The sequence below is a fragment of the Giraffa tippelskirchi genome, chromosome 4 (assembly GCF_054371585.1).
Source record: "Giraffa tippelskirchi isolate mGirTip1 chromosome 4, T2T-mGirTip1v1.2.pri, whole genome shotgun sequence".
Taxonomy (NCBI): domain Eukaryota; kingdom Metazoa; phylum Chordata; class Mammalia; order Artiodactyla; family Giraffidae; genus Giraffa; species Giraffa tippelskirchi.
In genome coordinates, this window is record NC_137278.1 from 203502770 (window position 1) to 203566551 (window position 63782).

The following is a 63782-nucleotide window of genomic DNA, read 5'->3' on the forward strand; positions in this document are numbered from 1 at the left end:
ACAAGTGCTGGAACACCCTCAGGCAGGGCCGCAAGAAAAGAACGAGGAAGCTCCGCAAGGGGCCGATGGGGCCACTCTCCAAGGTGCAGGAGAGGAAGAGCCCTGCCGCTGATGGGTGTATGTTTAAGGCGGAGGAAAGCATGTGAACATTTCTTGACATGTGTCTGCCTAGGTCATCCCTGGAAGACTCCAGAAATTGGCCTGGGGAATGGAGTGGGAGCTGTTCGCTCCACTCCTGTGATGTATTTTAATTGTTGGACTCATGAGCAGCAATCTTCAGCAAGTGAATCATTTTTTATTTGTTTCCATTGTCCCCTCTTCGTCCTCTCCTGTCACTCTCTGAACCTGGAACGTGGAGGGGGATTTTCAGGTGTCCTGGAGTCGGGGGCAAGCTCCCTGGGAGCTAGAGAGGATGGAGAAGGAGAGCTACCCGCCCCCCCCCCCCCCCCGAGGCTTGCTATACGTGTCCAGGCCCTGAGCATGTGAGCTGTTCAGTCCTCACAACTCTGGGAGGTGAGGCTGATATGACCCCATTTTACAGATAAGGAAGCTGAGCTGCAGGACCAGAAGTTATGGAAGGTGGCTCAGAGCTCAGGGTCCAGATTCCCATGGTGTCCCTGCTCCTCCCTTTCCCTTTGTCCACTGAAGATCCACCGTCTGAGGTCTGTCTTGACCCAACCCAGGCCGCAGACCCCTGGCGCCTTCTTCAGACTCCTTCCTGAAAGTTACGAGGGCAGTTCCGGGCCCCCAGCCACACCCTCATGCTCCTGCCCATCAAGCTGGGCTCAGAGCGGCTGGTTTCCTTCCGGGAATGGCTCAACCCCAGGTCTGGAAACCATCTGGATTCCAAAGAGACCCCTGAACCTCCAGTCTAGCTGGGGGCTACACAGATCCCAGTGGAGCCTGTGTCTGGGATCCTCCAGTGCAGCCTGTCCAGGGTGGGATTTGAAGGCAGGATACCTCAAGAGTTCATAGTGTACCCTTAGACAACACAGCATCATCAAGAGGCTAGAGTCCCATTGATTCCTCGGATAAGGAGACCAGAAAGGTTGTGCCATCAGCCTAAAATCACACAGCAAATGGGGACTTTGGGCCAGTCACATCCTAGCCAGGTCTCAGCTTCCTCCCCTGTGGAGGAGGATAAAATGACACATCCTAGGCTATGAAGAGAAGAAGTGGGGGTCCACGTATGAACACAGTTGGAAAAGAGGCTTCCCGGGCCTTAGAAGCTCAGGCTCCAGAGACGAATAAACAGGCTTGACTCTGAGAGTGAGGAACTCAGAAGGAGCTGGGAGCCCAGAGGACGCCCGAGGCTGGCTTGGGGGTCAGCGAGGACTTCCAGAGAAAGGGGTGTATGGAAGGCCCTGGGGCAGAGCAGTTAAACTGGGAAGCGTCCTTCTGCAGAGTGAGGGTAAGCCCTCAGGAGACCCACGGTATGACCAGACAGGAGCAGGAAGCGCCTGAGTGGGGCTTTCTGGGCGGAAGTGGAGGTGGAGTTCCTCAAGGTGGAGAATGAGGTCAGGGCTTGGCCCCCACCAGCAGGTGATTCCTTCTAGCCAGTTCCTGCCCTGTCCAGGGAGGCGAGCCCACCCCAGGGGGCATTCCCCGTCGCCAGCCAGTGGTCAGGCCTGGGCTGCCCAGTGCCCCCTGTGCTGACTCATATCCGCCCGGCTGGCTTTGGCTGAGGGAGGGGCGGACCCCACGCCACGCTTGACCTTATCAGGCCTTGCTTGTGTCCAGCGCCTGGACGTGGGCAGGGCCTCAGCACCTCCCCACCCCTTCACTGGCCTGGCCGCACAGGGCATGCCTGAGCTCATGGGAGCCCGAGGCGGGGACCAGCAGGCGGGGCAGTGGCCCAAGAAGGGGGGAGGGCAGTAGCCTGGCTAGGGTGCCCGTTGGGGCTGCCCGTCGGCCCCCGGCCCACGGGAACAGGGCTGGGTCTGGGCTATTTTTAGTTCCCGAATGAGGAATGGTGAGACCCGGATGTAGCAGCTGCTACAGGGAGGGTTTTCACTGCCGCAGCTTGCCCCCAGGAGCACGCGCCCGCACACACACGGACACACCCGTGTACTTGGCACTCATGCCCCTCCATGGGCATAGGTACACAAACATGCTTGTGCACAGAGGTGTGCACACAGGACACAAGCACTGAGACACACCCATGCCCCGTATACCTATAGACACGTGTACACAGATCCTCGTGAGCACAGCCCAGCCAAAACACTCAGAGGCCTTGCATGCAAGACTCACCCAAGGGCACACTCAGGGTGCTCAGGCTGGCTGAGGGTCACACAGCCACAGCAAGCAGCCCCAGGGCCCCCACTTGTGTGCAATCATACCTTGTCCCCCCATGGGACTCTTCAACCCCTTGCCAGCCCTTCTGTTGATGCCCTTGAGGAGCTCCCAGCCTGGCAGCTGTAAACAGGCCATGACCACACAGTTGGACCCTTGTCATAGTGGCGAGAAAACAGGGGGCTGTAGGTGCACAAAGGTGATAGCAGCTCAGCCTAGGGTGGTCAGGGAAGGCTTCCTGGAGGAGGAGGCCCCTGAAGGAATGATCAGTGAAGGACCTGACTATTTTAATGAAGCCTAGAGTGAGTCATTTTCTAGTGCCTACGCAAATAACAGTAATGGGCAACAACCATAGAAGCTGCCACGCACAGTGGCTCACAGCCTGCCAGCCCCTCCACCCCTCATCTCATTCCACCCTCTCAGCACCTCTCAAGGCAAGTGCTATTACAACCACTATTTGCAGAGGCAGAAACAGAGGCCAAGAAAGATCTTGGGGTAAGACCGGTGGGACTGACCCCAAAGCCTGTGTTCAGGCACTGGTGGTGATTTTTTTGGCTGCGGGGGTGTCTCAGTCACTGTGTAACAAACGACCCCCAAATTTGATGGCTTGAAACAAGAGCAAGCAGGTCTGCAAGTTCAGCAGGTCTCATCGGGGAGGCACAGCTTTGCTCTGGAAGGTGTCAGCTGGGGCAACTCGATGGGGGACTGGAGGATCCATTAGTTCTGTGGGGGTGGGGGCCTCTGTTCCCCTCCACGTGGCCCTTCCATGGAGCTGGTGGGCTTCATCACAATGTGGTGGTTGAGTTCCAAGTGTGAGCAACCCAGGTTATGGGTGGTGGAAGCTGCCATTTCTTACAGCCTGGGTCTGACACAGCATCACTTCCACCATTTTGCCCAAGCATCCCCAGAACCCAGATTTAAGGGAAAGGAACACAGACACCTCCCCCCGCCTCTCTGTAAGAAGACTGTCAGAGAGCAAGGGGCGGGGCATCTTCTAAAACCACCAAATTGAAGACAGAGGTGGCCCCAAGGCTGGCAACTACTGTCTAGCCCAGACCCCCTGAGCCCTGCCCCAGAGCCGGGCCCTCCAGCCACAGCTAGCAGATCAGTCCTAGGGTTGGGGAGGTGCCTCGCTCCTGCCAGGGCTCTCCCAGGGCCCACACCACCCCTGGTCCTATCTCGTCTGCTTTCTCCTTGCTCACCCCAGGACAGCTCAGAGTGGTCACTCCTGAGTCACCCCAAGTGAGACTCCAGCATAGAAGTCCTTTCCAAGGACCCTTCTCCCTCTCTCCCTCATGATTCTGCGGTTGGAAGTAGCCAACACGATAAACCCCAAAAGTCTATCTATCTCCATTGCTTCTCACATTCTCAAGTATCTAAGGTTCTAACACATTTTAACTCAGTTTGACAAAACCAATCGAATTGTACACAAGCTTACCCTTTGACCCGGGAATTTTCCTTCTGAGGGATCTTCTGTGCCCTGGAATTCATCAGGCATATGCAAAAGAGACCGTGCAAAGATGCTCCTGGTGGCACTGTACACACTGAGGAAAGATGGAAGCTGCCTGCACATCCATCCACCAGGGCTCGTTAAATGAGGGGTGTAGAATCACAGGGCGGACTATGTGCAGATACTAAAAAGGATGAAGTCAGCTGTAGGAGTAAGAACCCGGAGCCCTCCCCAGACACAGTGGGCTGGGATGACAGCCATTTACAGGACATGATGTGGGGGGTGTGTCTATTTGAAAAGCATGGTCTATTGTGTACAAGTTAGTTTAGCATGGGGAGCAGAGAGAAGCCGTGGAGGGACAGACAGGGGACTGGAAAGGGCTCTGGGATGAGTCTGTATTGGTTTCCTGGGACTGCTGTAACAAACAACCATAAACTGAGTGGCTAAAAGCAAGAGACATTTATTCTCGTAGTTCCAGAGGCCGGAAATCCGAAAGCAAGGTGTCATGAGAGCCGGGCTCCCTCGGAATCCTTCTTGGCCTCCTGCAGCTGCTGGTGGCTCCTGCCACCCTGGACTTGTGGCCACGTCCCTCCCGTCTCTGCTCCGTCTCCCTCTGTCCCCGTTTCCTCTCTCCATGTTTCCCTTTTCAAATCCCTCTCCTCTCTCTTATAAGGACATTGTCCTTGGATTTAGGACCTGCCCAATTCCAGGATGATCTTATTTTGAGATCCTTATTCTAATTGCATCTGAAAAAAAAAACAACAACACCTTATTCCAAATAAGGTCACAGTTTGAGGTTCTGGGTAGACATGAATCTGGGGGACACTATTCAACACCTTCAGGGGGGCAGGTGAATGCACCTTCCTACACACAGAACTAACTTTGATTTTACTTGCATTATTGCATTTTAATTTTTTTTCTTTTTTTGGCCCCTCTATGCAGCTTGTGGGGTCTTAGTTTCCTGATTAATGATCGAACCCTTGACACCTGCAGTGGAAGCGTGGAGTTGTAACCACTGGACTGCCAGGAAGTCCCATATTTCATTTTAATTTTAAAAATTTCTAAAATCCCAGAAGACCAGATGACTTCCAAGATCCCTTGCCTCCCAGGGTCAGCGTCTCAGGTTTCCTGGGAGGCCCAGTCTCCCCAGCGATGAGGTAAAAATTGTCACCGTGGGCAGGACTGAACTCTCCCACATGGGCCCTGGCTGACCAAGCTGACAGTCGCCAGGGGTCCTCAGATGACCAGATCAGGAGTCTCCCGTGTTACTGGAGAGATGGCTGCTGGTGTTCACAGCCCAGCACCTCCCCAGGAGAATGGTGGGGGCAGGGAGGGGACTGGTGGGCTTGGAGCTCCTCTTGGCACAACTGACCCATTCATTCACCCATTAAAAGTCCCCCCCAGGGGAGAAGGAAATGGCAGCCCACTCCAGTATTCTTACCTGGCAAATCCCATGGACAGAGGAGCCTGGCAGGCTGCAGTCCAAGGGGTCACAAAAGGGTCAGACACGATTTAGTGACTAAACAACAACCTCAATACAAAATAAAAAGTTTTAAAAAATCAAAAAAAAAAAAAAAGTCCCCCCCAGGGTTCTGGGCATTCACTGATGCAACCCCTCATTTTATACATGGGAAACCGAGGCTGGAAAAGGAGAAAGGATTAGGCCAAGGTCAGCCCTTGAATTAGGAGTCATGTGTCCCATCCCACTGCTTCTCGGCAAGGACCTGCCCCCCACTCTACACACCCACCAACTGCGGCCCCCAGCATTCCCACTGGAGAGTCATTCTTCCCAGGTGACCCTGTGAGGCAAGCTGGGCAGTGAGGTAGGTGAGGGAAACCGAGGCTCAGCCCAGCGAAGGGCCAGAGGGGGTCAGAACCCAGCTGGGCCTGTCCCGTCCAGTCTGCAGACCCTGACTGGCTCAGAGGGCCCTCAGAGCCGGCGCGGAGGTGGGCACCTATGACACCCAGCTCCCAGGGCATGCCGGGGGTCAAACAGACCCATGAACAGAAGCCAGGACAGGGCGCAGCAGCCCTCCTCACCCTGCCTGGCCTCTCGGTTCTGTCCTCCCTCCCACAGCCCCTGCCCTGCTCCCCTGCCGACCGCTGGCTGTGCGGTATCCATGGCCTGGGACGGAGCAGGGTTCCCGACAGCAGTGAGAGTGACACCCCTAACTGTCCCTGGGACTCGGGCGGGCCCTACCCGTGTGTCCCCCTGCTCACTCTGGGGGCTGGGGGTACGGGGGCCGAGAGAGGGCTCCTGGGTCACAGGCACCCAATGCACTAGACCCAGCCCCTCTGAGTCTCGGTAATTAATTAACCATCAGGCTGTTTAAAGGTTAACGACCGCAGAACAGAGGAGGAGGAGGAGCTCAGCCCTCCCCAGGCGACCCCTGGACCTGGTGACACAGGTGGGTGTGCGAAAAGGAGGCTGGCTCTGAACCCCCCTCCCCTCCCTGCCTCTGCCCCTCCCGGCCTTACCTGGGGCAAGAGGGTTCCTCCAAGGACAAGACCCCTGGGTTTAGGGACTTCTTGGTTGGAGAACTAAGAGCCCACCCACACCCCCTGCATGCCCTGCAGTACAGCCCTCCCCCCCAAAAAAAAACCCTGGAATCTTGGACTTAGGTCAGACCTCCTCCACTCACAGGCACTTACCTGGGCAATGTGACCTTAGGTGGGTCACTCCCCCCAACCCCAGAGCCTCACTTTCTTCACCTGCCAAAATGAGGACATGGCAGCAGGCCGGTTTGAGGATTCTCTGAAATAATGCCTGCCAAATGGATGTCACAAGCCAGGCGCTTAGTAGGTGCCTGTGACGTTCTCCTAGCAGTCTGACACCCTAAGTTCTGGCCCTGAGTCTTCCCCCCATCCCCCATGGCAGAGTCACTGTATTTATAAAACAGTCAAGTTCAAGTACAATTCCAACCCCCAGGGAAGAGAAAGTGGCCCTTTCTGCAGGGCCAGATGGGGAAGGTGAATCAGCTTCCTCACCTGGGCTGATTCACACCTGTGCAGAGTACAGGACAGGAGGCAGGCAGGAAGACAGACAAACAGAGACATATTCCTTCCTTTCACTGGGGCAACAGCATCCACAGTACTTAAGTGGCCGGTTCCGGCCAGCCTGCGTTGGAAGGTGGGATTCTAGATGAACCTCCTGAGGGGATGGTGTGATGCACCAGAGGCAACACCCTGGGTCCAGGAGCGGGTCCCCACCTCCTTTCCCCAATCTTGTCCTGCACCGTTAGGTAATAGAGCCCCACCCTGTTCGCCAGCCCAGCCAGCCGCCTCCTTTCCTCCAAAGGTGCCCAGGGGCCAGTGAGTTAGGTGTGGGTGACTCAGGGGTGGGAAAGGCCCATGAAGTCATCCAACAGCCTCAGCCACCTCCGGAGTGCAGGAGCCTGTCTGGTCCTTGGACTCACCGGCCGGGGAGTTCCTCTGGGAGGGGGCTGTCTGCACCCCTTGCCCGTCCCACCCTGGCTACAGGTTGGAGATGGCATGAGAAATGCTGGGCTGGAGGAAGCACAAGCTGGAATCAAGATTGCCAGGAGAAATACCTCAAATATGCAGATGACACCACCCTTACGGCAGAAAGTGAAGAAGAACTAAAGAGCCTCTTGATGAAAGTGAAAGAGGACAGTGAAAAAGTTGGCTTAAAGCTCAACATTCAGAAAACGAAGATCATGGCATCTGGTCCCATCACTTCATGGCAGATAGATGGGGAAACAGTGGAAACAGTGGCTGACTTTATTTTTCTGGGCTCCAAAATCACTGCAGATGGTGACTGCAGCCATGAAGTTAAAAGACATTTACTCCTTGGAAGGAAAGTTATAACCAACCTAGATAGCATATTAAAAAGCAGAGACATTACTTTGCCAACAAAGGTCCATCTAGTCAAGGCTATGGTTTTTCCAGTGGTCATGTATGGATGTGAGAGTTGAACTATAAAGAAAGCTGAGTGCAGAAGAATTGATGCTTTTGAACTGTGGTGTTGGAGAAGACTCTTGAGAGTCCCTTGGACTGCAAGGAGATCCAACCAGTCCATCCTAAAGGAGATCAGTCCTGGGTGTTCATTGGAAGGACTGATGCTGAAGCTGAAACTCCAATACTTTGGCCACCTGATGCAAAGAGCTGACTCATTGGAAAAGACCCTGATGCTGGAAAAGATTAAGGGCAGGAGAAGAAGGGGACGACAGAGGATGAGATGGTTGGATGGCATCACCGACTCGATGGACATGGGTTTGGGTGGACTCAGGGAGTTGGTGATGGACAGGGAGGCCTGGCGTGCTGCGGTTCATGGGGTCTCAGAGTCGGACACAACTGAGCAACTGAACTGAACTGAACTGAACAGAACTGCTGGAGGAAGCACCCAGCCCTGGACTCCGCTGGCCCTGACTGCAAGCCTCCTCAACCACCCAGCTCCTTTCCTCACCCCTGCCAGGGAGAAGAGAAAAGTGGATGCCCTGAGTGGGCAGTGGGCCAGGGACTCCAGGCTGTGCCGGGGTAAGAGTCAGGGAACCTGACTGTTTCTTTTATTACTTGCTGGCCAGTCCAGCTGATCATTCTGAGCTTTTACTACCATGATCATCTAAAAAGCTGACAATAACGTGTTGCCTAGGACCAAAGTCCTCAGATGCTGGAGTAACAGAGACCGGGGTTCAAATCCTGGCATTCTCTAGCCACAAGACTCAGAGTCATTCATAAACCCTCTCTGGGCCTCAGTTTTCTTGTCTTAAAATGGAGATCATGAAGCTACCTGGCCTGGGGGCTGAGAGGATAAAGCAAGTGAACGTGTCAAGATCCTGGCAGGAAACAGAGACAGGGGATTTAGGAGAGGAAATCTTGGGGAAGGGACCCCTCTGAGCTTTGGGCAGATGAGATGTGAAGTCCTTGGAAAAGCGTCCGAGGAGCTTTGAGCTTCCCCAGAGCCGAAGAGAGACAAGGAGACCTGAGGGTCTGCAAGCCGGTGAGAGGGGAGGCAGGGCGCAGGCCACACACAGAGGGGCTACAGCTGTGGCGGGCCCAGCTGCGACCAAGGAGGGGAGCAGGGGACAAATACCCCTCCTCCATCCTCCCACCCTCCCATCCACCAGCGCCTCCCACTGGCTGAAACCCACTGGAATCTGTTGAGCCAGAAACCCACTGCCCCAAGAACCCACAGGATGGGGCAGCCGAAAGGCAGGGCGAGATGAGCAGAGAGAGGGCCTGGGGGCAACAAGCAGAGAGTAATCCAAATAACATGAACTCGGCTTCATTCAGCAAACGTTTCCTGAGCACAGCCACAGCCAGGCTTTGTTCTGGGCCTGGGGACAGTGTGGTGACACAGACAAACCAAGTCCCCATTCCACCGAGGGGAGTGAGGCAGAGTGATTCTCGTGATTAGGCCACGAGAAATGTTCTAACCCAAGGAAATCCCTACAGGGCCATCAGAGACCATCTGCACAAACAGAGAAACAAGGCTGGAGGGAGGCAAGGGCTTGTCCAAAGTCACCCAGCAAGTCAGTGGCACGAGGAATCTCCCCCTCGACCTTCGCCATCACTCTTCCAATGCCCAGGAGGTGGCCTTGCAGGAGATGCAGACCCAGGAATTCCTAGTCCGCTTCCCTTGGCCTTCTGCTTTCTTGGCCATTCTGGGCTACACACTGAGTGTCGCAGGGTGGGAGCCCCCATTGGGGAGCAGGCCATGCAGGGAGCAACATGCTTGCATTCCCAGACAGGCTGGCACGTTCCTGCTGGGGAGCCACTGTGCCACCCGCCCGGCTCCGCCCGCTCCCCTGCACACAGAGCCATTGTCTGTCCCAGACACTTTGAGCAGCCGCTGCGCCCGGCCTCCAACACCGCCCCACGTCCGCCCATTGCCAGGTGGAGCTCCACGAGCGGAACACCCCTGTCCCAGTCCCCAGCCCCAGAGGGCAGCCACGCCACCTATCTTGGAGCCAAGCAGGGATCAGAGAGGGGAGATGACTTGCCCCAAGTCGCACAGGCCAAAATCCAAATTGCTGGACTCGCTAGTTCATTACTGTTTCTTAAGAATGCCTCCTCTCCTTTACACCTGCACTCCTGGGCTGCTGGACACCCGTCCAGGGGGCAGCCCTGGGCTGGCCCTAGATGACCCCTGCCCGGGTGTGAATATCCCCATTTTACAGGCCGGGAAGCCGACTGGGGAGGAAGGAGCTTGCCAAGGCCACCCAGTGAGGAGCAACGGTGATGAGATCTAGCCCGGGTTGTGAGTCCCAGCCCACACCCTCCTCTTCCTTCGAAAACAGCTCTGAGCTGCACCCAGGGTGGGAAATGTCCAAACAAATCCTCACGGCGAGGATGTGTGCCTGATACACAAAGGCTGGGCAGCGTGTCAGAGACTGTTCACTCACCTGGCACACGCGTCCCCAGCCCATGCCCGGGGGAGGCACAGCTGGGAGCTTGATGCAGGGTGAGGACTCAGGGCAACCCTGGCCCAGGGGAGATGGGAACCCCTTCGAGAGAAAACAACAGGTGCAGATGGGGTCAGATAAGAGGTGCTCTTCAGGACTTTCTTGGTGGCCTGGTGGCTAAGACTCCGCACTCCCAATGCAGGGGGCCAGGATTCTATCCCGGGAGGAACCAGATCCCACATACCACAACTAAGAGTTCACGTGCGCCGTCTAAAGATGCTGCGTGCGAAAGAAAGATCGAAGATCCTAAGTGCTGGAACTAAGACACAGCATAGCCAAATAAATTAAAATAAAAAAAAAAGAAATCAAGTAGGGACTTACCTGGGGGTCCACTGGTTAAGATTCCATGCTTCCATTGCAGGGAGCTTGGGTTCCATCCCTGATCAGGGCACTAAGATCCCATATGCTGGGTGGCATGATCAAAATACAAAGAGAGAAATCTCCCTGGTGGTCCAGGGCTTACAAGTCCACCTTGCAATGCAGGGGACGTGGGTTCAACTGGAACTAAGATCCCAGTGGAGCAACCAAGCCCACGCGCTGCAACTAGAGAGCTCGTGCCCCACAAAGAAAGATCCCATATGATGCAACTGTGACCTGAGACAGACAAATAAATAATATTCAATTTAAATATATATATATGTTGTTGTGTGTGCCTGCTCAGTCATGTCCAGCTCTTTGCAACCCCATGGACTGTAGCCTGCCAGGCTCCTGTCCACAAAATTTTTCAGGCAAGAATACTAGGGTGGGTTGTCGTTTCCTACTGCAGGGGATCTTCCTGGCCCAGGGATCAAACCCACGTCTCTTGCATCTCTTCCACTGGGAGCAGATCCTTTACCACTGTGCCACCTGGGAAGATATATATATATATATACATATCAGTCCCTAAAGCGACAACCTCCAATGCCCTTCCCCTCACAGTGACCTCTTCTAACCCCTGCAGTGTGGATCAGGACCCTGTCCTTATCTCTCTCCTGAGCGCCTTTGCTCGCACTGTCCTTCCTCACTTCCTTCCTGTCTCATCTCCCTGACCCTTCTTCCGCGCCGTCCTAGCTCTTCCCGCTCTGATTTATCATACGTTTCTTGTTTTTCTGGGTTAATGTCTGCCTGCCCCTGCCCCTGCTAGACTGGAAGGTATATGAGAGGTGGGATTTTACCTCCTGCTGCACAAAGTAGGTGGCACTAGTGGTAAAGAACTTAGCTGCCAATTCAGGAGACATAAGAGATGCAGGTTCAATCCCTGGGTCGGGAAGATCCCCTGGAAATGGGAATGGCAACCCACTCCAGTGTTCTTGCCTGGAGAATCCCATGGACAGAGGGGCCTGGAGGGCTACAGTCCATGGGGTCGCAAAGAGTCAGACATGACTGAAGCAACTTAGCATGCATGCATGCATGCATGAAGTAAAATCAAAACTGATAGTTTTTTTTTAACTCAACCTACCCACAAAACTGGCTCCAAGATCAAGACAAGATCTCTTTCGGCCTCCAGAAGCATTCTCGTTCTCCCTCTGGTCGGTACCCCATCCCTGCCCGAGGGGAAACATCTGCCTGTTCTTGACTTTCACACATGTGCAGCCACAGCCCATGCTCTTTCCACGCCCTGGCTTCTTGCCCGCCAAGTGAGATTTGCCTGTGTAACCGTCTGTGGGCAGTAAGGGGGACTGGTGGGTTTTAGCTTAAGCAACTGGGTGGGCATGATGCCTTTACTGAGCTGAAGACTGCCGGGGAGGAGCAGGTTTGGGGGTCTTGGGCTCTGTTTTGGGCCTTGGGAGGGGAGAAGGCAGTCCGGCATGGTACTGGGTTAGACATTGCCTCAGCCCGGAGATGCCGTTAAAGCCTGAGAGTAGGGAGTGTTTGAGATGCCCCTGCTACCAAGGGAACCATCCCTTTCTGCCACCCATTCAGGGCCACCAGCTCCAGGTCAGGCTTCCCACCGGCTCCTCACTGGGAGGGCCCTGAAGGATCCAGCTTGGAAACTGACTCCTGTTTCAGGAGAGGAGTTGAGGCCCAGCAAGGGAGAGTGACTGGCCCAAGAGCACACAGCAGCTTAGGGTTTCACAGAAACTTCTCGCTCTGCTCCCTTTAAGCATGCCAGAAGGACTCGGAGTGGCTCGACTGGCAGCCAGATGAGGGTCTAGCCCACAGTGAGGGTCTGGATTAGCTGAGAGGTGTTCAGAGTAGCAGAGTAACCCACGAAGGCTCCCTGTAGGAAGCAGGCCAGAGGAGCCTGAGGCAGGGTAACCCCCACCTGAGGTCACCATCTCCCCAGCAGTGACCTCACTGCTCTGGGCCACACAGCTGGAGGACCAGACAAGCTGAAGCAGGGCCAGGCAGGTAGCTGGAAATACGTCACCAGCCCCAAGGCCAACCTCCCCAGCAGCCGAAGGTCCCTGGAAGATGACTGGCTCCCATGTGCCCTGGACACCTGAGTGAGGAGCCATCGGGGTGGAGGAGGTAGGCCCACCACGGATGGTCTCAGTGCCTCATTTTACAGATAGGTAAACTGAGGCCTGGAGAGGACCACACCTCTCCCAAGGTTACGTAGGAGTGAGGGTCAGATGTTCTCTGGGCCAGCATGCTCAGCCAAGGACCACAGTCCCCAGCACCCTGTTGGGTTAGGGTGGTAGGGGAGGCATGAGTGCTGGAAGAGGGCTGAGTTCAGAATGATCCAGAGGCTTCAAGGTGGAGTGGTCCTGACCCCCAGGAACTCACAGCCTGGGGAGCGGATGTTGAGGGAGTACAATTCAGATGTGTCTGCCTTCATCATCTGTTGGCACCCAGAATATAAGTCCCCTGTGGGCAGGTTTCTACTCACAGGTGTAGCCCAGCACCTAGTGCAATGCCTGGCACATAGTAGGTGCTCAGTAAATACTTGAATCAGTGAACACTCAGTTGTATCCAACTCTTTGTGACCCCATGGACTGCAGCACGCCAGGCCTCCCTATCCTTCACTATCTCCTGGAGTCTGCTCAAACTCACGTCCATCGAGTCGGTGATGCCATCCAACTATCTCATCCTCTGTTGCCCCCTTCTGCTCCTGCCCTCAATCTTTCCCCATCAGAGAAAGGCATAGCAGGACTCTAAAGCCGTCCCCATCTGTACACGATGGCACTGGAGACAAGGGCTGTGGGACGTGGTCAGAACCCACTTCCCCTTCTTCTTCTTCCTCTCGTAGGTCTGTCCCGCCTTGGGTGTCTCCAGACCATGGCTCCCTCCCAACCAACCCCCACTCAGTCCTGACTTCCAGCCTGTTCCCTGCCCCTTCCCACCACTCCTCCTTCCCCAGGGGCTTGTTGGGAGCAAGCTGGAGGAATTCCTGGCCTGAGTCAGGGGAGGTGCCCCGGCAGGCGGGAGGCAGCGCGCACACGCCAGGGACCGCTCCAAATTCCAGCTCCCACGAGCCTGCTGGGAGGGAGCCAAGTGGGGCCGTGGGGCAGGGTGGGAAGGCCCTCCCCACAAAAGCCAGGAGGGCACAGGGGAGTCTGGGGAAGGGCCAGGGGCCGAGAAGCAGACAATCAGAGCAGATGTGGTCAGGGCCCCATGGGCACACAGCGCACCTCCTCCAGTACCCAGGTGGGAAGATTGAGGCCCCCTGGGTATCAGACTCTAAGCTCCTGACCCGGGATGTTGTGGGGGTGAGAGTCTATGACCAGACATCAAACGTCTCGGGAAGAAGAGGGGTGTTTGAGGGGATGAATAACCTGAGACCACATGGAAAGAGCCCTGGACTGGCAGTGGGAAGCTGGGGACAGGTCTTGGACTGCCCCTTCCTCAGTGGGACCAGGCTGCACCCAGAGGCCCCCACTTGTTCATGGGGGTCAGGGGGGTTTCCCTCAATGGGCCAGCACTCTCGGCCACTGTGAGTTCAGCGGGCAACGCTAGGAGGGTCCCAGGGAAGGAAGGAGGTGGAGGAGTGTTTGCAAATCTCTCAGCCTGGCTTCTTCTGGGTCCCCTCCCAGTCCTGGGTCAGGGCCAGGTGCCATGAGCTCAGACAGTGGCCCCTGCCCAGCTGTCGGCAAGAGCTGCCGCCAACACCCACACCAGCGCACCTGGCCTGCCACCGCGCCACCCTGCCACCGCCCCCTCCCCAGTGGCTCCTCCTGCCCCACTGCCAGCTCCTGGGGCATCCTCGACACAAGGTGTGGCAAAGGAACTGCAGGCAACTGGATCCAGACGTCCAGGACCACAGCATCTTGGAGTTAGAACATTCTAGAACCGTGGGTTCTCACAACCAGAAAATTCCAGGACCATCAGATATTGGAATATTTTTATTCCAGGCCCCCAAGACTCTTCGAACAAAATAATTTCAGAAATGCAGACTCTTGCAACCAAAGAGCAGGACCACAGAAACTTGTATTTCCATGGTTTGGAGTTCTGCGATCAAGAGCTCTTTGCTGTCGTTGTTGTTGTTTAGTCGTGTCCATCTCTTTTGTGACCCCAAGGACTGTTGCTCGCCAGGCTCCTCTGTCCGTGGGATTTTCCAGGCAAGAATATTGGAGTGGGTTGCCACTCTCTTCTCCAGGAGATCTTCCTAACCCAGGGATCAAGCTGGAGTCTCCTGCATTGGCAGGCAGATTAAGCAGAAAATTCCCGGAACAACAAGTGTATTATCCCAGAGGACATGAGCCCGGGGAATCTTCCCACCACCTAGACTAACAGACATCCAGGAGGAGACTGAGCCGGACCTTGGTGGGGTCATTCCACTGGCCCCTGCTTTGGGCAAGTTTCTCTGCTCCTGGAACGGCAAAGGCAGGAAGGGAGAGGGGATGCTTCTGAGCAAATTGAAGGAGCTGAGGGCCTCTCCTCCACGCCCTGGGCGGCTTCCTTTTGCCAACAGAGAGAAGAGAAAGAAGGCCCTTGATGCCGCAGGTTCAGGCATTGGGTGTGTGGTCACAGGGGTGGCAGGTCTACCCCCTCCCTGGCTGGAGAAGCTTGGAATTTTCTCCTGGCAGGAAGGGCCCACCCTCTTAGGAATGGAAAACAATCCCTGGCATCTGGCCCCCGAGGCGTACAAGGTTTTGACAATCAAGCATTATTATTCTCCCTGCCTCGCCCCAGCCCAATGTAGAGGGGAAACTGAGGCAGGCGGGCTCTCTGTCTAAACCAAGAATCTGCCCCTGGCAGATTCCAGTCGTCCCCTTCCCTGACCGCGGAATGTCAGAGCTAAGACAGCCACAGAGGAGGGGCCTCGGTGCAGCCTGGCAGGGCACCTGGAATCTGAGACCAGAGAGGGCAGCTGTTCACCCAAAGTCACCCAGCTCGCTGCAGCAGTCTCTTATGGCTTCCACTAAGGCTCACTTCAAGGGCATCTTCCTCCAGGAAGCCTTCCCAGATCATGTTCCCCTGGGCTTCTCTGCTCGCTTAAGACTTCACTGCTCCACTAAGCCGCATGCTGTAATTACTCAGGCCTTGCTGTCTCAGTATTGTGTACAAAAATGTCTCATCTTTTCAGCCTATGCTGGGATGTTGCCTCCTCATTAGCCTGGAAGAAAGAAGTCTTGGGCTTCCCTGATGGCTCAGATGGTAAAGAATCTGCCTGCAATGCAGGAGACCCAGAGTTTGATCCCTGGGTCAGGAAGATCCCCTGGAGGAGGGCATGGCAACCCACTGCAGTATTCTTGTCTGGGAAATCTCATGGACAGAGGAGCCTGGTGGGCTACAGTTTATGGAGTCACAAACTAACACTTGCACTTTCTTCAGAAGCCTTGGGCAGAGGCCTCCACGCCCCTGTTCAAACACCTCCATGGCTCCCCACTGCCCAGGGCCAAAGTCTAAGGCGGCCCGGCTCTCGTGAGGGCTTTGTGGCTACACTCCAGCTTCATCCCTTCATCCCACAGGCATGGGTCTCACGGAGTTCCTGGTGGCCTCTGCCAGGCCGTTTCTTCCCCTGCAGCCTCCTTGACTCCCCCATCCTTCCCCGGCCAGAGCATCCTTATCTCTGAGGCCTCAGTGAGACCACCTGCCTGGGGCCAGTACCTTGGGCTTCCCCTCTTCAGCCCCACTGCATTGCCAGTGGCAGCCTCTGCCTGGACACCCACTCCCCGAGGCTGGGCTGGGTCTCACCCTTCCTGGGTCTTAGACTAATACGGACTGTGGGTCTTTACTGAGACCCCACAGCTGGTCCCAGCCTCTTACACACCTTCACTCATCAGATCCCAGCAACAAAACTAGGAATGGATTCTGGGCTGATCACGCCCATTTTACAGATGATGAGACCAAGCCCAGTGTGGCTGAATGGCTTCCTCAAAGTCACACAGTCAGCAGCAGAGCTAAGATGGGGGCCCTGAGAATCCGGCTCCAGAGCCCACGTGCTGTCCTGTTAGGTCACATCGCCCTGGGCAGGCGAGGGACAGAAGCGCTGAGCCCGCAGCACTGGGGAGTCTCGAGACCACTTAGCTCGACCCCTACAGCCTACAGAGGGCACAGCGCTTGTTTCAGGATCCCCTCCGCCCACCACCCACGTACCTGTGTGCAGAGAAACACACACACAGAGAAACAGTCACACACATGCACGCTTGGACTTGGACACAAGCCCCCAGCCCCTGGGACCGCCTGCAGGAAACCCTCAGCTGCCCAAGCCTTTTTCACTTCAGCTTTTCCTAAATTTGCTTTGAGGAAGTTGCTGGCCTCTTGGAGTTCTCCTCTCTCTCACGCGCTCCAGACCACATCCCTTTCCACGCACTCCCAACTTCTCTGGAAACCTGGAGAACAGGAAAGGGGACGACAAACAGTAAACATGATGAATAAGTCCATTCTACAGATGGTAGTGGAACCGCGGAACTTAGTTTGGGACCTGAACCCGCAATCTTTTCACCAAAACCACACTCTTGGAGTCAGGACTTCATGAAGCTCAGGTTCTTGATGTCTCACCACAGAAAGAATTCAATAAGAGACAAAGTGATTGGTAAGGAGTGGATTTATTTGAGCACCACCAGGGCATGGGGGTTGTCAGTTTTTATAGGGGAGGGTAATTTCATGGGCTAATGAGTGGGAGGAGTATTCCAGTTATTTGGGGAAAGGGGTGGGGAATTTCCAGGAATTGGGTCGCACTCACTTTTTGACCTTTATGGTCGGCCTTGGGACTGTCATGGTGCCTGTGGGTGTGTATTTAGCTTGCTGATGTGTTACAATGAGCGTGTTCTGAGGCTCAAGGTCTAGCAGAAGTCGGCTCATCTGCCGTCTCAAACATATTTGATCCTAATCCGTTTATGTTGTATCCTCGGGCTATGTCATTCTTTTAAAGGTTGTGCCCTGCCCCTTTCCCTCTGGTTTCAGTATCAGGGGACAGGCTGCAGAAGAGAGAAAGGTGTGGAGGGGGGCCAGGTCAAGAGTGCTGGGGAAGCAGATTCCAGTAGCAGTAAATAGGGTGATGTCTGTGGTGAGAAAGCAGCATCTCTCCCTGGGTCAGGAAGATTCCCCAGAGAAGGGAATGGCAACCCACTCCAATATTCTTACCTGGAGAATTCCAAGGACAGACCATGGGGTCGCAAAGAGTCGCACACAACTGAGCAACTAACACACTGCAGACTTCTAGGGAGAAGTGTTCTAGGAAGAGGAAAGAGCCAGTGCAAAAGTCCTGAGGCAGGAGTGAGCCTGCCATGTTAGAGGAACAGAGAGGTCAGTGTGGCCGTGGATGAGCATGTGTTCAGGGAGAGTGAGAGAGGTGAGGTCAGAGTGGTAGGGTGTCTAGGGTGACCTAGGCTTTTCCTCTAGTGACTGGGCATTGATGGGAACTATGCAGGGTTCTGAGCAGAGAAAGGATGCCATGTGCATGCACGCATGCGTGTGTGTGTGTTTTAAAATACAAGTAAGATGAAATATGCCACCTTAACCATTTTTAAGTGCACAGTTCAGTGGTATGAAAAATATTCATGGGACTTCCCTGGTGGTCCAGCAGCTAAGACTCCATGCTTCCAATGCAGGGGGCCAAGGGTTCGATCCCTGGTCAGGGAACTAGATCCCACGTGCTGCAACTAAAAGCCAGTGAGGCTGAAGACATAAATAAATAAATACTGATATACATTCACCTGGTTGGCAACCACCACCCATCCCTGTCACTCTTTTCATCTTGTAAAGTTGAAACTCTGTATGGAGGGAGGCAACCTGACTTGAGTTCTAACAGGGTCACTCTGGCTGCTGGGTGGACCCTCCACAAGGACATCCAGACAGAAGCAGGAAAACCAGACAGAAGGCAAGAGGCAGGAGCCTGGGCTCCCCTGGGGCCCCACTTCCTTGACTACCTGGATGACCTTGGACAAACCATTTCATTCATTCTTAAGTTTGTTTATTCATGCCTTCGATCAGTTGGTCTTTCAAGAAATATCTGTTGAACACCTGCTATGTGCTCGGCACGGCACTGTGCACAGAGGGCACAAAATGAGCAGAACAAACCTGGCCTCTGACTCGGGGAGGTGCCGTGTGGCCGGGAAGATAGACACCGAGCGAAAAAGCAGCAAAAATAATGGAGTGATAATGCTGGTGCGGATGGTGCAGGAGAGGCAGAGAGAGCATCAGAGGGAAAATATTCTGGCAGGGGGAAGAGCCTAGCAGAAGCTCTGAGGTGTGGGCCTCCTGCTTCTATGAAAAACTTCCACTCCCTTCCCTCCTCTAGATAAAAGGGACCAGAGGAACCCCAGGGGTCAAGCCTAGAGTCCTCCTCTGTGAACTGGGTGTCCTCTCTGTGCTGGCTGCCCCTCTAGATGTGGCGAGTAACTGAGCCAACACAGGGAATTCCCTGGGAGTCCAGTGGTTAAGAATCCACCTTCCAAGGCAGGGAACGCGGGTTCAATCCTGGTGGTGGAGCTAAAAATCCCACATGCCACAGGGCAACTAAGCCTGTACCCTGCAATTACTGAGCCCACATGCCACAACTAGAGAGAAGCCTGCACACCACAGTGCAGATCCCGTACTACAACTAAAACCCGATGCGGCCAAAAAATAAATAAATAGATATCTTTTTAAAAAGAGAGAAAGGGGACTTCCCTGGTGGCCCCATTAGGAATCTGCCTTCCAATGCAGGGGACAGAGGTTTGATCCCTGGTTGGGGAACTAAGATCCCACATGCTGCAGGGCAACTAAATTCTTAGAGAAGCCTGTGCACCACCAAAAATAAAAAATAAAATATAAGAGAGAGAGCCAATGTGCGGCAAGCTCCAGATACACAAGGCCACGAGGCCCCACCCCCACCCACCCCAACCTGGTCTGCAGAAGCGGGCTCCCTGAGATGAGGTTCAATGACAGTCTCAAGGGAGACCTCCCACCAGCCACCTCCAAATTTCGCTCGACTTGCTTCCTGCTGTGCCTAAAATCCCTGTTACAAACTCCTTCCTTTGCACTGTGCTTTCCTGCCCTTCCAGAACCATCCATTCCTATTCAGGTTAGCCTTGGGCTGGGTGTTGCTCAGCTTTCAGAGTTCAACTCAAGCCTCTCTCTTTCAGGAAGACTTCCGTGACTGTTGCTGCCTGTGGAATCTCTCTTGCCCTTCCTTTTTCTCTCTCTCTCTTTCCTTGCTCTGTGCTGGCCTTTGGCTTTCGCTGTCTCAGCCTTGGAGCTGAAAGGTCCCTGAGAAATCCAACCCAGGCTTCCCTGAGCCCCTGTTCTTTCAGATGAGGAAACTGAGGCTCAGATACTGAGTCCTCGTGGCAAATGGTTTGGTCATCTGTGGAACAGAAGTAAAATACTGTCTCCTTGGGGCACTGTCCACACATTCAGTATTTACTGATAGGGAGTGTGGACTGGACATTGAGTGAAGACTCTGGTCAGTGGCGTGTCCCACACAGGACACGCTGAATCCTCACTGCGGTCTTGGGGGGCTGTCACAGTGCTGGGAGGGGCTGAGCTGGCATTCAGCTTGACTCACCTCATGGGGTCATCGAAGCACAGCCAGGAGGCCTAGGCAGGATGATTCTGGTGGTCCCACATGACCAGGGCACACCAGCCTGTGATGAGCTTGTAGGTTGACTGGGGCTAAATGGTGATGCATTTTGAATGCCACATCAAGGTGCCTGATGCATTGCTATTGTCGCTGTCATGTCCAACTATTTGCGACTCCATGGACTGCAAAATGCCAGGCTTCCCTGTCCCTCACCATCTCCCGGAGTTTGCTCAAACTCATGTCTATTGAGCCAGTGATGCCATCCAACCATCTCATCCTCTGTCATCCCCGTCTCCTCCTGCCCTCAATCAGCATCAGGGTCTCTTCTAGTGAGTCGGCTCTTCGCCTCAGGTGGCCAAAGTATTGGAGCTTCAGCTTCAGCATCTGTCCTTCCAATGAATATTCAGGGTCAATTTCCTTTAGGATTGATGGGTTTGATCTCCTTGCAGTCCAAGAGGCTCCAAGAGTCTTCTCCAGCACCACAGTTCAAAAGCATCAATTCTTCGGCGCTCAGGCAGATGCACAGGATGTGCTTAATCCACATTTTTGCTGTATGCACAGAGAAATGTGTCGCGGAGAGTCATGGAAAGCTCTTGAGCGGGGGAGGGCCCTGCCTTTGATGGAACGCGTCTTGGGGTGCTCAGGTGAGCGACTGGCCTTGAGGAAGCAAGAGAGCATGCTGTCTCCACGGGCCTTCGTGTCACCGTGCTGGTGTGTTCAGTCGGCTGGAACCAGGGGACTGTGTCAGGGTGGAGGTGTGCTCGTGAGCACTGGGGTGTGAATGGCTGCTGTGTTCCAGGGAGCTGCTGCCCCCTTCTGCTCAGGCGCCCCACATAGAAAATGGGGGTAAAAAAAATGCTCCCTTCCTGTCAGGTGGAGGGAGGCGGGGACTTTGAGAATGGACAAGTCACATCCCCGCCTGGCCTAGTGCCTGGAAGGTGGGGAGGCTTCACATCGGGACCACGGCCTGGGTCCCTGTGTGGTGCCCCAGGCTGGGTGACCAGGCCCTGGGGAGTGGTTGCTGTGGGACGGGGGCCTGCTTGGAGGAGCCCGTGGCGGGGGACGAGGTGGTGGCCAGGGAGATGGGGAAGTTGGCCAGTCAGCTATCTTTAGCGCCTTCTCTCACAGCCCTTTTCCTCTGCCTGGCTGCGAGGGGCTAGGGCGGGGAGCGGCGGGAAGAGGTCACTTCTCCATAGTCACATGAAGCCCGGTGACCCAGAGGCCAGCTGTGGAGCTCAGGCAGGAGGAGGGGGCCGACTGTGGTACCTGGCACCCCCACCAGTGTGCTGGCCCCCTCCACCTCTCAAGCAAGTAGAGGCCAGAGTCGTGCATCTACGAGGGGTGGTTGGTGCCACGGGGGCTGCTGGGATGTGGCATCCTCTCTCGCTCCTCGCTGGGAGCTTCTAGGCCCCACTCGATGAGGGCAGTGCAGGGCAGTGGTTAGCGCCAAGCTCCTGGCGCCCGGACTTGGGTCTCTGTGTCGGCACTGCTGAGAGTCTGGTCTGAGTGAGGGGCTCTGAATGTTTCCCAGGTCTCAACATCCTCACTGTGAAAACAGGAGTGACACCAGGAACCTCAACACATTGCTCAGAGGGCTGTCATGATCACCCAAGGAGACAGTGTAAGATGCCTGGCAGAGAACATTCTAACTCTCTGACCTGGGAAGAGTCTCTGAATCTCTCTGGGCCTCCTTTCCCCATCTGTGAACTGGGAATAGTGGTTGCAAGGATTAAATAAAGTAGCTTTGAAAGGGTCTAACATAAGGTTTGTCACACAGTAGGTACTCAACAAATAAGCCTCCTTGGGCACTTTCCTGGCAATCCAGTGGTTAGGACTGCATGCCCGCACTGCAGGAGGGCAGGGGTTCTACCCCTGGTCGGGGAACTGAGATCTTTCATGCTGCATTGCAATGCCCAAACAAACAAACAAAAACCAAATAAGCACAAACTCCTTCTCCTTTGAGTCAAAATATGCTTTGCAGGTCCTAATACCATAGGATCAGGGTGAAGAGATGCTCAGGTTCAAATCCCACCCCACCAGTTATACACTGTGTGCCCTTGGGCAAGTTGCACGTTCTCTCTGAGCTTCACTTTCTTATTTATAAAATGGGGTAATAATAGGAGCTTCCTCAAGGGGTGATCCTAAGTATTGTTCTATTCAGTTCAGTCGTTCAGTCACGTCCGACTTTTTGTGACCCCATGGACTGCAGCACACCAGGCTTCCCTGTCCCCCACCAATTCCCAGAACCTGCTCAAACTCATGTCCACCAAGTCGGTGATGCCATCCAATCATCTCATCCTCTGTCATCCCTTTCTCCCACCTTGAATCTTTCCCAGCATCAGGGTCTTTTCCAAGGAGTCAGTTCTTTGAACCAGGTGGCCAAAGTATTGGAGCTTCACCTTCAGCATCAGTCCTTCCAATGAATATTCAGGACTGATTTTCTTTAGGATTGACTGGTGTGACATCCTTGCTGTCCAAGGGACTCTCAAAAATCTTCTCCAACCTCACACTTCATAAGCATTAATTCTTTGGCACTCAGCTTTCTTTATAGTCCAACTCTCACATCCGTACATGACTACTGGAAAAACCATAGCTTTGACTAGACGGACCTTTGTCCATGAAGTAATGTCTCTGCTTTTTAATATGCTGTCTAGGTTGGTCATAGCTTTTCTTCCAAGGAGCAAGCATTTTTTAATTTCATGGCTGCAGTCACCATCTGCAGTGATTTTGGAGCCCCCAAAGATAAAATCTGTCACCGTTTCCATTGTTTCCCCTTCTATTTGCCATGAAGTGATGGGACCAGATGCCATGATCTTCATTTTTTGAATGTTGAGTTTTAAGCCAGCTTTTTCACTCTTCTCTTTCACTTTCATCAAGAGGCTCTTTAGTTCCTCTTCACTTTCTGCCTTAAGAGTGGTGTCATCTGCATATTGGAGAAGGCAATGGCAACCCACTCCAGTACTCTTGCCTGGAAAATCCCACGGACAGAGGAGCCTGGCGGGCTGCAGTCCATGGGGTCGCTAAGAGTCGGACACGACTGAGCGACTTTACTTTCGCTTTTCACTTTCATGCATTGGAGAAGGCAATGGCAACCCACTCCAGTGTTCTTGCCTGGAGAATCCCAGGGACGGAGGAGCCTGGTGGGCTGCCGTCTATGGGGTCGCACAGAGTCGGACACGACTGAAGCGACTTAGCAGCAGCAGCAGCAGCAGCATCTGCATATCTGAGGTTATTGATAGGGCCGGCAATCTTGATTCCAGCTTGTGCTTCATCCAGCCCAGCATTTCACATGATGTATTCTTCATATAAGTTAAATAAGCAAGGTGACAATATACAGCCTTGACCTAACCCTTTCCCAATTTGGAACCAGTCCATTGTTCCATGTCTGGTTCTAACTTTTGCTTCTTGACCCGCATACAGATTTCTCAGGAGACAGGTAAGGTGGTCTGATATTCCCATCTCTTTCAGAATTTTCCACAGTTTACTGTGATCCACACCGTCAAAGCCTTTAGTATAGTCAATGAAGCAGAAATAGATGTTTTTCTGGAATCCTCTTGCTTTTTCTTTGATCCAATGAATGTTGACAATTTTATCTCTGGTTCCTCTGCCTTTTCTAAATCCAGCTTGAGCATCTTGAAGTTCTCGGTTCACGTACTTTTGAAGCCTAACTTAGAGAATTTTGAGCATTACTTTGCTAGCATGTGAGATGAGAGCAATTGTGCGGTAATTTGAACATTCTTTGGCATTGCCTTTCTTTGGGATTGGAATGAAAACTGACCTTTTCCAGTCCTGTGGCCACTGCTGAGTTCCCCAAATTTGCTGGTATATTGAGTGCAGCACTTTCACAGCATCATCTTTTAGGATTTGAAATAACCCAGCTGGAATTCCATCACCTCCTTTAGCTTTGTTCATAGTGATGTTTCCTAAGGCCCACTTGACTTCACATTCCAGGATGTCTGGCTCTAGGTGAGTGATCACACTATCGTGGTTATCTGGGTCACAAAGATCTTTTCAGTACAGTTCTTCTGTATATTCTTGCCACCTCTTCTTAATATCTTCTGCTTCTGTTAGGTCCATACCATTTCTGTCTTTTATTGCGCCCATCTTTGCATGATCTTTGCATGAAATGTTCCCTTGGTATCTCTAATTTTCTTGAAGAGATCTCTAGTTTTTCTCATTTCTATTGTTTTCCTCTGTTTCTTTGCATTGATCACTTAGGAAGACTTTCTTATCTCTTCTTTGGAACTCTGCATTCAGATGGTTGTATCTTTCCTTTTCTCCTTTGAGTTTATATATAGGAAGTACATAGGACAGTGCCCAATAGGTGTAAATTATTCACAATTACTACCATCTGCTAACCCAGGCACCACCCTCTGGAGGCCTTCAAAGTCAACATGAGCACTGGTTATCAAGGGCAAGGAGCTAGTGAAGTTGGGCCCTGGGCAGCGTTGTGGGTCCAGAGGGCTGATGGGTGCCAAGGGCAGTCGTTCAACATTTAATAGTTCTGATGTTAATAGGGGCTTCCCTGGTAGCTCAGTGGTAAAGAATCCACATGCCAATGCAGGAGACGCAAGTTCAATCCCTGGGTTGGGAAGATCCCTGGAGAAGGAAATGGCAACCCACTCCAGTCTTCTTGCCTGGGAAATCCCATGGATAGAGGAGCCTGGCCGGCAACAGTTCATGGGGTCACAGAAGAGTCAGACACAACTTAACGACTGAACAACAATGTGTTAAGAGGGCCTGGAAATGTCCTGGATGTCACCTCCCTCATTCCTGGTCTCATAGATGTTAACCCCCTCTCCTCACAGGGGTCCAGCTCAGGCTTTGGAGCCTCTGCTGGAAGGACAAGGAGAGCTATTGGGGTTCCTGGGAGCAGCCAGGAGTCCAGATCCCCGGTAGGCATAGGAAACTGGAGGGGCCAGCAGGCCCTGATTGCCAGCCTAGCAGCAGAATGTCGTAAGGAGGGTGGGGGACCCACAGAAGCTTCAGACAAGCTGCTGCATGCCGAGAGCCGATGGGAGAAGGGTGAGGTCGCTGGAAGCCAAGGCCAGGCACCCCAGGGGCAGGGGCAGGGCTGGGGGTGCTGGGGGATGAGGACTGAGGGACGAGGATTGGGGAAGAGCACCTCCACCCCCAAGACCATCTCCAGGTGAACGCCACGAAGTCGCTGGCTCTGCCTTTTAAGGCAATGGTGGCTTCTGCCATCTCCGTGTTCTCACTTGCTCAGAAATTTCCAGCAAGTATTTTCTTTATTCTTTTTTTCAGGAGGAATGGAATGAGGCTCCTTGTTTTGTCACCGCAGGATTCCAGAGAGGCCTGTATGGGGTTTCTGGGGACAGGAAACACAGACCTCTGGGCACTTGGAGACCGCTCTCCGTGACACGCACAGACACGGATCTCAGGAGGCCCGGACCACTGTTCTGCCCACTGCAGGCCCACGGAAATGCCTGGGGACCCCCACGTGGGACACCCAGACGAACACAAGCACTGATGAGTCCCAGAGACACAGGGAACGTTTATTGAGCACCTACTATATGCCGACTCACTCAGACTTTCCCCTGGAGAGTTGCTTCCTTTGGGGCTCAGATCTGAGTTCTTATTCTCAGACCTTGTTTCCACCTCAGGGCCTTTGTGCACACTGTTCTCTTTGAGTGGGGCACGCTCACCCCTTAGTGCTCCACCAGGTTGGATCCGATACGCCCTCAGGTTTCAGAAAGGTCTCCCCTGCCCCATCTTTCTCGATCCCTGTTTTATTTCTTCACAGCATTTAGCACTACTTCTTTTTTTTAATTAATTTATTTAAATAGAGGCTAATTACTTCATAATATTGTAGTGGTTTTTGCCATACATTGACATGAATCAGCCATGGGTGTACATGTGTCCCCCATCCTGAACCCCCCCGCTTCTTTTAAAAGTGCATTTAGGGGAGTTCCCTGTAGCAGGCCAATGGTTAGGACTCCACGCTTTCACTGCCGAGGCCCGTGTTCAATCCCTGGTCAGAGAACTAAGATCCCAGAGGCTGCACGGCATAGCCAAAAAGCATACACTATGAAAGCAACGTTCTCAATCAATGTCTATAATATAGAGCACTTTCACAGTCCTGTCTGTGTGTGTGTGTGAAGTCGCTTCAGTCGTGTCTGACTCTTTGCGACCCTATGGACGGTAGCCCATCAGACTCCTCCGTCCATGAGATTCTCCAGGCAAGAATACTGGAGTGGGTTGTCATGCCCTCCTCCAGGGGATCTTCCCAACCGAGGAATTGAGCCCGTATCTCTTTAAGTCTCTGGCATTGACAGGCAGGTTCTTTACCACTAGTGCCACTTGGGAAGCCCCTCATAATCCAATAATCAACTCAAAAAGTTTTACAACTCAATAATAAATATAGGTTTCCAATTTGAATGAAGAGTAAAATATACCAGTCAGGGCCCTGACCATACAAAAGGATAATATTCAAAGGAAGCTCACAGTTTAGAGAGGCTTCCCAGGTAGGGCCAGTGGTAAAGAACCCACCTGCCAATACAGGAGAAACAAGAGACACAGATACAATCCCTGGGTTGGAAAGAACTCCTGGAGGAGGAAATGGCAATTCACTCCAGTATTCTTGCCTGGAGAATCCCATGGACTGCAGCTACATAGCACGCACAGTTCAGAATCATCCTGCTGTTTTTAGATACACAGCAATTTTTTTTGTAGTAGTTGGATTTAACAGTATCATAATTCTAATGAAAAAGTTAAATCATGTGTGTGTGCTCAGTCCTGTCTGCCTCTTTGCAACCCCATGGACTGTAGCCCACTAGGCTCCTCTGTCAGTGGGATTTTCCAGGCGAGAATACTGGAGTGGGTTGCCATTTCTTCCTCCAGGGGATCCTCCCAACCCAGGGATTGAACCCACGTCTCCTGCATTGGGAGGCAGATTCTTTATCACTGAACCACTTGGGAAGCCCCAAGTTATATCAGGGATCTCTAAACTCTGGAATCATCTAACAAATACATTAATCAACTACAAATAAGTATTACCCCACATCTATCACCAATGACTCAGATGTTTCTTTTGAATCATTTGACTATTTCATTTTCAAAGTTCTGAAAAGGCCAACAGGCCATACAAAGAGATTTCTTTAGGCTCCTTCTTGACACTAACAGCTTCCGCACACTGCTGGCCTTGATTCAGGGCCAAAGCATCCATCGCTTCTGTTATCTAAATAATAAACCTTAGCAGACCAATGCTTAATTTTTTTACTTTTTTAGGCTGCAAGACATGTAGGATCTTATTTCCCCGACCAGGGATAGAATCTGTACCAGCCTGCAGTGGAAGCTCGGAGTCTTAACCACTGGACCACCAGGGAAGTCCCTCATCACTTCTAAAACTGTCCTGTTTGCCAGTGTTTATTGTCTGCCCTCCCCAACTAGAGGATAAGCTCAAGAGCTGGGCCTCTGAGTTCAGCACAGCTTCCCCAGCACCTGTGTGCCTGGCGGGCACTCAGGGTTTCTTAAGAGTGAAGATGATCCCACACACATGGGTGGTGGGCTTTCTGCTGCCCCTGGGAAGCCCAAATTCTCATTCTGACCACAGCTCCAGCCATTCTGTGAGCCCACTGGATCCACCTTCTGCACTAGGTCCCACAACCACCACTGCCAAGGTGTCAGTCTCCAACCAGCTGAGGTTGAGGTTCAGATCTGTGATCTGGGAGGTGCCCAAGATCACTCCCTGGCCAGGGGCAGGGCAGAAACAAGAAGGATGGGGACACGGGGATATGGGACAGGTCAGCGGACAGGGGCTCAGTCAAGCAAGCCTGCCCTTGAAAAGTCTCTCAGTGCACACGTGTGGGGCCGGGAGGGTGTGGTCTGTCTCTGCTGTTGCAGGCATTTGTGCATGCCATCAGCCTGTTCTCTGGACCCCACATCCCCAGTCATCCTGTACAACTGGGCAGATTCCTAAAAGGGTATGAGGCCCAGCCGGGACATCTCAAACCAGCAAAGCCTTTCCTACCTGGGCTGGATGGGCAGCTAGGCTCCAGGGCTAACATAAGGGTCCGCAGAGGCCCACGGGCCCAGAGGCCAAGGGCACTGGGGTGGGTGAAGGGACGAGATGGGGCCGCAACCAAGCTCAGCACCTTCCCCAGAATGCGATTGGAGAGAAGCTTCTGCAGTGACAAGACCAGGAACCCTGCTCCCATGCTTGGTTCTGCCACGGCTGCCTGGTGGCCTTGGAGCAGGTCCTGACCCCCTCTGGTTGTGGGCTTGACTCCGGGGACTATGGGGCATCTGAAGAGGCCCTGGTTGGGGAGGGAACTGAGCCCCCTGCAAAGTCCAGAGCCCTCCCGCAAGGCTGTCTCAACTGGGTGCTGCCCACTCTCGCCCCCTGGTGCCTCCAGCCTTGAGTGCAGCTCCCGCCAGTCAGGGCCCAGGTCCTGGGAAGATGGGTGATGGATGCAAGGGTAGCAAACTAGCAGAGGCTGGCTTTGAGGCCCACTACTCCACTCAGCCCAGAAGGGACTCCAAGAAAGCTGGGCTAACATACATGGTGGGGAGGGGTCCCAGGCTTAAGGATTCTTGCTCAGCCTCCTCTACCACAGAACCCACCCAAGTGTGAAGGGGGCAGGGGTAGGTGAGGGGAGCATGCTCATTGGGAACCAGAGGCTCAACTCAGGCCACCTCCAGTAAACTTGACACAGAACCCGCAGGGCCTTGGATTAGATTCCTGGGTCAGGGAGATCCCATGAAGGAAATGGCAACCCACTCCTGGATTTTTGCCTGGAAAATGCCACAGGGGAGCCTGACATGCTACACACAGTCCATTGGGTCAGAGTCGACACAATTGAGCACACATGCTCCCTGGGTCAATTTTCCCATTACTGCTCCTTGGAAGGAAAGTTATCACCAACCTAGACAGCATATTAAAAAGCAGAGACATTACTTTGTCAACAAAGGTCCATCTAGTCAAGGCTATGGTTTTTCCAGTAGTCATGTATGGATGTGAGAGTTGGACTATAAAGAAAGCTGAGCGCCCAAGAATTGATGCTTTTGAACTGTGGTGTTGGAGAAGACTCTTGAGAGTCCCTTCGACTGCAAGGAGATCCAACCAGTCCATCCTAAAGGAAATCAGCCCTGGGTGTTCATTGGAAGGACTGACGTTGAAGCTGAAACTCCAATACTTTGGCCACCTGGTTCAAAGAACTGACTCATTGGAAAAGACCCTGATGTTGCGAAGTATTGGGGGCAGAAGGGGACGACAGAAGATGAGATGGCTGGATGACATCACCGACTTGATGGACATGAGTTTGGGTAAACTCTGGGAGTTGGTGATGGACAGGGAGGCCTGGCGTGCTGTGCCTCATGGGGTTGCAGTCAGACACGACTGAGCGACTGAACTCCTTTTGAATAGAAAACTAAAGCTCAGAAAATATCAGAACCCAAGTGATTAATAATTGGTGGGCAATCAGCTGGCTGCCAAGATGCTGGGCAGGGATGTCAGAAGCGCTGGGGCTGTGGTCTCTGCCGTTTAGGTGGGGCCAAGGCAAAACATGCCACATAGGCAGATGACATGGGCAGCTGGGATCGGAAAGGAGATGCTGGGATTCGCTGCACCAAAGGGTGGGCCAGACCCCTGAAGACCCAGTGCAGAGGTCCAGAAACCAAGCTGCTCACCAGCCTGTTGTTCAGTCATTTTATATCTGACTTTGCGACCCTATGTACTGCAGCATCCCAGGCTTCCCCCTCCATCTCCCAGGAGTTTGCTGACTGGCCTACAAGATGCCAGATGCTCAATGTGGTCAGCACAGCACAGGGGCTAGACAGAGACCAGAATGTAAATGGGGTTTCAATAACATGACCAGCCAGGAGAGCCAGGTCAAGGCACTCAACCCCTACCAAACCATATTCTTCTGATGAAGTCAATTTTAATCACCAGGGCCTTCCACAAAGCCAATTCCAGTGTTCTGAGCTCCAAAGGACACGCAGGTCCTTCTGCTTGACATCCATCCTCTCCCACAGCCAGAACTTGGCTGATGGCTACAAAAGAATCTCAAGCCCTAACTGGAACCCCTCCAGTATGGATCAGTGACTAAACCATACAGCTGGACCCTCAGCAGAGCCAGGGTCTGCACTGTCAGTGAGAGACAAGGACTCCAGGTCCTCACGGCCTCGTGCACTGCCACACAAGCGACCCAGATGCCTTGCCTGATGATAAACATTTCACACAAAGCTCACTCCCCAGGCTGGCTGGCTCTCAACTCCTGCTTCATCTTCACCAGGCATGGGGCCACCGTGGTAGGGCAAAGAGCTGGGGGGACCCAGGGAGCATGAGGGCCCAAGGGAAGCAGCCAGAACTGAGAAAGCAAAGTCAGAGGCAGATGTCACTGGAAAACAATTTTATTGAGATTCTACCAGCTGTACAATCTGTTCTATTAGGCCCCTTCTTCCTTTGCAATTCGGTCCTTCTTAAGTGGTCCCTGTGGAGAGAAAAGCAGCAAGGTTAGAGGTAGAAGGCAGTAGTCACAACTCCCCCAGCCCCAGTGGGTCCGACTCTGGACTGGTCTTCCCTGCCTGGGCACAAAAGCACAAAGCAGCGCCTTCTGTATCAGCACCACATGGGCAGGCTGACAGGTGACAGCAGCTGAAAGCCACCCCCACCCCAGCCTGAGGGCAGCAAGCTAAGTACTTACCATGAAGGCTTTCTTCTCCTCCACAGTCTGGAAGCGACCATGACCAAATTTGGAGGTGGTGTCAATAAATTTGAGGTCGATCTTCTCCAGGGCCCGCCGTTTGGTCTGCACCAGCAAGGACTGTGGGCCAAGAGGGGAAGGTCAGAGAGCCAAGCTTTCCCTTACCACCTTAGTTCACAGGCCCTTCATCTTACAGGAATGAGGCGAGGATACAGATGAGGATATAGGCAAGAAACAAACATCTGGGCCAGGCCAGACAGGGAATTTCCTCCTCCCAAGAGATCAAAGTCAGGAGGAACAATTCCTCCCTGCTTTCCCTCCCAACAATTCCCCTAACAGAGCTTGGCATTCCCCTCCCAACCTCACCTTGCGCAGAGTGAGCACTCGCTTCTTGGTTCCCACCACGCAGCCTTTGAGCATGACAAAGTCATTGGTCACCTCACCGTAGTGGACAAAGCCACCCTGGGAAGGAGCAAGGTCATCGGGTCAGCACGGATCAACCATGAGGCTGTAGCCAGGTCCTGGTGGGCCCAGGAGAGCCATGTGACCAGAGCTGTTCTCAGAAGGAAGGCAGCGAGGAATACTTCCGCAGTCTGACTCGGGCGCTGTGCCCAGCGCTCATTCCAGGGTCTCATCACTGAACAGCTGGCCCCACCCCACACCCAACAATCCCCACCGCGGCTGGATGCTGCCCAGGGGACCAGTGAACTGTGGGTAAAAATTGATCCTGGCCCCATAGGGGAAGCCCAGGACTCAGGGAAATCCCCTGCCAGACCAGACAGGATTTGTGAGGACAGCTCCCATTACTCACCAGAGGGTTGATACTCTTGTCAGACAGATCGTAATCAGTAGAGGCATTGTTCTTGATCAGTTTGCCGTCCTTGATGAGGTAGCCCTGACCAATCTTGTAGATCTGAAGGAAGAAATGAGCATAAATATTTGATTAACAAGAAGACAAGGCGGGGACTCAAGCTGACTGGAGGCAAGGACTGCCATTAGGGACAAGTGATTCCCCAACTTGGGGGTGGGGTAGCCTGCAAAGGACTCTGGAGAGGCATTTATGAACTTGACCCTTGTGATGGGGCATCCCAGGCTAGCAGCAAAGAAAAGCTGCCTGGGCCTGAACTACGCCATCCAGGGAGATAAGGGATGGGGCCTTTCCAACTCCATGGGACAGAAGAGGATAAACGAGGCTCCTATCCTCAACCCAACAGTATCACCTTCAAGGACGGCACTTTACAAACCATGACACTGAGGAGTCACAACTGTGCCACCAGGCATGAGCAACTAAGTCCATGTGATGCTCCACCAAGTGGACTGATGGTGACAAGGACTAGAACCCCACACAATTCCCAATAACGGAGCCACTCTGCTCCCCTGGGGTTGAAGTCTCCACAGGACCCCCATGTGCACCTCACCTTCTTGTTGATCTCAGTGCGGTGATGGTAGCCTTTCTGCCCAGCCCGAGCCACAGAGAAGGCCACCCGGGCAGGATGCCACGCCCCAATACAGGCAACCTTGCGCAGCCCTCGATGAGTCTTACGAGGCAGCTTCTTGGTGTGCCAACGGCTGGTGACCCCTGGAAGAGACACAGGCTGTTAACATGATGCCTGGCACCATGCCACTGGCCCTTTTGTGCTATGAATGCCCAATTTCAGTTCGTGGTACTTTGTCCAAAGAAATACAACTGCACTTGACTGCCACATCCTCGCCCTTATTATACCTCCATCCATCCAAGGTGATTATCAGCTTAGACATAAACCTTTTCAGCAATAAGATCAGGCCTTAGAGAATCATCCCTGTACCAGAATATCATGTGGACCCAAGAGCATTCACGGAGCCCCCAGCCCAGTGTTTGGCAGTGTATTCAAAGGCCATTCACCCTCAATCCCACATACTGACCCAACCACCTGCCCAGAGCTACTCTCACAAGGCAGGCAGCAGACTACTGCAGTCTGACTCGGGCGCTGTGCCCAGGGCCTCATCACTGAACAGCAGAGCCTGACATCGCTCTCCCAGGGTAACCACAGCAACTCGGGCCACTGCAAAACTCACCTTTGTAGCCTTTGCCCTTGGTCACCCCAATGACATCAATCATCTCATCCTGGCCAAATACTTGGTTCACAGGGACCTGCTGCTCAAGCCTCTCACGGGCCCAGTCCAGTTTTTCAGCCACAGTGCCTCCATTCACCTGGATCTCCATGAGGTGGGCCTTCTTCTGGCGCAGAGGAAGCAGGCGCATCTAGAAAGGCACAAGTAATTCAGCGTGAGAGGAATTTAAGCTGGGCAAAACACCAAGAACCTTCCACCAACCAGCTCCCTGTTCCTGATCAGGCTTTTTGGCCAGTGCCTTTGGGGTACCTGCTCTGGTTTACCCTAGCTATCTAGCATGCTGTTAACTATCAATAAGCCACTTTTTAAAAGTGCAGTATAGCACTGCAAATACAAGCTGTAAAGAACAAAATCTAAACAAAGCTTTTTAAAAGCTGGCCAGCGCTATCCTGCTGAGCTACCTTCAGTGGACACACCACAAATCTGTGGTGATGTGACCACCACTAACCCCATAAGACTACTCTTCATTTAGGAATGACAGGTACACACACAGGTTAACAACCCAGATGGTGCCCAGTCTAACCCAGGAAACTAAAAGCTAAAGCTAATTCAACCCAAGTCAGGTTTGAAGTGCAAATACCAGCCTCTCAACACTATTTTCAGTTAGGTGCTAGACTACATAAATTATGACTCACCAATTCCTTCAACCAGTTTTTCTTAAAAAAAAAACGGGCATGGCTTTATCTAATTAAGAACCACTGGGGACACAGTGCCCTCTGCTGGCAACAAAAAACCCTGTGTTGGAGCCACTGGATGCCTTCTCAAGCCACCTGGTGTCCTTATGCTCTGGCCCCAGGAACTCAAGTCTCAAGGCAGTGCCTTGGCTAGACTGTGTTGCTTTTAACAATCCCTCATCTACCAGGAAAATACATTTAAGGATCTGAAAATCTTACCATCCCTAAAATCATGAGGTCTGGCACAAAACCAGTCTGAGCACAGGATCAATTCAGAAGATAAGAGTCCCCCCAAAGCCACCGGTGACCATGCAGGCCATCGCCCTCAGAAAGGCAGCAGCAGGTAGTCACCCTCCTCTTGGCCGTGGCCAGCACTTACCTGGGTGTGGGCAATGACCCGGATGACCTGACAGTACTTCTTCATGCTGCTGAAGTCCCTCTCAAGTTGCTTCTTGCCATCTACGTCCTGCCACTTCTTGCAGTATTTGGTGAAGGCCTTCTTCTTAGATTTATGCCTTCAGGAGCAGAGCAGAGTTGGGGAGGGGGCCCAGGTGCCAGCCTTCATCACCCCTCCAACGGGTGAGGGGGAGGCACACAGCACCGTGTGGGGACGGGGCTCATTGCCGGCTTCTAAGGAGCCTTTTCCACCGGCAAGCGGAGCCTGGATGAAGCTCATCGGGCAGAGCCGAGCGGAGCTGAGCAGAGGTCCACAAGGTTAATAATGAAACAACATTCAGATACACAAATTCTTGCTCCAAGTTAGCCATTAACCAGCCCACACACCCGGGGAGGGCCGGGGGCGTTAGTTACTGCTGTTTCTAAGCAGACTCCCAATACTTGGCAGCAACCAAGAGGATACTACTGAACTGAGGCAGCACCCAAGGTCAACACCAAAGGAAATGTCTCGGGACGCTGTTCCCACTGCCCCTGAGAACTGTTCTCCCCAAGAGGCAACTAAACCTGACACCAGAGCAGCTCCCCGGCCGCCGGCTATGGAGCTGAGGCCCTACACAGCACACCGGCCTTTTCCCTAGTCCAACCCAGGGTGAGCACAGCCTCGGATCCCTTACCAGTTCTTATAGAAGCGCCTTTTGCACTCATCACTGATATGCTCAGCAAAGATGGTCTTAAAGGTCCGGAGGCCTCGGGGTGTTTCCACATAGCCCACGATGCCCACAATCACCATGGGCGGAGTCTCCACGATGGTCACAGCCTCCACAACTTCCTTCTTGTTCACCTCTGCAAACAGTAGGTAGTCAAAGCTGAGTGGACTAGCGAGTTCCCACACGTGCCCTTCCAAGCCAGCAATCTGCTTCCCAGGACAGGAGTTTGCAGCCGTCTGCACCTCTCAGGACTGTCCTCACTGCAGACTCTCAGCTGGTGCACAGATATTTTCAACTCAATCAAAACCATCTGGACCCTACTCAGCCACGTAACAGTCTGGCTCCAGTTCTGGTCTGTTATAACCATCTCTAGAGACAAATTCCTCATTGCTTTCAGGATACAAGAAAGCTAAGTATAGTAAGGTAGTAACACCAGAGCCTAGAAACCATTTTATCTGTCTAACGCTATCTGTTTCAGTAATCAGTGCTATGTGTTCTTCTTAGTGACTTTTCTACTTCAATGTCCCAGGAAAAAACTACCGCAATGTGCCACCATTTCCTTCTCCAGGGACCTTCCCGACCCAGGGGTCTCCTGCTTGGCAGGCAGGTTCATTTACCACTAAGTCAGCGGGGGAACCCTTCTGTCCTTTGGCTCTTAACAAATCTACTCACCATGCTCCTTGACCTCATTACACCCCTCTGCCCAAAACAATGCCAGTCACTTGAACCCTGGAGCACTTATCAATCCCAAAATATATTTCCATTCTGAAGTCCAGAGGTTCTGTTTATCTCCCCAAAGCCTGCTACCTTCTGACTGCTTGGCCCCATCTAGTCAGTTCCCGCCAACTCCAGCTCTCCAATCAGCTAGGAAGATGCAGCATGTACTTACTGGACCCTGGCCTATCGACCTCCCTCACAATGTGGGTCATGCCAGCCTTGTAGCCGAGGAAGGCGGTGAGGTGCACGGGCTTGGAAGAGTCATCCTTGGGGAAGCTCTTCACCTTCCCACGGTGCCGGCTGCTGCGCTTCCGGGGCAGGAAGCCCAGGGACCCGTGCCTGGGAGCGGAGAACTTCCTATGAGACTAAGAGAAATAGATGAACATTAGCACCTTCTGAGGAGCTTCGTTCCCAGAGGCCTAGGTTTTAAGAGAATTTCAAGCAATGATGAACCCACGCCAGCAACCCAGGTAAAAGGTTTACATGCAGAATTAAGTTTTAGTCTTCGTAATCACACATCCAGAAGGCATTATTCAGCCAAGCTTGAATTGAACGTTTACCTCAACCCCTCACCTTGTAACTTAAAGAAAACGAACCATCCCTTTTCGTCTTTAAGAAGACAAAGACACCCCAGAGAGTCGCATTAAGAATCTCTTAACAAGCCTTACACTCAAGATTCTGATCATTATTGCCACTTTGCCCAGGGACTCTAGGTCAAAGGGCTGGGGGGTGGACAATGGTACTGAAGGGTTCCTCATGCTCCCAACGGGAACAAAATGGCAAATGGAGGCCACTAGAACTCGACAGAGCCAAATCAGAACATGACAATCAGCACAGTGTCTCTGTCCGCCCGTCAATAAGTTCATCATCTCTGGTTTCTGAGGACTCTAGAGGCCAAAGGAGTTGTATCAACCTTCCCAGACGTTTCAGAAAGAGGCCTCAACAACCCCTGCCCCGAATACCCTCTCCAGCCTGCCGGCCTGGATTTCTGCACCTCTTTAACACTACTGCCAAACAGTCGGACAAAAGGTCCTCCTGCCAAAGGGCTCACGACTTGGATCTCGAATGCTGAGATCGAAATCCAGAATAGTCCATGGCTTGAAAACTGTCGGGCCCAGGCCCCACAAGCCAAGGCCTCTCGCTAGCCAACAAGCAGGCCCCAAACCATCCTCAAGTCCCGGATGTTTTCAGGAAATAGACCTGACCGCGGGTTCCGCTGAGTGCCCCGTGCTACTACAGCAGAACTCCGGCGCCGGGTGAGCCGAGATGGCCGGGATGTGCCGCGGATTCAGCCATGCCACCACGACAAAGAGGAAGCCGCCATGACACTACATACCATCCTGCCGTCGGAAGCTGCCGGTAGAGGTCGGGCAGAGGGCCGCGCGAGATATATAAATCCTAGTCTGGCTCCGCCCCTTCCGGCGTACGAGCGCGCACCCGCGGCAGACGTCGGGTCACGGGGCGGGCACTGGACTCCATTTCCGCGTATGCTCGTTCTCGCCTTGCTTGCGCTCCGACCAGGGCGTCCGTTTGGTAGGCGGGGTTTAGAGGTCCTACGGCGAGCGGCTGGGTTCACACTTAGTGAAAATTCTCTGACGCGCCGGCAGAAAATCAAAATACTACCACCCTTCGGCGTTGGACAGTAGCCAGCTTTGAGGAAACGTTGAAACGCGCTGTTACGGTGAAGGAAAATGGTCAATCACCTCTGGAATTGAATAACCCTATTTGGGCTTCAGTTCCAAAGCGTTTTCACACGTGGTATATCACTTCCGTCCAGCACGCTAGATCATCGACGTTGCCATTTTGCAGGCATGTTAAAGTGGAATCAGTTGCACCGCCCCCACCAGCTCAAAGTTGGAGAGAAAAGACTGAACCCCTGGTTTTCCTAGCTCCCAGCTCAGAGCCGCTTCCCGACACTAGCTTGCCTTTTAATGCGTACTGATTTGGGGTTTCTCCTCCCTCTAGCTCCATCTCGGCCATTCCTCGCAGTATCCGGCTGCGGGGGCTGGCACTTGATTCTGAAGGTCTGAGGCGGCGAAACCACCTCACCAGCTGCCGGGCGTCACGAAGCCTAGCCTTCCCTGCCTCCCAGATCCTCTGCATGAAGGACCCTCGCTGATCTCTGCCTGGGCTCGGGGTTACCTAGGAATCTCCTAGTTGCTCTCCCTGCCGCCAGGCTTGTCCCTCCAAATCTAAGAATCATATTATCTTCTGGTTACTTCCCCTGCCCTTCCCCACCCCCACTCCTAGTTATTTCCTCTGGTTTACGGCTTAACTCCTGAGCCTGCAAGCCGAGAATCTGCCCTAACTAGCTGCTCCAGCCTTTTCTCTGTGGGTGAACACACACACACACTTTTCCACCTTCCACCTCCATCCCACCCCGTTCTGTTCTTTGATTCTGGGCCTGGCCATTGCTTACATTGTTATTAAAAAAACGTTCTCATTTAACATTCACTCCATCCCCCCAGTGGCAGTGTTGAGAGTCCTCAGCCCCTTATTGGAAATCTTTGGGGCCAGATCTGTTTCCAAATTCAGCATTTTTCATGTTTTAGATAATATCATGCAATATGGTGCACATACTGTATATTATGTAATCCTCCCTAAGCTCTTTAATGAAACAACGTTAATTCTGTAAAGAGACATGAATATTCACATGGAGTGGAATAAATAGCCCCACAGTTCAAGGCTAACTTAGCTGCCTAAAAAATTCAGATTAGTTTCGTTTTTGCCACCAAATGACAAAGTTTTTTCATAATTCAATTTACAGCAATATGGATGGAGCTAGAGAGTATCATACTGAGTGAAGATAGAAAAAGACAAATACTGTGATATCACTCATGTGGAATCTCAAATATGATACGAATGAACTTATTTACCAAACAGAAGCAGACTCATATAGAAAACAAAGGTATGGTTACCAAAGAGGAAAAGAGTTAGGGAAGGAATGAATTGGGAGATTGGGATTAGATACAAATTGCTATATATAAAATAGAGAAATGACGTCCTACTGTATGCCACAGGGAACTATATTCAATATCCTATAATAAACCATAATGGAAAAGAATATGAGAAAGAATATATAACCAAGTCACTTTCGTTTATACCAGAAACTTAACATTATAAATCAAAACTTTTTATTTCAGAATAGCAGACAAGGAATTATGGCCCACACTGTCCCCTTTTACAGAGAAAACTAACTTTAGGCCAAAAAGGAATCATTTGACAAAAGTCATGCAATTAAGAAAGGACAGAGCTCAAGTCTGATTCTAGGTTAGGTTTTCATGACATCAGACTCAGGGTTCAGTTGCCTCTTCACTGGAAAAGGAGCTCTGGGGTCCTGAGTCACTCATTCACTCAATAAATTCTTCCTGAAGGCTTGCTTCATGTCAGGTGCTGCTGCACCAGGCTGTGAGAATGACAAAAGGGAAGGGGGCAGGGCACAGCCTTGGAAAGAATGACAAATCCCGAGGACACCACATACTGATTAGAACCAAATAGGTCCAAGATAAGAGACTAGTCCACTTCCACTAGACCTTGAGCCTCAGTATATGCTCACTGAAACACATCAGCAAGCTACGTGACGCACTGCCAGCGCCATGACAGTTCCAAGGCTGACCATCAAAGATGAAAAAGTGGGGCATCGGCCCAATTCCTGGCCTTTCACATGATGTACCCTGCATGTAAGTGAAATTTACAGTGTGATGATATACAGTCTTGTCGTACTCCTTTCCCGATTTTGAACCAGTCTGTTGTTTCATGTCCGGTTCTAACTGTTGCTCTTCTTTTTTCTAACTGTTGCTTCTTGACCTGCATACAGGTTTCTCAGGAGAGACAAGTAAGGTGCTCTGGTATTCCCATCTCTTAAGAATTTTTCAGTTTGTTGTGATCCACACAGTCAAAGGCTTCAGCATAGTCACTGAAGCAAAAGCAGATGTTTTTCTGGAATTCCCTTGCTTTTTCTATGATCCAACAGATGTTGGCAATTTTATCTCTGGTTCCTCTGCCTTTTCTAAATCCAGCTTGTACATCTGAACGTTCTTGGTTCATGTACTGTTGAAGCTTAGCTTGAAGGATTTTGAGCATGACCTTGTTAGCATGTGAAATGAGCACAACTCTACAGTAATTTGAACATTCTTTGGTGTTGCCTTTCTTTGGGATTGGAATGAAAATTGACCTTTTCCAGTTCTGTGGTCTCTGCTGAGTTTTCCAAGTTTGCTGACATATTGAGTGCAGCACTTTAACAGCATTGTCTTTTCCAGTTCTGTGGCCTCTGCTGAGTTTTCTGAATTTGCTGGCATATTGAGTACAGCATTTTAACAGCATCATCTTTTAGAATTTTAAATAGCTCTGCTTGAATTCCATCACCTCCACTAGCTTTGTTCGTAGTAATGCTTCCTAAGGCCCACTTGACTTCACACCCCAGGATATCTGGCTCTAGGTGAGTGACCACACCGTCATGGTTATCAGAGTCATTAAGAACTAACTATTTTGTATAGTTTGTCGGTGTATTCCTGCCATCTCTTCTTAATCTCTTCTGCTTCTGTTAGGTCGTTGCCATTTCTGTCCTTTATTGTGCTCATCTTTGCATGAAATATTCCTTCAGTAACTCCAATTTTCTTGAAGAGATCGCTAGTCTTTCCCATTCTATTGTTTTCCTCTAGAGATATTGCCTCGGGCTTCAGCTTTCCCATCTGTCAAATGAAGGATTCATTCATTCATTCAGCAAATGTGTACTGAGCCTACTGTGCTTAAGAATGACAAAGGGTCAACTAAAGAAGGGGATCAAATTGCCAACATCCATTGGATCATCAAAAAAGCAAGAGAGTTCCAGAAAAACATCTATTTCTGCTTTATTGACTATGCCAAAACCTTTGACTGTGTGGATCACAACAAACTGTGGAAAATTCTTCAAGAGATGAGAATACTAGACCACCTGACCTGCCTCCTGATAAATCTACATGCAGATCAAGAAGCAAGAGTTAGAACTGTACATGGAACAACAGACTGGATCCAAATCAGGAAAGGAGTACGTCAAGGCTCTATATTGTCACCCTGCTTGTTTAACTTATATGCAGAGTACATCATTCGAAATCCCGGGCTGGGGGAACCACAAGCTGAAATCAAGATTGCCAGGAGAAATATCAATAACCTCAGATATGCAGCTGACACCACCCTTATGGCAGAAAGTGAAGAAAAGCTAAAGAGCCTCTTGATGAAAGTGAAAGAGGAGAGTGAAAAAGTTGGCTTAACAACTTTTAAAACTTTTAAAACTCGACATTCAGAAAACTAAGATCATGGCATCCGATCCCATCACTTCATGGCAAATAAATGGGGAAACAGTGGAAACAGTGGGAGACTTTATTTTCTTGGGCTCCAAAGTCACTGCAGATGGTGGCTGCAGCCATGAGATTAAAAGATGCTTGCTCCTTGGAAGAAAAACTATGACCAACCTAGACAGCATATTAAAAAGCAGAGACTACTTTGCCAACAAAGGTCTGTCTAGTCAAAGCTATGGTTTTTCTAGTAGTCATGTACAGAAGTGAGAGTTGAACTATAAAGAAAGCTGAGCGCCAAAGAATTGATGCTTTTGAACTGTGCGGTATTGGAGAAGACTCTTGAGAGTCTCTTGGATTGCAAGGAGATCTGACCAGTCAATCCTAAAGGAAATCAGTCCTGAATATTCATTGGAAGGACTGATGTTGAAGCTGGAACTCCAATACTTTGGCCACCTGATGTGAAGAACTGACTCATTGGAAAAGGCCCTGATGCTGGGAAATATTGAGAATGGGAGGAGAAGGGGACGACAGAGGGGAGATGGTTGGATGGCATCACTGACTCCATGAACATAAATTTGAGTAAGCTCTGGGTGTTGGTGATGGACAGGGAAGCCTGGCATGCTGCAGTCCATGGCGTCACAAAGAGTCAGACATGACTGAGCAACTGAACTGAACTGAAAGATGGGGATAAAGTAGAAGGGCTTTCACAATTCCTTGCAAGCCATCAGGGGGGTGACCAGGAAAAGGACCCTGAGGGTCGACATGAACGATCAGAATCAGGAGATATTTAGGATCCATAGGATCTGGAGACTATTTGTATGAGTCACTGTGAGGGGCCTGGGAGAGCAAGCAGAGATAGCAGGAGTTAAGATAACCATTTTGGAATATTGGATAGATAGTGTTACTTTGGGGGCTTCCCTGGTAGCTCAGCTGGTAAAGAATCCACCTTCAATGCCAGAGACCCTGGTTCGAATCCTGAGTCGGGAAGATCCCCTGGAGAAGGGATAGGCTACCCACTCCAGAATTCTTGGGCTTCCCTGGTGGCTCAGATGGTAAAGAATCTGCCTGCATTGTGGGAGACCTGGGTTCGATCCCTGAGTTGGGAAGAACCCCTGGAGTGGGGCATGGCAACCCACTCCAGTATTCTTGTCTAGAGAATCCCCAAGGACAGAGGAGTCTGGCGGGCTACAGGCCATGGGGTTGTAGAGAGTCTGAGCGACTAAGCACAGCATAGTGTTACTTTTACAAAGGATAGATTAACTTCTATATATAGATTTGGAATCATTTATGGGGTTAATTATATCATCTCTTCTTCCAAGAACAAGTCAAGGCTACACAGCAAGATGTATGCAAATCAACAAGAAGAAACTAAGAATGTGAGAGAAGGGAAATAAGATGAAGCCAGAGAGGGACTGATGCCCAAAGCTCAGCCTCTCTGTATATACCGGTGCAGAATCGAATCACACAGAGGGTTTTGGCTGAAGCAGGAAAGAAACACTTTATTGCTTTGCCAGGCAAAGGGCTTGGGAGTTTGGTGAGGAGTTTTATGGCAACAGATCACGGTGAGGTTGCTGATAAGATTAAGAGTACATGGAGGGTCTCTGATGAGGTTCTCTGATCCCTTTAATCTTTTTTTTACTTTTACATATTTATTTATTTATTTAGCTGCCTTGGGTCTTAGTTATGGCACATGGGACCTTTCATTGCAGAAAGAAATTTCTAGTTGTGGCGCGTGGCTCCAGAGCATGTGGGCTCAGTAGTTATGGTGTGGAGGCTTAATTACTTTGTGGCATGTGAGATCCTAGGTCCTGGACCAGGAATCGAACCTGCATCTCCTGCATTTCGAGGCAGATTCTTAACCACTGGACAGTCTCTTTAATCTTTCCTCAACCAAGGTTTCTTGGCTGTACTTCCCTTGGTTAGCAACTGTTGGAATCGGCCTTTTGGAACTCAAGGAAGGTCATGGAGGCTGGAGTCTTGCCTACAAGAAATGGGGGACAAAAAGGCCTCCATGACCGGGAACCTGACGGCACCGCTCAGTTTCAGGATCACACCCAAAACACACATCATAGACCACTCTTCATGCCACAGTAGTCCTCCCGTTTGGCTTCAAGCCTCTTCCAGCCAAATACAAAAGATAAATATGATTAGTAACATGATTCACAACATCTACATGATAAAAAACAAACAATGACCAAAGGAATCCGCTATGCCTGGAATGAGGCTTTAAAGAAATTTCTCGGGGAGATGGGGTTCTCCTAAAGGGATCAAACTGGGATGCAGCTAATGACACCCTGAACGTCACCCCACAGTGAACACACAGCAATTAAGCACATTTGATGCAGACCAGTGAAATCTGGGAGACACACCGAGCCCATCTAGGCGAGCTGTTTTACAACAAGTCAAAACAAAGGAGTTAGGTTACTTGATTCCCGATTGCTGATTTAATCCAAAGATAAAATCCAGAGTCTGGAAAGAAATGAACTGACTTTGTTCATAAATGATCCTCTGTCAATAGTGTTTTTCAAAATGGAACTCCTAGTAAGGAATGGAAAAGGGCCCATGTTTTGCTCAAATCATCGAAGGGCAGTTGTTCTCTGCTGCTAGGTAAAACCCAAGGTATGGACCAACTGCAGCAGCAGGTTAGGGGGACCAGAAAAGCAGAATGGAGAAGCATAGGGGAATTCCTTGGCGGTCTGGTGGTTAGGACACAGCTCTCGCACTTCTGGGGCCCCAGGTTCTATCCCTGGTTGGGGAACTAAGATCCTGTAGGCCATGCTGCATGGCAGAGAAAAAAAATAGAGAAGTGTAAGGGCAAGAGAGGAGAGAGGACTTGAGTGAGGCAGTTTTGTCATGAGGGTATTTCAATGTCCATCTCTCTTGTTGTTGTTCAGTCACTAAGTCGTGTCTGACTCTTTGTGACCCCATGGGCTGCAGAACACCAGGCTTCCCTGTCCTTCACTATCTCCCTAACTTAAACTCATGTCCATTGAGTCAGTGATGTCATCCAACTGTCTCATCCTCCCTTGCCCCCTTCTCCTCCTGCCCTCAATCTTTCCCAGCATCAGGGTATTTTCCAATGAGTCATCTCTTCGCATCAGGTGGCCAAAGTATTGGAGCTTCAGCTTCAGCATCACTCCTTCCAATGAATATTCAGGATTGATTGCCTTTAGGATTGACTGGTTTGATCTCCTTGCAGTCCAAGGGACTCTCAAGAGTCTTCTCCAACACCACAGTTTAAAAGCATCAATTCTTTGGTGCTCAGCCTTCTTTATGGTCCAACTCTCACATCCATACGTGACTACTGGAAAAACCAGTTTTGACTATATGGACCTTTGTCAGCAAAGTGATGACTCTGCTTTTTAATACACTGTCTAGGTTTGTCATCTCTCTTGCCAGACCACAAGCTTCATGGTGGCCGAGATTGCAAGGCCTAGCTCCGAGAAGGCTCAGGCTGACATTCGGCAGATGTGGGCATGAACACAGCAGGCCCCACCTAAACTTCACAGCTTCAAAGGCTGCCTCCCTTCCCCATTGAGGCAATAATGCTCCCTCTTTGACAAGAGCTCATATCCTGATCTTTTGTGCTGTCGCTGATAGTTGCACAACCACCTGGCTCAGCTGTCAGGGTGTTTGGGCCAGAGGGCCAGTTAATATGAGCTTATGGCATGAGTGCTGCCCCATGCCCCCGGAACGGGAGGCTGGGCACAGAGCCTCTGGGTCATGAAGGCCCTCCTCCCGGCTCCTCCACCACTATCTGCCAAGGTGATGCCCCGCAGAATGGGAGCAGGCTGGCCCGAGGCACCTGGCAGCTCCTGCTCCTGTGTGGGCCCGGCCTGGTGAAATTCTACCGGCCGCTTCTGGGGCTGCAGACAGCCACGGCAAACCTGGCTTCCCACTGCCTGCCTTTCTATGCACTGGGCTTCTGCGTCCTCTGGGGCAGCAGTCTGCAGGTGACGGGGGCGCTCTTCCTGGCCCAGAAGTTGTGCATGGAGGTGCTGCTGCCCGTCCAGCAGACCTTGTGGCGGCTGCTGACCATCGCGCGGGGCTGGGGCCTTCAGCTGCTGGCCACCCTGATGCACAGAGCCTGCCGCTGTGTCCCGTGGCTCCAGCAGCGCTTGCGATGGGAGGCCCACCTCGCTCTGCTGTCTGTGGCCCAGTGTGCCTACTACAGCCTGGTCGACTTCCACCACGAGCACAGCCAGGCCTTGGAGCTGCTGCCACAGACTGTGCTGCAGCAGACGGCCGTGTCTCTGCTGCTCCGCTGCCTGGATAGGCTGTGGGTGGCCATGCGACAGGTGGCCAGGGCCATGTGGGGCGGTGGCCGGCGGTCCCTGGGATGGGCCAGGCTGTGCAAGGCCCCCTCCAAAGATCTGGATGCGGTCACCACCGTCCTTCCAGTGACCACCATTCCTTTTAGCCAGCGCTTCCCTGGGCCTGACCCGGCCACCCTGAGCGGGCTCAGGCTGGCCTCCATCGGTCTGTGCCTAGTGGTTGAGGACAAGGATGCCAGCGAGGGAGAAGAAGACCGTGGTCTGGGGGCCAGCAAGGTGCCCATTAGCACCATGTTCCACAGCAGTAGCACAAGCAACATGGACTTCAGATCTTCATCCATGCAGGCGTTTGCACGACAAGTCAAGGCGACCTGTATTCTTATTGTTCTTCTTTATATCTACACCACGTGTCTCTTCGTGCAGGTCTTAAAATAAATGACTAAGTGTGAGCCAGCCTCCGATATGTCCATGGTTTACCTTTGTCAATGAAAGATTGACTGGCATCAGATCTGTTCACCCAAGCCTTTGCTGGGCCGGGGGCAAGGGTGGCTGGTACTCAGTATGCAAGACACATTGCATGCCAGGGCCTGGGCTAGGGGGCCTGCTTTCAGCTCTGTCACTTCTATGTGTCCTTGGGAAAGTTCCTTGACCCTTCTGGGCCTCAGTTTCCTTTTCTGTAACATGTGGATAAAAAAGCTCCAGGGAGAGGGGATAGATAAAAATAAGTCATTTATAAGTTGTAGAATATTCTCCCCCCTCAATTATCCTAACAGAGCATATAAGGCCTTCTTGGAGAACACTTAAATTCTATTAAAGGACATAAAAAGAAGACCAGAATAAAGAGGGACATAGTTAATGGGTGAACTGACCCAATGTCTTAAAGGAGTCAATTTTCTCCAAATTATAAAATCATTAGGATTGCAACCCAAATCCCAAGGCATTTGGGGCAAGGGGGAAGCACTCTTAAACCGATCCTAAGATGTATATGGAAAATCAAGGTCCTTAAAATTTTAAGGCATTTTTTAAAAAGTGGAGCCAAGGTGGGAGCCTTGCTCTACCAAATATTAAGACATATTACAAAATCACAGTAATTGAAACAATGTGGCAGAAAAAGCAGGCAGACAAATAGAATAGAATCCAGAGTCCAGACATAAGCTGGCTACAAATGGGAACTTGGTACAAACGAGAACTTGATACATTGAAAAGATGATATCACAAATGACCCGGGAGGGACTTCCCTGGTGGTCCAGGGCTCAAGGCCCTCACTGCCAAGGTGGTTGTCGGTTTTCAGTGGCTAAGTTGTGTCCGACTGTTTGTGACCTTGTGGACTACAGCACACCAGGCTCCTCTGTCCTTCACTGCCTCCCAGAGTTTGCTCAAACTCATGTCCCTTGAGTCCTTGGTGCTATCTAACCATCTCATCCTCTGCCACCCCTTCTCCTTTTGCCTTTAGTCTTTCACAGCATTGGGGTCTTTTTCAATGAATCAACTCTTCACCACTGCTGAGGGTGTAGGTTCCATCTCTGGTTGGGGAGCCAAGATCCCACAAGTCCTGCAGCATGGACAGAACAAAACAACGAAACAGTAGGGAGAGCAGGGATTATTTAGTAGATAGAGTTGAAGAAATTGGTTCACTTATATGAAAAAATAAATTAACATGGGTTTTTCTAGTTGGTTCAATGCTGCTAAGTCGCTTCAGTCGTGTCCGACTCTGTGCGACCCCATAGACGGCAGCCTACCAGGCTCCGCCATCCCTGGGATTCTCCAGGCAAGAATACTGGAGTGGGTTGCCATTTCCTTCTCCAGTGCGTGAAAGGGAAAAGTGAAAGTGAAGTCGCTCAGTCGTGTCCGACTCTTAGCGACCCCATGGACGGTAGCCTACCAGGCTCCTCCATCCATGGGATTTTCCAGGCAAGAGTACTGGAGTGGGGTGCCATTGCCTTCTCTGAGTTGGTTCAATAGTGCTCTCCCAAAGACAACAGTTCAACAATTCAGTGGCTCAGCCGTGTCCGACTCTGCAACCCCATGGACTGTAGCACGCCAGGCCTCCCTGTCCATCACTAACTCCTGGAGTTTACTCAAACGCATGCCCATTGAGTCAGCGATGCCATCCAACCCATCTCATCCCTAAGACGTGCCCATCTAAAGCCTGTGAATGTGGCCTTATTTGGGGAAAGGGTCTTTGCCAAGGACACTTTGAACTAAGGATCTTGAGATTAGGTCATCCTGAATTAGGATGGGGCCTAACCCTAATGACAGGCGTCTTTATAAGAGAAGCTAAGGGAGGAGAAACAGAAGAGAAGGCCATGAGAAGAGGGAAACAGATTAGCCAAGGGATGCTGATGCCGCCTGTAGCCACCAGAAGCCAGGAGAGAGGCATGGAGCAGTCAGCTTCTTCCTCAGAGGCTCCGGAAGAAACCAGCTCTGCCGACATCTGCTTTCAGACTTCCTGTCTCCAGAACTGCGGTTAGAGTTTCTGTTCTTTAAGCCACAAGTTTTTGATAATTTGTTACAGCAGCCACAGGAAACAATAGATCGTATCTTGTATCTCAGCTCTATAGAAGGTTAAAAAACGTTTATAGCACTATACCAATGCAGAGGTTAGTTTAATGTGCTCGAGGCATTCATTATTCTTTGAAATAAAATTGACTGCCACTTATTGAGGGAGGAATAGTTTTTTATTTCATTGGATCATTCAATCAACCCACTCTTTTATCATCTCCATTTTATAGTTAAAGGAGCTTTCTCAAAAGTAGTAACTTCCTAGAACTTCCCTGATGGTCCAGGGGCTAACATTCTGTGCTCCCAATGCAAGGGGCCTGTGTCCAATCCCTAGTCAGGGAAGTAGATCCCATATGCCACAACTAAGAGTTCGAATGCCACAACTAAGGATCCTGCATACCACAACAAAGGTCAAAGGTCCCGAGCGCGGCAATTAAGACCTGGGGCAGACGATAAATTATATAAATATATGTATTATTTTTATATAGAATATAATATAAAATATATAATTTATATATTTATATAATTATTTATCATCTGCCCCAGGTCTTTATATATATATTATTATATGTATATAATTTTATATATATATATATATTATTTGGACTTCCTTAGGTGGCCCAGCGAAAAAGAAACTGCTTGCCAATGCAGGAGACATGGGCTTGATCCCTGGATCGGGAAGATACCCTGGAGGAGGAAATGGCAACATACTCCAGTATTCTTGCCTGGGAAATCCCATGGACAGAAGAACCTGGTGGGCTACATCCATGGAAGCACAGAAGAGTTGAACACGACTTGGTGACTAAACAACAAGAGTATATATATTTATTTCTTAAGAAAGAATCAGGTACCTCCCTGAGATCATCCAGTGGAGCTCTCTCCTTCAACCACAAACCTTGCCCTCCCCGCTCAGGGTTTCTGTGGCACCACTTTCACAGCCCGCGCTAGCACCCTGGTGTCGTGAATTCGAGCTCTGCTGAGTTCCCTCTGTGTTCTCTCAGGCCTAGAGCATTTACCCTGTGAATGAAATCAGATGTGGTGTCCCCTTGTAGACTTTTGCCTGTGCCATCCCCATTTACTTGTGGTTTAGCTGATACTGCTGCCTCTTCAACCCTCAACCCACTAAGGCAAGACCACGGTTACTTCCCACCTGGATTGCTGAACCTATCCCCACATGCATCCTCATGGTCCCCCTCCTGCCTGTTCAATCCATTCTTTCTCCACCCAGCTGCAAGATGGCTTTTACACCAAGAATCAGACCATTATACCACAGATTAACACCCACAAGGGACTTCCCTGGTGGTCCAGTGGCTAAGATGCTGTGCTCCCAATGCAGGGGGCCCGGGTTCGATCTCTGGTCCAGGAACTAGATCCCACTTGCCATAATAAAGACTTCACAGGCTGCAGCTAAAGACCCTGCATGATGCAACTAAGACCTGGCACAGCCAAGTAAGTAAATAATTAAAAAAAAAAGACCCTCCATGGACTTCCCTCGTGGCACAGTGGATAAGAATCCGCCTACCAATTCAGGGGACACAGGTTCGATCCTGGTCTGGGACGATTCCACATGCCACAGAGCAACTAAGCCTTTGAGCACAACTACTGAGCCTGTGTGCTGCAACTACTGAAGCTCGTGTGCCTAGAGCCTGTGCTCTGCAAGAAGAGAAGCCACCGCCATGAGAAGCCTGCACACCGCAAAGAAGAATAGCTCCTGCTTGCCACAATTAGAGAAAGCCCGTGTCACAACAAAGACCCAAAGCAATCAAAATTAAATAAATAAATAAAAATAAAAAAAGACCTTCCAGTGGCTTCCCATATGAGACCTGCAGGACTGCCACCTGGGACCCACCACATGCCATGTTCCTCAGGTTGCCCCTCACACTGACCTCCCTGCTTCCACCTGAGACCCCACCCAAAGCAGAACCTTGAGATCTGCTTGTCTTCCTGCGTGGAACACAGGCTGACTTTTATTCTTGTTAAAGCATAAATTGCAAAAGATGATAAAATCACGACACTTGTACAGATATAAAATGAACATATGTCAAAGATTTTTATTTAGCTCATTAATTAACAAGGGAACCAGGCATATGCCACAAACAGTTCAAAGTAGAACACAGAATCACGTAGTTATATGGAGTCAAGAAATGTTTAAATGAATTTACAAATAGACATAAAACTGGCTTTTTCTGCTGGGCTGGGAGGTGTCATTCCTCTGGACAGAGTTTATCTGCATGTGTACGGTTAAGGCTTATTTGCATGGTTATCCTTTATCTACAATGTACAGAGCTGCAAAATAGTTTAAGGGCAAAGAAGAACCTTTAAACTACAAAGAACTAATCTCTAAGACTCTAGCTTGTTATTCAAAGGATAACCAGGGATCGCTCTGTTTTTTAAAAAGATAATTATTTATTTGGCTGCTTCGGGTCTTACTCGTGTCATGTGGGATCTTTCGTTGTGGTGCATGGACTGTCTGATTGGGGAGCATGGCCCCTGGAGCCCCAGGCTCAGTAGTGGTGGTTCACAGGCTTAGTTGCCCTGAGGCACCCGAGATCTTAGTTCCCCTACCAGGGATTGAACCTGCATCCTCTGCATTGCGAGGTAGATTCGTAACCACTGGACCACCAGGGAAGTCCCAGTGATCTCTTTTGCTTATTCTTACTCTTTAAATATTCCTGTACTCTTCAGATTGTACCTTCTATATAATCTCTTCGGGAGCCTTCCCCAGTCACTTGATCTTGTAAATCAGTCTCTCTCCCCTCCTCAGACCTTATCCACACTGTGGATTTTAACTTAGCTTCTTCAGTGCTAGTGCTAATGCTTAGTCACTCATGTCCGACTCTTTGCAACCCCATGGACTGTAGCCTGGTAGGCTCCTCTGTCCATGGGGATTCTCCAGGCAAGAATACTGGGGTGGGTTGCCATGCCTTCCTCCAGGCAATCTTTCCAACCCAGGGATTGAGCCCAGGTCACCTGCATTGCAGGTGGATTCTTCACCGTCTGAGCCATCAGGGAAGCCCAAGAATACTGGAGTGGGTAGCCTATCCCTTCTCCAGGGGATCTTTCCGACCCAGGAATCAAACCACGGTCTCCTGCGTTGCAGGTGGATTCTTTACCAGCTGAAACCCAGGCTCTTCAGAGATGAAACTATTTTTTTGTTTTGTCCAACACCAAGCACATAGGCAAGCTGCATAAATATTTGTGGACAAACAGAAGGGTGAGCCTTCCATTTTAGGGTATGTTTGTTTTAGTGTATACATAGTTGGACCTCCTGGGTCTCTCTAACAAAAATACATTTCTCTTCTCTGGCGGATATGAGGATAAGGAACCCTTTTCCCCAGAATACCCAAAAGTGCAGTGTGTGTCCTGGCCTTCAAGTTTCTGGAAACTTCCTTTTTCACCATCCCCTAGATGGTTGGATGACATCACCGACTCAATGGACATGAGTTTGAGTAAGCTCTGGGAGTTGGTGATGGACAGGGAAGTCTGGCGTGCTGCAGTCCATGGGGTTGCAAAGAGTTGGACAGGACTGAGCGACTGGATTGAACTGAAACATCAAGCCCATTGCCCCCAGCATTTTACAAGTTTAACCGGCTCTCCTAGTAGCCAATGGAGCCATTGTTTCCTCAGGTGTAAAATGGGAAAAATCACGTCTAAATCAAGGGGTCACTCATTCATTCATTCAGTGAATACATGATGAGTGCCTGTTACCAGATTCTGTTAGCCTTGTTATATGTAATTCATTATACAATTATAATATTTACTATTTCAGTCAATCTTCAAAATCTCCTGAAACTTTAGTAAGCAAACAATTCACCAGGCAGCTTGTTAGAATGTGGATTCCATTTCAGAAGGATAGGGGTGCCAAGGCTACTGGCTTATGGAACACAGCTTTTTTTTCTGTTTGGTTGTGCTGAGTTTTTGTTTCCGTGTGTGAGCTTCTCTTGTTGCGGAGCACAGGCTCTAGCGCACGTGGGCTTCAGTAGTTGCGGCGTACCGGCTTAGTTGATCTTCAGTTAGGATCAAACCCATGTTCCCTGCATTAGAAGGCAGATTCTTAACTGCTGGACCATCAGGGAAGTCCCAGGACACATTTTAAATAGCAAGGCCTTAAGTACATCTTATTATTTATACCCATTTTATAGCCCAGATCACTGAGGCTCAGGGTGGTTGAGGGGCCCATAGCTGGCAAAGGTGGAGAGGAGTTTCAGGGACAGAGTCCTTCAGACTTGGCTGTACATTAGAATCATCCATAGAGATTTTTTTCCACCACACATCGACTGATCTTAGTTCCCTGACCAGGGAGCAAACCCATGCATCCTGCAGTGGAAGTGTAAAGTCTTAGTCTTAACCACTGAAGAACCACCAGGGAAGTCCCTGGACCACATTTGGAATTGACAAGATTCCAGCTTGTGATTCATCCAGCCCAGCATTTCACATAATGTACTCTGCATATCAGTTAAATAAGCAGAGTGACAATACATAGCCTTGTGCTCCTTTCCCAATTTTAAGCCAGTCAGTTGTTTCATGTCTGAATCTGTTCCTTCTTGACCTGTGTATTAATATTTATACCACATATATGCATGGGAGAAACCCATGAGTAACTCAAAAGGGTGGCTCAGCCTCAAGCTTATTTTGCATCTGCAACAAACGACAACCAAGTTGTAGAGAAATGACGAGATGAAGGAAATGGCTTAAGTGGGGAAGTAAATACTGGGTTAGTCAAAAAATTCATTTGGGTTTGTCTGTAAGATGCTATGGAAAAAGCTGAATGAACTTTTTGACCCACCCAATATAGGAGGGGAAATGAATGGAATACAGTTTGTTTTCAGATTCCTCCGGTGCTGTCTCTGGGCTAGAAGTCTAGAGTTGTCTCCAGGAAAGGAAAATTTATACCCTAGAAGATGGAAGGGGAAAGAGAGATTTTTCTGTATTAGCTGCTTCTTAATTGTCTTAAGTCTTCCCTGGTGGCTCAGACAGTAACGAATCTACCTGTAGTGCAGGAGATCTAGGTTCAATCCCTGAGCTGGGAAGAACCCCTGGAGAAGGAAAATGCAACCCACTCCAGTATTCTTGCTTGGAGAATCCCATGGACAGAGGGGCCCAGTGGGCTACAGTCCGTGGGGTTGCAAAGAGCTGGACATGACTGAGCGACTAATACACACACACACAATTGTCTTATAAGTTCAAAAGGATTCTTATGTCAGTGAGACATGTTTTGGGGTGACATATTCTGGTTTCCTTCAATGATATTTCTGTATAGTGAAATAGTTTGCAGCCTGTTGACTAGGATTCAGTTCAGTTCAGTTCAGTCACTCAGTCGTGTCCAACTCTTTGGGACCCCATGAACCGCAGCACGCCAGGCCTCCCTGTCCATCACCAACTCCCGGAGTCCACCCAAACCCATATCCATTGAGTCAGTGATGCCATCCAACCATCTCATCCTCTGTCGTCCCCTTCTCCTCCTGCCTTCAATCTTTCCCAGCATCAGGGTCTTTTCCAATGAGTCAGCTCTTCACATCACGTGGCCAGAGTATTGGAGTTTTGGCTTCAGCATCAGTCCTTCCAATGAACACCCAGGACTGATCTCCTTTAGGATGGACTGGTTGGGTCTCCTTGTAGTCCAAGGGACTCTCAAGAGTCTTCTCCAACACCATAGTTCAAAACCATCAATTCTTCAGCTCTCAGCTTTCTTTATAGTCCAACTCTCACATCCATACATGACCACTGGAAAAACCATAGCCTTGACTAGCCAGACCTTTGTTTTTTAATATGCCGTCTAGGTTGGTCATAACTTTCCTTCCAAGAAGTAAGCGTCTTTTAATTTCATGGCTGCAATCATCATCTGCAGTGATTTTGGAGCCCAGCAAAATAAAGTCAGCCACTGTTTCCACTGTTTCCCCATCTATTTGCCATGAAGTGATGAGACTGGATGCCATGATCTTAGTTTTCTGAATGTTGAGCTTTAAGCCAACGTTTTCACTCTCCTCTTTCACCTTCATCAAGAGGCTCTTTAGTTCTTCCTCACTTTCTGCCATAAGGATTAGGTAGATCTATAAATAGTGATGTGAGAAATACATCGTTAAGTAAAACAAGCAATTCATGAAACAGTTCAAATGCCATAATCCCACTTATTTAAAAACTAGATGCATGTCCATGCACATATAGTGAGTAAATTAATAGAAAAATGACCAGAAGATAACTTATCAAACTGGATACATTTGAGCAGTGTCATGGGCATAAGGGATGGGGTGCAGGGGACTTTCCCATATAGTTTTGTGTACCAGGCTCTATTCTTCACAAAAAATGTACTTGGTAATTATTTATACAATTTTAAAAATAAAAACCAAAGTAAACTCCTGAGAAGAAACAAAACAAGAGTCATCTGGGCTTCTTCAAAATATAGATACCACCCTCAGGGCCTGCTGAGTCAGGAGCTGGGGGAAGGGGACACACAGCTACGTGGTAAAGGAACTCCAGGTGATTTTGATGGGCATGCCCCATTAAGCACCACTCATCTAGGGAAAGTATGAACAAATTATTTAAGCTTAAAATCCAAGTAACTGTATACGTCTTCGCTGTACACCAGGAAGCTCCTGTAGGACATTGCAAAGCTCATGTTGGAAGCCTTTGTTGTTTAGTCCCTAAAGGGAAACAGGGAAGTCTCTCAGTTGTGTCCCCATGGTCTATAGCCCACCAGGCTCCTCTGTCCGTGAAATTTTCCAGGCAAGAGTACTGGAGTGGGTTGCCATTTCTCTCTCCAGTTTAGTCCCTAAGTTGTGGCCAACACTTTGCGACCCCACAGACTGTAGCCCACCAGGCTCCTCTGTCCATGGGATTTCCCAGGCAAAGACACTGGAGTGGGTTGCCATTCCCTTCTCCAAGGGATCTTCCCGATCCAGGGAGCTAACCCCTGTCTCTTGCACTGTAGGCAGATTCTTTACTGCTGAGCCACCAGGCAAGCCCCAGGAAGGAGCTTTAAAGCAAATTCCTTTCCATTTCTGGAAAATGACGCAGTTGAACCAGAATCTATTCCCTGGATGATCCCAGGCCCCTTCCGCTTACATTTAGGATTCTAGATGGGCTGTGTTTCTAATCCAACCAATCAAAACTTACCACTGTGCTGTTAAGAACAAAATACCCGATAACAGCTCTCTTAATAAATACAGAATAAAAATAGAAAAATCACCCCTTGGTAATCGCTAATTGATTTAGGCAAGTATTGTCAAGAGACCTTAAAACCATTGGATAAAACACAGCTGAAAAACAGTCTAGTCATGCAAAGTATCAGCTACAGATTACTTATTAATCAGCAAGGAAAAGGGCACTTCAACATCAAGGAGAGACTGACGGTCACACTTTAAGCCAACAGCAGATAGTGGGACAGCCTGGCATCGTGTCTCTCCCAACGGGATGCACACTGAAGTGCACGACATCACATGTGAACTACTAAAGTCCAGATGTTTCAAATACATATTGTCATGAGGAAACAGTGGAGAAGAAAATGGCAAAACACTCCAGTATTCTTGCCTGGAGAATCCCCATGGACAGAGGAACCTGGCAGGCTACAGTCCATGGGGGCGCAAAGAGTTGCACACGACTGATTTGCACACAACTGAAGCACTGAGCACACATGCACACATGCGTGAGGAAACAGACAAATCGTGCCTCTCTGGCTTCCACTTTCACCAGGCCCCTTCTCAAGCTCTCCCCTTCAGCCCCTCTAAATTTATTGCAGCTCCCACAGATGAGGTTTGCAGTGTATGTAGAGGTGACACATATGACAACTACAACATAAAGCAGGAAGAAAGTGAAAGTCGCTCAGTTTTCTATTTTTACTCTTTGCGACCCCATGGACTATACAGTCCATGGAATTCTCCAGGCCAGAATACTGGAGTGGGTAGCCTTTGTCTTCTCCAAGGGATCTTCTCAACCCAGGGATTGAACCCAGGTCTCCCGCATCGAGGGCGGATTCTTTACCAGTTGAGCCACAAGAGATTTTTTTTTTTCTTTTGGCTACACTGTGTCGTTGTTGCTGCAAGATGGCTTTCTCTAGTTGCGGTGAACAGGGAATGTGACATCCTGGAATGTGAAGTCAGGTTGGTCTTAGAAAGCATCACTACGAACAAAGCTAGTGGAGGTGATGGAAGTCCAGCTGAGCTATTTCAAATCCTAAAAGATGATGCTGTGAAAGTGCTGCACTCAATATGCCAGCAAGTTTGGAAAACTCAGCAGTGGCCACGGGACTGGAAAAGGTCAGTTTTCATTCCAATCCCAAAGAAGGGCAATGCCAAAGAATGCTCAAACTACCGCACAATTGCACTCATCTCACATGCTAGTAAAGTAATGCTCAAAATTCTCCAAGCCAGGCTTCAGCAATACGTGAACCGTGAACTTCCAGATGTTCAAGCTGGTTTTAGAAAAGGCAGAGGAGCCAGAGATCAAATTGCCAACATCCGCTGGATCATTGAAAAAGCAAGAGAGTTCCAGAAAAGCATCTATTTCTGCTTTATTGACTATGCCAAAGCCTTTGATTGTGTGGATCACAATAAACTGTAAAATTCTGAAAGAGATGGGAATATCAGACCACCTGACCTGCCTCTTGAGAAATCTGTATGCAAGTCAGGAAGCAACAGTTAGAACTGGACATGGAAAAACAGACTGGTTCCAAATTGGGAAAGGAGTACATCAAGGCTGCATATTGTCACCCTGCTTATTTAACTTATATGCAGAGTACATCATGAGAAACACTGGGCTGGAAGAAGCACAAGCTGGAATCAAGATTGCTGGGAGAAATATCAATAACTTCAGATATGCAAATGACATCTCCCTTATGGCAGAAAGTGAAGAAGAACTAAAGGGCCTCTTGATGAAAGTGAAAGAATAGAGTGAAAAAGTTGACTTAAAGCTCAACATTCAGAAAATTAAGATCATGGCATCCGGTCCTATTACTTCATGGCAAATAAATGGGGAAACAGTGGAAACAGTGGCTGACTTTATTTTGAAGGGCTCCAAAATCACTGCAGATGGTGATTGCAGCAATGAAATTAAAAGATGCTTACTCCTCGGAAGGAAAGTTATGACCAACCTAGATAGCATATTAAAAAACAGAGACATTACTTAGCCAACAAAGGTCCGGCTAGTCAAGGCTATGGTTTTTCCAGTGGTCATGTATGGATGTAACAGTTGGACCACAAAGAAAGCTGAGCACTGAAGAACTGATGCTTTTGAACTGTGGTGTTGGAAAAGACTCTTGAGAGTCCCTTGGACTGCAAGGAGATCCAACCAGTCCATCCTAAAGGAGATTAGTCCTGGGTGTTCACTGGAAGGACTGATGTTGAAGCTGAAGCTCCAATACTCTGGCCACCTGATGTGAAGAGCTGACTCACTAGAAAAGACCCTGATGCTGGGAAAGATTGAAGTTGGGAGGAGAGGGGACGACAAAGGATGAGATGGTTGGATGGCATCACCGACTCAATGGACATGGGTTTGGATGGACTCCGGGAGTTGGTGATGGACAGGGAGGCCTGGCATGCTGCGGTTCATGGGGTCGCAAAGAGTCAGACACAACTGAGCGACTGAACTGAGCTGAACTGAGTGAACGGAGGCTATTCTCTAGTTGCGGTGCACAGGCTTCTCATTGCAGTGACTTCTCTTGTTGTGGAGCACAGGCTCTAGGACATGTGGGCTTTAGCAGTTGGAGCAGTGGGCTCAGTAGTTGTGGCACACAGGCTTAGTTGCTTTGAGGCATGTGGAATCTTCCCAGACCAGGCATGGAATCCTCATCCCCTGCATTGGCAGGCATATTCTTAATCCCTAGGGAAGTCCGAGAGTGGTGAGGTTTTTACATTGCACTTGTATCAGTCAAGGTCCTCCAGAGAAACAGAACCAACAGAACCAATAAAAATATATGTATGATTTATTTATTTTGGTGGCTCAGATGGTAAAGCGTCTTGCTTACAATGTGGGAGACCTGGGTTCGATCCTTGGGTCAGGAAGATCCTCTGGAGAAGGAGATGGCAACCCATTCCAGTACTCTTGCCTGGCAAATCCCATGGACGGAGGAGGCTGGTAGGCTACAGTCCATGGAGTCGCAAAGAGTCGGACACAACTGAGCGACTTCACTTTTATTTATTTTAAGGAGTTACTTCAAGTGGTTGTAAGGGTTGGCAAGTCTAAAATCTGTAGGGCCAGCCAACAGACTGGAAATTCAGAAAGGGGTTGATGTAATCTGAATTCCTTCCACTCTGAGAAGCCTTAAGTCTTTCTACCTGGCGAGATGAGAGGCCCACCCACGTTATTGAGGGTAATCTCCTTTACTCAGTCAAATGAGTGTATGTTGATCACATCTACAAAATACTTTCACAGCAACATCTAGACCAGTGTTTGACCAAATAACTGGGCACCCTAGGCATTAGTAGAACTACACCAGGGCATTTAATCACTCTGACCAGCTTCATCACTAATTCATTCCTCAGATGCATTCATGCTGTTTTCTCCACCTATTGTGTTCTTTATGTCAATGTTTATATTTTTCATTCAATACTTCAAAGGAGTTCCCTGGCGGCCTAGTGTTTAGGATTCTGGGCTTTCACTGCTGTGACCTGGGTTCAATCTCTGGTTGGGGAACTGATATCCCACAAGCCGAGTGGCCAAAAAACACAAAGATTCTGTTTGATTCACTTTCTTTCTTTCTTTCTTTTTTTGCTGTGCCAGGTCTTAGTTAGGGCATGTGTGATTTAGTTTTCTGACCAGGGATGGAACCCAGGCCCCCTGCATTGGGAGTATGGAGTCTTAGCCACAGGACCACTAGGGAAATCCCACCCCCCTACCCCTACCGCCACCAACTGCAGCCTGCGTTTCTACTCTGTGGTATTCAGCTGGTACCCAAGTCAGTCTGGAGGGTTCAGGACAGCAGTGGTGGTGGCTGGGAAAGCGCTGAGTCCTAACCACTGGACCACCAGGGAATTCCCTCAGCTGGGATTCTTGACCCAAGTGTGGACATGATGTCTCAGTGGTGTCAACACAGACTTCTTACATGACAGCTCAGGGCTGAGTGTTCCCAGAGGGGGAATGTGAAAGCTGTTTTTTTCCTCAAGTCCTGGGCCAGGGAATGGCACAATGTCAGCCTATTGATCAACGAATCGCAAGCCTTCCCATGTTCAAGGGGAGGAGACCTGGACTCCACCTCTCTGTAGGAGGAGCATCAAAGAGACCATTCTTCAGTGACCTGGTGCCCAGTGGTATTACGTATATATGGAACCAATTACTCTGAATGTGCAACCGAGGCCTGGAGCTAACTAGATCTGTGTGCACCTCCTACCTCCCCTCCTTGGGAAAAGAAAGGGATTGCTATATCAAAAGGCATCAGTTTTTTTTTTTTTTTTAAATAAACTTTTAATTTTGTACTGGAGTATAGCCAGTTAACAATGTTGTGATAGTTTCAGGTAAACAGCAAAGGGACTCAGCCAAACATATATATGTATCCATTCTCCCCTAAGCTCCCCTCCCACCCAGGCTGCCACATAACACTGAGCAGAGTTCCCTGTGCTATACAGTAGGTCCTTGTTGGTCATCCATTTGAAATATAGCAGTGTGTACACGTCCATCCCAAACTCTCTATCTCTTCCCTCAATTCTCCACACCCCTCTCATCCTGCAACCTCAACCATAGGTTCCTTCTCTAAGTCTATGAGTCTGTTTCTGTTTTGTAAATAAAAGGCACTTTTTTTTTTTATTCAGTTGAAACACACTGCCAAACAGCTCTCCAGAAAGGTACCTTTGGCAAAATTTTAACATTATCATTGTGCCTTGGTTCATCCTCTCAAATACAATGAATGAATTGCCCCTTTGCCCAGGCAACTCCACATTCAGAGAAAACAGACCTAACACCTACAATACTAAAGTAGCCTCCAGGGGGCAGGAGAGAAGGAGCAAAGGCAGGTTACAGCTCCGTCTGGGCTGGGAACTCGAATGTCCAGACAGAACAAGGAAGCTCTGGGTTTGCAAAAGCTTGACCTACAAAGGACAACCTGACTTCCTCCTTCAGCTTTGCCGCTAATGCAGAATACATAAATACAGATGGTAGGAGAGGAGGCTGTTTCTATGACCTGCAACAATAGGTAAAAAGTAGAGGTTCCTAGGTAAGTCAGGAAGCTACCCCCATTTAGGGCTTTGTTTAAAAAAATACCTACCTACCCTGTCGTACACACCTACCTTGAAGACCAACGAGGCTGGGGAGGCTAAAAGCTTTTGTGTCAGGCACTATTCTCGGAGAAGGCAATGGCACCCCACTCCAGTACTCCTGCCTGGAAACTCCCATGGACGGAGAAGCCTGGTAGGCTGCAGTCCATGGGGTCGCTAAGAGTCGGACACGACTGAGCGACTTCACTTTCACTTTTCCCTTTCATGCACTGGAGAAGGAAATGGCAACCCACTCCAGTATTCTTGCCTGGAGAACCCAGGGACGGCAGAGACTGGTGGGCTGCAGTCTATGGGGTCGCACAGAGTCGGACACGACTGAAGCGACTTAGCAGCAGCAGCAGCAGCAGGCACTATTCTAAGCACATTTTGTGCATTCTCTCACTTAATCCTGGCGGTAATCCTCAGGGATAGGCACTATGCTTATTTCCAGTTTTCAGATGAGGAAACAGGCACAGAGAGTTGAAGCCATTTGTCCAAGCTCACACAGTGAGTGGAGGGTCGGGGGAGCCAGGATGCTCACCCCACAATATCTCAGTCTGAAGCTCAGTTTCCTACATACTACCCTTTCTGAGATTTTTTCATTAGTGTGATCAAACCTTACTGCTGGAAGGGCTAGGGACAGTCTCTAAACTCTTCACGCTTATGGCCCTATGCCTAGCACAAAGCCTAGAGTGAGGTGGGCTTCAAATAAATATTTATTGAATAAATAAATAAATGAGCATAGCTCACTGATCTGAATATTATTCACAGATTCAGACCATCAACCTTGCTCACTTTTCTCTCCATAAAAAAATATAGGAATAACTTAAACACATTGAAAATCACCCTTTTTATGGACATTTTTGCAAAATTTGACAAACATATATGGTGAATTGTGTAACCATCACCCCAGACAAGATACAGAATGATTTAATCATCCTCTCAAATTTCCCTGTGCTTCTTAGTAGTAAACCCTACACACACACACACACACACACACACACACACACACGCAGACATATACACACAACCTCACTCCCAGCCCCTGTCAACCACTGGTCTGTTTTTTGTTCCTATAGTTTTGCTTTCCCAAGAATGTCACATGAAGGAAGTCACACAGCCTGTAGTCTCTCATGATTGAGTGTATCAATTGTTCATTCCTTTTATTCCTGAGTAATATTCCATTGTATGACTGTTCCACAATTTGTTTATACAATCTACAGTTAAGGAGCATTTGGGTGGTTTCCGACCCAATGAAACTGCCATAAACATTCCTGTACAGGGTTTTGTGTGAACATAGCTTCTCATTCCTCTAGGATCAATATCTAGGAGAGGAATTGCAAGGTCATATGGCAAATGTGTAGTTACTTATATAAGAAGCTGCTAGATTGTTTCCCTAAGTGACTGCACTATTTTGTATTTTCACCAGCAATGTACAAACGTTCCAGTTGTTCTAAATCCTCATTAGCACTCAAAATTGTCAAATTTTAAAAATGTTAGCTATTTTAATAGGTGTGTGAAAGTACAGTATCTCATTCTGGTTTTAATTTGCATTTTTCTAATGACTAATGATGTTGAGCATCTTTTTGTGTGCTTATTTGCCATCTGTATATCTTCTTTGGTGAAGTGTGTCTGTTAAAATCTTTTGCCCATTTTTCTTTTTAAAGGATTGTTTTCTTACAGTTGACTTTTTAGAGTCCTTTATATATTTAGGACACAAATGCTTTGTCATAAATATGCTTTGCAAATGTTTTCTCCCAGACTGTGGTTTGCCTTTCCATTCATTCTTTGAACAAGGTCTTTTGATGAGTGTTCTTAATTTTTATGAAATCTAACCCATTGATTGTTTTCTTTTATGGATCATGCGTTAGGTAATACATCTAAGAACTCTTTGACTAACCCAAAGTCACAAAAAAATTTCTGTTTTCTCTCAGAAGTTTCATATAACCATAGAATATGATTGCTGTATTAAATGGGATAACAAATGCAAAGACCTTAGCTCAGGGCTTGCTCCTGAGTTAACATAAGAATCAATAAACAGAGTCTAAGATGGATGTTTGTGTATGAAATGTTTATAAGAAGTGCCCTCATACCGAACACATTTCCTCTGCACAGATCTGGTGTCCTGTCATCACAGAATTCAAGGTATTCTGTCATCACCGGGACAACAAAGGCCCCTGCAGATAGATAACCTTATTCAACCACCTCCTGGAACCAGTGGGGACATGGAGGCCCTGGGGACTACGAGTCATCCTAAGAGCCAGACTTGGAAGGCCATCATTCTCACTGCAGTGAATAGTCTTCCATCCAGCCTCTGTTTCCATGATAGCTGGAGCTCTAGGCCAAGCAGTGATGGGGTGATGGGGACTAGGGTCTGTTTATTGAGCACCTACTGTCACAACAAACTGTGGAAACTTCCTAAAGATATGGGAATACTAGACCACCTTACCTGCCTCCTGAGAAATCTGCATGCAGGTCAAGAAGCAACAGTTAGAACCAGACATGGAACAACAGACTGGTTCCAAATAGGAAAAGGAGTATGTCAAGGCTGTACATTGCACCCTACTTATTTAACTTATATGCAGAGTACATCATGTGAAATGCCAGGCTAGATGAAGCACAAGCTGGAATCAAGATTGCTGGGAGAAATATCAATAACCTCAGATATGCAGATGACACCACCCTTATGGAAGAAAGCGAAGAAGAACTAAAGGGCCTCTTGATGAAAGTGAAAGAGGAGAGTGAAAAAGTTGGCTTAAAACTCAACATTCAGAAAACTAAGATCCGGTGCCATCACTTCATGGCAAGTAGATGGGGAAACAGTGGACGCAGTGACAGACTTTATTTTCTTGGGCTTCAAAATCACTGCAGATAGTGATTGCAGCCATGAAATTAAAAGATGCTTGCTCCTTGGAAGAAAAGCAGTGACCAACCTAGACAGCATATTAAAAAGCAGAGACATTACTTTGCTGACAAAGGTCTGTCTAGTCAAAGCTATGGTTTTTCCAGTAGTCATGTATGGATGTGAGAGTTGGACCATAAAGAAGGCTGAGGGCCAAAGAATTGATGCTTTTGAACTGTGGTGTTGGAGAAGACTCTTGAGAGTCCCTTGGACTGCAAGGAGATCCAACCAGTCCATCCTAAAGGAGATCAGTCCTGGGTGTTCATTGGAAGGACTGATGTTGAAGCTGAAACTCCAATACTTTGGCCACCTGATGTGAAGAACTGACTCCTTGGTAAAGACCCTGATGCTGGGAAAGATTGAGGGCAGCATGAGAAGTGGACAACAGAGGATGAGATGGTTGAATGGCATCACGGATGTGATGGACATGAATTTGAGCAGGCTCCAGGAGTTGGTGATGGACAGGGAAGCCTGGTGTGCTGCAGTCCATGGGGTCACAAAGAGTCAGACAAGACTGAGCTACTGAACTGAACTGTGTGCCAGGCCCTTAGTTACAGCAGTGAACAAAGTAGACAAAATCCACAGACTAGCAGAGGAAGACAATAAACAAATAATAATAATTAATTATTGGATGCATAGTATGATGATGGGGTGGCATTCCTGTGTGCCCAGTTCTGTCCAACACTTTGCAACCCCGCGGACTGTAGACTGCCAGGCTCCTCCGTCCCTGGAATTTTCCAGGAAAGAACACTGGAGCAAGTTGCCATTTCCTCCTCTAGAGCATCTTCCTGGCCCAGGGATTGAACCGGCATCTCCTGAACTGCCAGGCAGATATTTTACCACTGAGCTACCTGGGAAGCCTGTTGGTGGGGTGGGGGTAGGCGGGGCCTCTCCAAAAGAATTTATTGCCCTTCTTCCGCCTTTGCTTCTGAGCCAAGTATCGCTGACCCCTTCAGGCTGGAGTGGAGGACACAGGACGTGAGCAGTGAGCGTAAAAGCAAGGTGGAAGGCTGGGAGGTGGGGGGCTGCGGGGCTGTGCTTCAGAAGGCTCTCGAGAGAAGGGTTATTCATTGGCGGTTCATTCATTCGAAAAGTCTTCCTGCGGCACCTCCTGTGTCCCAAGCACCCCATAAGGAGGACAAAGGCAGTCCCTCCTCGCTCATTATATTGGGGGCAAGACACATCGCCAGGAAACCAGCAAACAAGTAACGAAGGTGGTTTCATCCCAGAGCGGCGTAGGCTCGGAGGGGCAGTGATGGACGCAGGGCGGCCCGGTCCTGGGGGGCGGGGACAAGTCCTGCACTTGCTGCACACACACACCCCCTCCTCGTCCCCCCGCCC

At 49.9% G+C, this 63782-nt stretch overlaps 1 protein-coding gene, 1 long non-coding RNA gene and 5 other non-coding genes across 7 annotated transcripts; 1 reads left to right on the top strand and 6 right to left on the bottom strand.

The window, feature by feature from the left end:
* Window positions 1-27078: 27078 nt before the first annotated feature.
* On the bottom strand, window positions 27079-27215 carry LOC145504107 (small nucleolar RNA SNORA2/SNORA34 family). The gene has a single exon (XR_014052087.1). It is a non-coding gene; the product is annotated as a small nucleolar RNA SNORA2/SNORA34 family (small nucleolar RNA).
* Window positions 27216-30393: 3178 nt separating this feature from the next.
* Window positions 30394-36673, bottom strand: RPL3 (ribosomal protein L3). The gene is made up of 10 exons (XM_081590185.1): window positions 36645-36673; window positions 35481-35673; window positions 34559-34727; window positions 33868-34003; window positions 32758-32944; window positions 32121-32281; window positions 31514-31615; window positions 31069-31164; window positions 30703-30822; window positions 30394-30489 (listed from the first exon to the last, which is right to left on the bottom strand). The coding sequence occupies exons 1-10, from the start codon at window positions 36645-36647 to the stop codon at window positions 30445-30447; spliced, it is 1212 nt and encodes a 403-aa protein (XP_081446311.1). The 5' UTR covers window positions 36648-36673; the 3' UTR covers window positions 30394-30444.
* LOC145504122 (small nucleolar RNA U83B) lies at window positions 31255-31348 on the bottom strand. Its single transcript, XR_014052105.1, has one exon. It is a non-coding gene; the product is annotated as a small nucleolar RNA U83B (small nucleolar RNA).
* On the bottom strand, window positions 32622-32698 carry LOC145504123 (small nucleolar RNA U83B). The gene has a single exon (XR_014052106.1). It is a non-coding gene; the product is annotated as a small nucleolar RNA U83B (small nucleolar RNA).
* On the bottom strand, window positions 34004-34059 carry LOC145504134 (small nucleolar RNA U82P). Its single transcript, XR_014052115.1, has one exon. It is a non-coding gene; the product is annotated as a small nucleolar RNA U82P (small nucleolar RNA).
* LOC145504089 (small nucleolar RNA SNORD43) lies at window positions 36119-36182 on the bottom strand. The gene has a single exon (XR_014052068.1). It is a non-coding gene; the product is annotated as a small nucleolar RNA SNORD43 (small nucleolar RNA).
* An 86-nt stretch (window positions 36674-36759) lies between the features above and the next one.
* LOC145545515 (uncharacterized) lies at window positions 36760-37756 on the top strand. Its single transcript, XR_014082131.1, has 2 exons — window positions 36760-37117; window positions 37274-37756. It is a non-coding gene; the product is annotated as an uncharacterized LOC145545515 (long non-coding RNA).
* The last annotated feature ends 26026 nt before the right edge of the window (window positions 37757-63782 follow it).

Coding starts and splice junctions, on each gene's coding strand:
- RPL3 (XM_081590185.1), bottom strand. Junction 34,728..35,480: donor GGTCGATAGGCCAGGGTCCA/GTAAGTACATGC, acceptor TACTGTTTGCAG/AGGTGAACAAGAAGGAAGTT. Junction 31,616..32,120: donor GCACTGAGATCAACAAGAAG/GTGAGGTGCACA, acceptor TTCTTCCTTCAG/ATCTACAAGATTGGTCAGGG.